Genomic DNA, 72,089 nt, shown 5'->3' with positions numbered 1-72,089 from the left:
GATGATTCGGAAGAAGAACAAAAAAAGGTTGAACAGGCAGATCTCATATCTTTTACTGCTTTACTGGAAAGTAAGAAAAATTTTCAGATCAATCCTGTAACGCCCCGATTTTATCTTAATTGACTTTATTTGAGATAATCGAAGATTCCAGAGTTCAAGAGCCGACTTGATTTTGATCAGGGTCTATTTTGAAAATTTTGAAAATTTCAGGGACTAAAATGCAATTTTGGACTTTAATAGATATTTATACTTGGGATTGACTTCTTTTCTTCATTTCCTTTCCCTCCAAGCTGTCTCCCTCCATTAGAGCCAACTCCAAGCTTTCTCAAGCTTCCAGATTTCAACCCGAGCTCGATCCGTCTGATGGAATTTAATTCTGAAGGCATTTCTTGATTAGCGATCACGGCTGCGAGAGCTTCGTTCTATCGTAAGTTTTTCTACGATCAGATGCATTCTATTTTTCGGATGTTGTTAAAATCGATTGGGTTTCGAATATGTTGTTCTTGGCAGAGTTCTGATCGTTTATTCTCTGTCGATTTTGAATTAGAACATCGTTCGGATTTGTTATGATTTTTGGAAGCCATTTTTGAAAATGAGGATTTTTAGATTTGATGGGTTTGAGCTTTTGTTGTTGTTTGGGCATTGTATTGAGTTGATATCGTTGTTATGATGCTGTCTGCGATTCCGGTTTAATTAGAATATAGCCGTTATGTCGTCGGTTTAAAATTGGGATTTTGAACCGTTTTGAGTCGATGATATTTGGCTATTGAGTTTGATCGTCATTGTTGATCTTCTCTTACCTCCATACAGATTCGTTCTAAGGCCGTTGAGTTGTGAGATTTCAGGAGTTGAATCGCTTTGAAGATTGTAGCCGGTATAGTATCGATTTCTTATATTCAATTGAGAAAGTTTGATGGAATCTTGATTTAGGAATCGTTGTTGTTTCCAGGTTTGGAGCATCGACGTTTGAGAAAAGGTATAAGATGACTTAGACTGGAATGGAACGTGTGACTCGAATTTGACTTGATTCGAGTGTTCCGAAGAATCACATACTTGCATTTTATTTGCTTTTACTCGAATTTAGTTGATTGAGTCATGTTTGCATTGCATTCATCTTGAGCTAAGAATCCTTGATTTCAGCGGGCAGGACGGCCCTTTTATGTTAGACGTTTTGGGGGCTATATTGTGAGTGGCCTGGGTGTAGCCGTTTCACCTAGTGCTAGCATACTCCTTATAGTCGCACCAAAGTCTAGAGGATGGAGATACGTAGCACCACCTCGATCGGAAGAGTCGGTGAGTTGTTTACGTGATCTCATCATCGGGATCCCAAAAGTAAAAGCAGCAATGTTGTGATTATCCGGACTTGATAATCCAAGAGTTTTAAAGACATGCATTTCATTTTGATTTGTCTTGAAATTGCATGGTTGATATTTGAATATCTGGAAGTTGATGTATTTCGATTTGAAAAGTTTATTTGATATTGCATGCTAGTCTCTTTTACTGGGAATATTATTCTCACCGGATTATCCGGTTGTTGTCTTTGTTTGTATGTGTACTTGGAAACAGGTGGGGCAGAAACGAGTCAGAGATCGCATGGATAGGTGGTCGAGTTGATAGAGTGAGGCCTTGTTGTTTTAGAAGTCGAACTTTGTATTCGAACTCCCTTGTATTCCATTTTGAGTCGTAGAATTTAGAATCGATGCTTGTTCTGCATTTTTATGTATTTGAATACCTCGTTGTTGGAAAAATATTAGTTGGATCATGTTAGAGTCCTTATGGGTATGTTATTACACTTTTGGAGTCATTTTTGGAGCAGAAACAGCAGGTCATGCGCGTCCGCACAGCCCGAAAGGCGCGCCCGCGCGTCCTGCACTCTCTTGGAGGCCCGGACAGGGCTTTAGGCGCGCCCGCGCGTCCTTCCCTGAAAAAAATATATATATAATCTACTCTTCGCGACGCGATTTTGCGTCGTCGAATGAAAGGTGTACGTCGCTAAATGTTTTATTGATTTATTTCTTGGACCTATTTATGATTATTGATAGGATTAATTCTTGATTAGATAATTAGAATCGAGGTCTCACAAATCCACTCAGTGTTGGCTCCAGTGTTGCAACACCTGGACGCAACACAGTTCAAAAATCTGTTTGTTTTGTTGCTTCTAACCTTGATAATTCCAGTAATCATGAAGAACAGGTAGCTGATCCTTATAATCTGGAAGGTATTCAAAAACTCTATGAAGAGTTGTACTGTGATTGGAACAAGAGGAATCAGTTGAACACAACCCTTACAAAATAGAATACTGAATTGAAAGCTGTTGTGGCTAGATTGGAAGTTCTCATGAGTAAGAAAGATCTGGAATTAGGGTTGCTGAATTCTAAACTTGAAAGAGCAAAAAAACACTTGATAAATTTAATTCCAGTTCAAGCAAACTTGATTCCATTTTGACTATGGGTAAGAATGATAAGTTTGGTCTTGGTTTTAAAGAAAGTGTTTTTGAAAATGGTGAATCTTCCAAAACACCAGTGTTTGTGAAGGAAAGTAATGATTCCTTGAACCATCCTTCAACTGCTTCAAAAGGTAAGAAACCCATTGTTGAAATGAATGTTTCTGTCCCTAAGCCAAAATAATGGAAGCGTTCTTTTGTATGTCACTATTGTCTCAAATCTGATCATATCAGGCCTTTTTGTCGAAAGCTGAAGAATGACTATGTGTTGTGGGAATCTAAGCAAGTGTTGCCCCTCGTGTTGCCCAACACCAAGAGCAACACTGACAGAAAAAGGCCCACTGTGAAGAAAGTTTAGATACAAAAGCCTGATGTTAGATGTTTTGTTATTTATACTTCCTTGAAAGCTAACTCTGCAGGTAATTGGTATTTTGATAGTGGAAGCTAACAGCACATGACAGTCTTGAAAGATCACCTCACAGACTACATTGAACAAAATGGTGGCAGAGTGACCTATGGAGGTGGTGCAAAAGGAAGAATTGTTGGCAAAGGAACACTCAATGTGGAAAGGTTTCCAAAGCTTCATAACGTCTTACACATTGAAGGACTTTGTAACACCCGGTATTTTAAATACGTAAATCCGCATGCATAATTAGGATATTTAATTATTTAAATTTTAGATTTATGGGTTAAATAATTATGTGAATTATTTGTACATGATTTAATTTATTTTTTAAGCATTTAACCCATAATTAGTGATTTTTATGATTTTTAGTATTTTAATTATTTTATCGCGTAGACGGGACCGTGGACGGACGAGATGACAACTTTCTAGCCAATTAATTTCATGAGCCTTTTTAGAGCCCTAAAATATTATTTTGAGTTTTATTATCTCAAAATTTTTAGTATTTAATTTTATATAATTTTAGGAGTCCATTTTTATTCAAAATAAGCCAAAATATTGACTTTTTAGTATTTTTAAAATTCCCTTAATTATGTATTTCGGGATTTGTAAATTTATTATCAGATTTTAATTGTTAGTTAGAGTTTTAAGTTATATATTTTGAATTTAAAAACCCTTATTTATATATTTTAATTATCCTAAAAACCTATCTTTATTAAAATAAAAACTCTAACCTAATCTACCCCAAACCCTTAACCGATTACCCTCTTAGCCGCCTCCCTCCCTTCTCCATCATCTTCTTCATCGAGCAGACCCCAAAGAAGTCACCATAGCCTCGGTTTTGAAGGTCCAAGTCGGTTGTCGTCGTCCTGTCGTACCGGAATCGTCCCACGCACGTTTTTTCTCTTCAATTTCGGTGAAAGGCATGTTTTTCTTCCAATATTTTTGTACCTATCAGATATTATATTGTGTGGATTGTGTATGCATCAAAACCTTCAATCTTTTTCAGAAAATGGTTCGAGTGTCGGATTTTTCCCAAGGTTACTTGTTTTTCATGATTCATGTTCAAGTCTTTAGGCCATGGGTGCGTTCTATCTACTGGCTAGGGTCCCTAGGGTGTCCTAGGTGTGACTGGACTCGAGTGGCTCGAATGGCTCGAGCCAAACGAGCCCAGGGAAGCCATTACTGCCACACGGCCGAGGGGGAGACACAGTCTAGGGTTTCGAGAAAGAGGGCCACGGCTCGGTGCGTGGGGCTGCATGGGGGCTGGGGCTGGGTCAGGTCAGGTCCGCCCAGACGTGGGCTACGTCTGGGCGGCGGCGCTCCGGCCAGGGGCGGCCGGAGCAGGCCGGCAGCAGCCATGGAGTGGCTGCTGCTCACGGCCGCAGCCGAGAAGAGGCAAGGGGGATCGGGTTAGGGTTTTAGGTGTGGTTCGGGTCGGGTCAGTAGGGTAGTGGGTCGGGTTAAGTGGGTTCGGGTCCGGATTTGGTGGGTCGGGCTCGAGTCTTTTTATTTTTAAAATATTTAATGAATTAATGGGTTTTGGGTCTATTAATTTGAAATAAAATTATTTGGACTCCCAAATAATTTTATTTGGGCTTTTAAAATTTTAATTAAGTTAGTCCATTAATTTTATGGGCTTTTGAGCCCATAAAAGTTAGTGGGCCAGTCTTTGGGCTTTTGGGCCCATTGGGCCAGTTTAAGTTGTTATTGGGCCTAGAATGCTTTAATGGGCTGTAATTATTTAATTGGGCTTAGAATAAATTTATTGGGCTTAAGTATGTTATTGGGCCAGTCTCAGTGTTAATGGGCCAGATTTAAGTAAATGGGCTTGAGTGTTAGGGCCAGTAGTCCAGGACCATCCATGAGAAAATTGCATGTGTCCTGATTATATATTTAATTATTTTTATGCATTGAAGTTATTTTAATATTTATATGTTAGTAAGAAATTTAAATTAAATATATATGAAGGACACACATTTTAATTAAGTACATGCATTCATGAAATAATTTTATGCATAATTAAATGTTTAAGGTTGAGCAATAATAAAATGTTTTATGTTGGAAGTTGAAGTAGTGTGACAATTTAAGGGGAATTCGTCCCCATATGTGAACTATTGAAGGGCAGTTTACTGCCAATTTAAGAGGTGATTCGTCACCGCCACGTACGTTGGTTTCCACGCTGATCAGTATTTAATGTATGATTTAAGGTTACACTACGGATACAACCATGCGATGTTAGAAAATAATTGCTCAACAATGTTTATGTATTATGTTATTTAAGTTAAGTTATGTTATGTTATGAAATTTTCAATCATGCTCATTCATGTATATGTATGTATTAGTATTTAATTGTTTTAAATTATTTTAAACCCTTGTTATGTTAGCATGTTGGGCCTCTAGGCTCACTACACTGGTATGGTGCAGGTGAGTACGTTGAGGATGAGGTTGTACCCACCGGAGGCGAGGATGTATGAGCGGGCATGCAGTGACCCCGTGACCGTGATAGATGTCTGAGTCACATGCATGTTTTTGATTATGTCAGCACGTTACACATTTTATATTATTTTTTTCAGTGGTTGTGAGTTTTGAATATTTTATTGAATATTGTCAGTGCATGCAAATTTTAATCATTTTATTTATGCAGTATTTTTAATTAGATGTTTGACTCAGATATTTATTTTATTTTAAAGAATGCATTTTTATTTAAGTATTTAATTGTTTATTCATTTATTTATTTTTAAATCTTTTTATTCTGTGCATATATGTATGGGCATATATGTACATATTTTATTTAGTAATTATAAAAAAAAAAATTCCGCATATTTATTTATTAATTATAGAGTTAGGGTCGTTTCAGACTTAATGCAAACTTAATTTCAATTAGTCAACTATGTGATGATGACTTGCATGTGAAGTTTGATAAGAATACTTGTGAAGTTTTTGATAATGCTAATCGTTGTGTTATCACAGGTACAAGATCAGTTGATAATTGCTACCAACTCGGTGAAGAATTGGCATGTAGACACTCAAAGGTTGATGAGTTTAGTCTATGGCACCAAAAGCTTGGACATGTGAATTTCAAGACCTTAAAGAATCTGAGTAAGTTTGAAACTGTCAGAGGTCTTCCAAATCTAAAGTCTGGTGTTCCATATGTTTGTGGTGCATGCCAAAAAGGTAAGCAAACCCGTGTTGTGCACCCCGTGTTACAACACTGTGGGACAACACGGTGTCTTGAACTTTTGCACATGGATTTGATGGGTCCCATGGAAGTCGAAAGCTATGGAGGTAAAAGGTATTCTTTGGTATGTGTTGATGATTTTTCTCGTTTTACATGGGTAAGGTTTCTTAGAGGCAATTCAGATACTTTTGATGTTTTTAAGAAGTTTTTTTACCAAGATTACTAACCTACATACTTGACTGTAGCAAGGATCAGAACTGATCATGGAAAGGAATTTGAGAACTCATCTTTTTCTTTTTTGTGTGATAAGAAGGGCATCTCACAGGAGTTCTCTGCCCCAAAAACTCCTCAACAGAATGGAATTTCCGAAAGGAAGAATAGGACTTTGCAGGAGATGGCTAGGGTGATGATGAGCTCAAAAAATATCTCCAAGAGATTTTGGGCAGAAGCATTAAACACAGCATGTCATATTTCCAATCGTGTGTATTTGAGAAGTGGTTCTTCGATGACTTCCTATGAAATCCTCATGGGAAAGAGACCAAATCTCACTTATTTTCATATCTTTGGCTGTGTTTGCTATGTTTTGAATGATAGAAATCACCTAGCAAAATTTGATTCCAAAAGTGATAAGTGTTTGTTCCTAGGTTATTCTACAAATAGTCGTGCATATAGGATATATAACCTTAGGACCAGAATAATTATGGAATCTATTAATGTTGTTTTTGATGATGGTGCAGATCTCAAAGGAAGGACTGCTGAAGATGATATTGAAGGCTTGCTGGAAATTTCTCCCGAAGAACACAGTGTTGTCCCAGATGTTACAACACCAAACACAACACTGGTTCCTCCAGAAACTGTCCATGAGGAAAATTCCCAAAATAATGAGGAAGCTGAGATGATTACTAAAAAGGACATACCAAGCAAGATACAGAAGAATCATCCATCATCACAGATTATTGGAGATGTTCATGGAACAAGGCAAACCCGAGCTAAGGACAAAGTTGACTACCGCAAGATGGTTGGGTTAGTATGCATGAGTTCTGTGTACTCACAGGTAATGCATTCCTGTTTTGTTTCTAATATTGAACCCAAGAATGTCAATGATGCTTTGAATGATGAATATTGGATAAATGTCATGCATGAAGAACTTGAGCAATTTGTCCGAAATGATGTCTGGTTTTTAGTTCCACCTCCTGATCATGGTAATGTCATTGGTACAAAATGGATTTTCGAAAATAAAACCGATGAATCAGGAAACATCATTAGGAACAAAGCAAGGTTGGTTGCTCAAGGGTATACTCAGGTTGAGGGGGTTGATTTTGATGAGACCTTCACACCTGTTGCCCGAATTGAGTCAGTCCGACTATTGCTAGCTATTGCATGTCATATGGGTATAAAACTTTACCAAATGGATGTGAAGAGTGTATTTTTGAATGGTATTTTAAATGAGAAAGTGCATGTAAAGCAACCCAAAGGCTTTGAGGATCCACACCACTTGGATCATGTTTACAAGTTGAAGAAGGCATTCTATGGCTTGAAGCAAGCTCCACGAGCATGGTATGGTAGGTTGACCGAGTATTTACTCGAAATTGGCTTCAAACGAGGTGAGGTTGACAAAACCCTTTTTATTCAAAAGGCCAAAGGTGAAATCCTTATTTGTCAAGTTTATGTGGATGACATTATCTTTGGTGCTTCTTCTCAAAAGCATGTTGATAGTTTTGTTGAATGCATGTCTTTTACATTTAAAATGAGCATGGTAGGAGAATTAAATTTTTTCCTTGGACTACAAGTTAAGCAATCAAATGATGGAATTTTTCTTTGTCAAAGTAAGTATGCATAGAATTTGGTGAAAAAGTTTTGCAAAGAGAATGTTAAGAACATGAAAACTCCTATGGGCTCGAGTGAAAAATTAAGAAAAGACAGTGTTGCGGCTGGTGTTGACAACACCATATATCGCAGCATGATAGGGAGTCTTGTATTTGACTGCTAGTCATCCTGATATCATGTTCAGTGTGTGTTTATGTGCTAGGTACCAATCTGATCCAAAGGTAACCCATTTAAAAGCTGTTATGAGAATTTTGAAATATGTTTCGGGTACATTGGATTTGGGATTGTGGTATACGAGGGAAACCAACACTAACCTTGTAGGTTTTAGTGATGCTGATTGGGCTGGTGATGTGAACGATAGAAAGAGCACTACGAGTGGGTGTTTTTACCTTGGAAATAATTTGGTTTTATGGTATAGTCGTAAGCAAAATTATGTGTCACTTTCGACCGCTGAATCTGAATATGTGGCAGCCGGAAGTTGTTGTTCACAACTTCTTTGGATGAACCAAATGATTGAAGATTATGGTTTTAAGAGTGAATCCCCCATTGTTTATTGTGATAATTCGAGTGCTATTGATATATCAAAGAATCCAGTTCAACACTCACGCACAAAACACATTGACATTCGTCATCACTTTATTCAAGATTTGGTAGAAAAAGGTATGATTCGAATGGAGTTTGTTGAAACCAATAACCAATTGGCAGACATTTTTACTAAAGCATTAGATCGTGAGAGATTCTCAACTCTTCGGAGGTCTCTTAGCATGTGTGCATTATAATCCTTTGCGTGTGTTGTCTGCGGTGTTATAACACTACCGACAACACTGTTGTTTTTCTTGTCATGCATTTTTAGGATTTTAGGCATTCTGCACTCACTCTGTTATGTGTAGTGTTTAAATCTCTGTTTCATTGATTCAATCAATGCCAAGATTTTCTGCAAAATTTTTATTGAAACACAATGGCCCTTGCAAATCGAACTCTGACTAAACCACTAAGTAGTTGAGGGATGCACGTGTATTCCATGTTCTTGTCCCATGTGAACGGTGGTTTTGCAAATTCATTGTTCAGCTTTTTAATAAAGTTTGATGACCAATGCCATATGTACAAGCTTTATAAATATTCGAAAGAAAATGGAAAAAGCTACCTATTTGAGTCCAATGAAGACTGTTCTTTTAGTGTGCAGGCTACCACTTCTGAAATTGTTTCTAAATCAAGGGTAATCAAGTGTGTAAGTCTCAAATGCTTTTTGAAAAACTATGGTGTTGTTGATGATGTTGGCAACATGAGAGGCAACACTACACTTGTCAACATATCGTTTGCTTGTGATTGCATTTTTATTTTATGTTACACTCTGTTTAGGCATAAAATAGGTCATGCATATGCATTTTTGGTAATAGGGTTCTGTTTTTGGGTAAGGTTCTAAATAGACGAATTTTGATGATTTATCCTATTTACTAAAAATTGAATTTTTGTGATTGATTTTTGTTTCAGTGGAGTTATGCTGATGTGGAGTTAATTCTGGAAGATTTGGGCTAAAATACGTATCTTGAATTATTGCCTTATTTATGGGATTTTATCTCTTAAATCTCGGTTTTTAATATTTGGCCTTTGGGTAAAAGTTACCGTTGGTAACCTGGTGAGATAAGGAAATCAGAGTAATTATGGGTTTGTTAGGAGAATATTACCGTTTGTGATAAGGGTTCTATATATGAGTTTTCGTGATTATCGGGCATTATCATCTTCTCAAATTGCTTTATTCCCGATCGAGTCTTCTGCAAACCCTACATCCTTCTTTCTCTCAAATTTTTATTTGCCATGGAAAACTTTGATCCACAGGATATTAGAAGCGAGATGGGCCATAAAGAACCCAATGTTGTCGCCAGTGTTGCAACACCGGAGAACCCAACTTCCACCCCTTCTCTGCCGATCGTTCCAGTACCCATGGAACCCGTTCCTCTCACTGTTCTCATGCTTGGAGAACCAGGGAACGCGATTGATTTGGAGAATCCTCCTGATTTCTCCGTCTTGAATAGGGTTGATCCTCCTCCATCGATGGCTCGCCGATCGAAGAGGCAAGCTGGGTATAACCCCGATTTCACCCAATCTAAAAGGTTTTACAAGGGTCCTCGCATATCTATGGCTGAAGAAGATCGCAGCTCCGGCGATGATTCTGATGATGCAAACTACGAGTTTGTTGCTTGTACTAAACCCTCCGGTTCCACTGCTGCATCTGCCTCTGCTCCTATTGTTGAATCTGCGTCTGAGAGTGATGATTCAAGCACCTCTGGTGATGCTACGCCTAAGGATGCTCCTGAAAAAGATGTACCTCAGGAACCTGCTGGTTCCAATGAAGATGCCACCTTGGCACAAATTTTGGAAAGCCTTAAGCAAGGCAAGGATTCTTCTTCTGTTCCTCCCTCTGCTCATCTCTCCGATGATGAGCCTGATGCTGAGATGATGGAAGAGTTTGCTGCAAACAAAGCCCATCAAGCTAATGATCCTTCTTCATCTTCTTCTTCTGCCGACTCTGGTGCTGACTCTTCCGATAAGAGTGCTGATATTGGAGATGAAGAAGACTCTGAAGATATTTCCAGCATGGATGCTGATGAAGAGCCTTTAGAGACAGAGGATGTTTCTGCCACTGATGCCAGTGTTGCTGTTGGTGTCGTCAACACCACGGACAACACTGTTGATGAGGACTATGACATGGATGCTGCTCATTCCCTCATATTTTATTCTGGTGATGCTGCTGCTATTTGGCCTCTTTTCGCTCATAGAGGTCTACTGGATAAGAGGAACATAGATGTATGCTCCTATGATAGGTACAATCTTGTTGATTTTCTGAAGCTTAGCCAACTTTATTCTACTGTTGTTGTTGTGATACCCTACTGTAAGAGGGTAATTCCGAAATTCTATGCAAACCTGACCGCAAGCATTGAAGATCCAGAATCTGCAAAGTATGGTTTGGTTTATCTTCGGGGTCGGCTGTTTGAGTTTACTCCAGCCATTATCAACGCTCTATATTCAACCCCCGATGTTGATGAAGGACCCACCCCATCCAGATGTTAATGAAGTTATCTCTGTCCTCACTGGTGGGTTGGTCAAGAAATTCTCTGATCATTTTTCTGCAGCCAAGTTGACTTCATTTTATTCGGTCCTTCACAAGATTGTTGTGAGGAATTTGATGCCTTCCTCAAACTCTACAGTAATCACACGACCACAGGCGTTCATTCTGTATGCCATAGGGACTGGAAGTCCTTTCAATTTTGGAAAGATGGTATTCAAGACAGTGCTCCATTTTGCTAATGGAGGACTCAAGTCTACTAAGCTGCCTTTCCCATCTTTGATCTATGGCATTTTGGAATCTCAGGCTTTCATCCGCAATATTACAGAAGATCTCACTGATCAACCTGAGATTTTGAAGTTAGAAGCTGGACTTCTCAAGGGAAATCGAGTTCTGGATTTGCCCTGGACTGCTACTCCTACTCCTGCTGCTGATGTTACACCCGGTGTTTCCAACACGGGTGACAACACTGAAGAAACAGTGCCTACTCCTACTACCCTGGAATTCACCACTGCCACTATTCAGCTGCTGATGACTCGTGCTGAAGAGAAAGTTGCGCAAGCACAGGAAGATATTGCCTTCTACAACATGGTCTTGGCTGATTGTCGGAGATAACTTGGCATTTCTGGCCAAACAGGGGTAGATAATAGTGCACAAGCTGAAGCTGGTCCATCTGGGACTAAAGATGATGAGGATGAAGCTACTGATCAAGAGGGATCCGATAGTGATCAAATTTAGATTTTGCTTCTTCTCTCATCTTTGCTTATTTGTTTAAATTTTGATCTTAATATAACTATTTTCTTTTGCTCTAGTTACGTGCCTTAATTGCTCAGATATGTGTTAACTAGAGTAACATCTTCTACCCCACTTATGCTCTGATATATGAATTAAATAATTCCATGTGTTATTGTCTATGTTATCCACCGTGTTACGACACGGGGGACAACACTTCAGGGGGATACTTTAAAATTCAGGGGGAGAATATTTTTAAACTCAGGGGGAGTTTATGATTATCTCATACTTGTGCAATGTTTTGTCCAGAAAGCAAAAAGGGGGAGATTGAAAAGAATTTTATTCCTTGATATTTTCGGCCCTTAATTAATTGGATATTATAAAATTTTGCTTTCTAGACAAGATAAAATATTTGGTAAATATTCTGTGTCTATCTCGTATATGTTAAAGATATATTTTGCCAAATTTAAATATTGTCTTGGTAAGATGATTATTTGATATAATACAATTCGATATTATCAAGATTTGATTTGTAAGATTTGATAGAGTTTATTTCCTACTAAAAAATAGTTGCTTATTCTTGTAGGACTCTATCTAAGAAAATTTTCAAGATTTGAATGTTTATCTATAAAAGGGATTTCACGCACAAGATGAGAAGGGACTTTAGAAGATAATACACTGCGCATACTCTGAAGAATTCTGTTGAAGAATTTGAAGAACTCTGAAGCAAGGTTTGCAACCATCGTTGTTGCATGTCCCCGTGTTTCCGTTCGTGTTGAAGACATCAGAGACAACACTGTGGGAACTATGTTGTTGAAGATCTTTTTTTGTCTCTTCAATTTAGGCTACGGGAGTTGCATCCAATTTCTTTTATACTCTGTTGTATTTTAGGATGCAAGTTTTATTTCTCAACTTGTTGAGAAATTTAGGATTTAATGAATTTTCGTAAAATTACTAGGATTACTTTGTAAGATTAATCTTACGTTTACTAGTAATATTTAGCCCTAAGGCACCCGCACGAGTTTTATACTCGTGCAAAATTAATTACTTGTGTTTTATTTATGCTTTAAATTTTCACTGCACTGTGTTGTCTGTGGTGTTACAACACAAAGAACAACACTGCCTATTTTACATAACCAACCACGTACACCGTTTCTTTCAAAAACTATAATTTTTAACGATATAAAATAATTTACAATATCGCTATCCCGGTAAAGGAGATCTCCTGAGTCCTGATCCCCCCAAAATTGAAAATACCACTTCTACGAGTTGTTTGCACTCTTTTTGTTGTCTTTACTGTTTGATGAATTATACAGCTATTTGTTCTCCATCAGGTTTTTTTTTTTTTTTTTTATCTCCAACCATCACCCTCCTCATGTTCTATTCTATACACTAGTCGTCGTGACACACGCAATGCGTATGTAAAACATGAAAATGACAAAAATTAAATATTTAAAGATATTTATATCTTTAATTCTGAAATAATACAAAACAGAAATAAAAATAAATTCATAAAAATATATTGTAAATAGTGGATAAGAAATTCGGAGGATGGAGGTTGTTAGAAGGAGTGAGAAGTGAGAAGAAAGTTGAGAGAGAGAGAGTGATGAGGGGTATAAAAAGAATAAATAGGTGAAAATTCACCATGACACCATAATCAGTTGATATAAGGTGCTTAGACTTAATAATATCGACACCGTTTGGTTTGAGTGATATGATAAATAATTCATAGATAAGTAATATAATGTAAATTAAAAATAAATAAGAAAAAATAGTTAATACATTATTTGATTTGATGGATATATAATAATTTATTTGATTTAATTGATGTAAAATTATTAATTAATAAATAGATAAATAATATGACGAAAATAAGACGAAATTAATTGGGATAAGTTATACATAGATTAATAATATATCAAACCAAACAATGCCTATACATTTTTCTCTCTGGTTTTAATGATAAGACATTATCGATCATGTAAAAAAATATTTTGATCGCTACACAATATCGTTTCATTATATTTTTCATGAATAATTATATTTTTTGTTTTGTAATTTGTATTTTAAAAAAAAAAAATGAGTCATGTTATTGGTGAATTTTTATTTTTTGTCCAGTAACTTGCACATTTTTTCGTTCTTGGTCATGTTGATGATGAATTTCCATTTTTTTCCTGTAACTTTCATGTTTAATTTTTTTTCACGGAAGTCCATCATATTTGCCTAAAATTACTTATGAGTTAGAGATGGATACTGAAATAGTTTTTGGAAGAAAACTTGCATATGTACAGTATTTTTTAAATATTATGTAGTCTTTCAAAAATAAATGTCGGTATTTGTTGTAGCCACGTAAACAATTTCCGATCGACATGCTAAAATTCGGGCAAGAAAGGAACAAAAATGAAATAAAATTACAATTTACATTACTAAAAATGCAAATTAACATGACCAAAATTGGAAAGAAAAAAATTAGCAATTACATGATCAAAAATATAATTTTTCATATTCTTTCACCAACTTTAGAAATTAGAACATGCTAACTAATTATCGTGATTAGCACAAACAACACATGAACTTATGTGAGACGATTTCGCATGTCAATTTAATGTGATAAATATTTTATTTGGATCACTCATGAAAAATATATTACTTTTAATGAAAAATTATTTTTTTGGTCCTGTATATTTGTCACGTTACGATTTCGGTCATTTATATTTTCAAATTTCAGTTTTAGTCCGTTATCTTTGTTTTTTTTTTTTTTTTTACAATTTTAATCTTTTTTTTCGATGTGACACTGATGTGAAATTAATGCAGTGTTGACGTGAAACTGACGTGCATAATGAAAGATAATCATTTTCGAATAAAAATGACTGAAATTGCCAAAAATCAAAACATGACGGATTAAAACTGAAATATGAAAACATAAAGGATCGAGATCGCAAGTGACAAACATAAATGATCAAAATTATAGTTTTTTCAAATTTTAATTTCAAATATATTACTTTTATTATAAATATAAGAATGATTTCCTATTTCATGATGAAAAATATGTGAAATCGTCATAAACAAATGGTCCATATGACTAAGAGAATTGTAAAACGAAAAGAATGCATTGAACATTTTTCTTCAATCATCACTAGGGCTGGGTACGGTACGGTATACCGTATCATACCAAATTTTCGATATGTAGAATTTCTATACCGAATAACGTACCGGATATTAAAAAAAATTCGGTATACCGACAAATTTTGGTATATTCAGTAAATTTTTCGATACGATATAACGGTATTTTCGGCATTTTGGTATTTTTTCCCAGCCCTAATCATCACTTAAAATTATATATACATTTTTTTAAACAAAAAATACATTTAAATGAGATTTGATTGATTAGATATTCATTGGACTTGATATTTAAAAAGCGGTATGGGACCCAGAAAACCACCGAATGGTTAAAGCGGTATGGGACCAAGACCGTCGGAGGTGGTTTCGTACTTCACTTTGGTAGAAAAAGTTGCAAATAGTGGGTGGTCCATTTTAATACCCTCTATTTTCGGTCCCTTGTTATTATTTTTTTAAAAAAAGAAAAAATCGAATTTCAACTCTTCCAGTTTTCGAGGTTGATATGTTAATATTGATGATGAAAATAATATTTTTATTAAAAATTAATATTATTTTATGAATTGAGTCAAGTTGGAGAACAGTTTTACAAAATTAATTCGTGCGACTGCATAATGAAAGTTTTTATGCTCTAATTTTTAGAATTGATGAGATGCTATATGTCGAATAGTACTTCTTCAATCATGCATCCAAAGATCCATATATCAATATATAAAGAATATTAGTGTTGATAGTGCAAATGTAGCAAAACATAGACTATTATATCGACCTTTTAGAGCATATATTTTGCGTAGTAATTTAAACTTGACATTTTTTAGATATTTTTTTTTATAATTAACGGGTATAGACACATATATCGTGTGCATATTATACAATATATGACTATTATACACGATGATATGTGTGGTGTATAAAATATGATAGGTGAGTATTATGCATCGCATGTATATTTAATATACATTTTGAATATTACTTGACTTGTAAAACTTTGCAAAATTCTATTTGAATACTCAAGGCCGATTTTAATAATTTTTGAGCTTAAATTTAACTTTAAAGAGACCATTAAATCATAATGTGTGTTTTTATTATTTTAGATTGATAACAATTTTTTCGATTTAAACAATGCGCAATAGTCAAAATATTTCTATTTTCATTGAGTAATAAGATCAAACATGTACAAAATTATCAATATAAAACAACTCGTCTGACAGTTTAGAGCTAACAATATTAATCAAATTGTTCGATAATTTTTTTTCTCAATTAATAAAATAACCAATTCATGCAATATTTTCTTACGACATGATTTATTGAAGAAATGTTTTGACGAACTTTAAATTTGAGAAACTTTGTTACAAGATTTTATAAGCAATGTGAGCATTTGAGACATATTCATTTATTTTTTTCAAGTAATATTTTACTACATCAATTACCGAGTTTGTTTCTCTTGGTAATAAGAACTTCAAAAATGCCAACAACGAAAATAAATCGTTCTCATTAACATCAGAACAACCCTATGAGTCAGAAAATATGGTTTTATATTGGTCCAATTACACTACTATATAATAAATTTAGGCAATAAAAAAGGTTTTTTTTTGTTTATATTAGGCACATGAAAAATAATTTATATTGAAAAAAAATTATCAAGAAACCTAGGAATAATACATAAATAAATTTATCAATAGGCCCAGAAGTAATAAAAAGAGTTTATACTAGACAGTATGCAAAAGAAAAATAATTTCATGTGATATGAATGAAAAAAGTCTTAGAATAATAAATTTATATTGAAACAATTTACACTTTTATATAATAATATTTTTTTTTTCAAAATCATGGGATCCAATAATATTAATTTCGTACCATTTAAAAACTTTTTTGGTCTGTAATTGATAACATCATTCTAATATTACATTTATACCCTCAAAAATGTCTTTGTTTTTTCATTGTTGTTGGATAAAAAAAACAAAAACGATTCAATATTAGTAAATCATCCCACTATCTTCATCACTCATTATCTTCTCCCACTATCTTTATCAACCACGTTCATCGTTTCATCTAAAAAATATATTTTTCTTTTTAAATCAAATATTTAAAATAAAATAATATATATATAGATGTGTAAATACATAAAATTTATATATTATATCACACGCAGAGCGTGTGCTTAGATGCTAATATCTATAAATAAATTATTAACAATAATGTTTTTATAACCGAATCGATTAACCTTTTAAAAATTGTTCCATCGAACCATCCAACCAGAACACTATTATATTATTATATAGAATGATAATATAATATATATACTAAATAACTTAATTTAAATTTTAATTATTTTGACTGTGTATATGAATAATATAAAGTGTATATTTATCAAAATTTAAAATCTAAAATATCAAATATATTATATATATTTAAAAAATCAAAATAAACTCAAATATTATTAAAATATTATTTTCAACAAAGTTCAAACTCCAAGGCCGATTGGGCCGGTTTTTAAATTCAAGGGCGGTCGGACCGATTCTTGATCGGATTGACAGATAAAATGGTTTATTATAAACTTGGTTCAGACCGTATCTATCAGGCAATCACAAATTTCCTGATCGAACTGGTTGAAACGAAGGAAAATGGAGAAAATAACATGAACAAAATTAAATAATAAAATATCTCTTAAACCAGTCAATCCGATCTCATTTTAAAAACACCGATAAAAGTATACATGTTCAAATTGAACCGGCCCAACAAACAACTGTAATTTAAAATACTAAATTTGTATTAAGTTTTATATTTCGAATAAATGGGTTCAACTATCCGGATTTTTTTTTCTTCGTATAATATAATATGGGTATATAATATATTACATTTTAAATTTAAATCAATTTATAATTTTGGCTGCTTCCTCACGAGATTTACATTACTACCTCACAATGTTCCAGTTCAGATTCCTCTTCTTAGTTTGGTTCGGTCTGCAACGACAATATCAATAACAACCGAGGATCCAAAATACACCAAACGTAGATGTGAGGTTTGAAGAAATAAAATTAATATTTTGTTAAAGTATAAAATATATTTAGTTTTATTAAAATTTTGCTTATTTTATGTCACACAATAAATCAAAAATATCTAATTACCATAAATTTAATATCAAATGATTTTTTTTCAAATTCTAAAGAATATAAAAATGCTAATAATTGTTAGTTTCATAAAAACTTACAAAAAAAAGGTTAAAATAAAATAAAATAACATCCCAAATTAATTAGCGGTATATTAAGAAATAATAAAAGAAATATGGTTAAATATAGATATATTACTATATATTTACGACAAACCAAAAAACAAATTATAAGTTATATAATGGAGACAAATGAGTATTATATATATATATATATATTTGTCTCAATTATTTAGATTTTTTTATTGCCTATTTGCCTCAAATATATAGTTCAATTTCTATATTTGCTCGCATTTTTCTTGTTTTTCCTTATATATTGTTTTTTTAAGCTTCCTAATATATAGTGATAAAATCTTGAAAGCGTGAAACCATTTTTTGAATGATTTAAATAAGAGTAAATAAAAAATATGTTTATAAACTTTACTTTTATGATAATTTTCTTAATTTGTATGAAAATTAAACAAATAAGCTAATTTTTAAGATGGAAGAAGTATATTTATATAGATTCTCTGCTGCATTGAGTATTCTTTCACCTGATGTAACATCTACCTTTCATAGGATATGAAACCCACAGATTGGTATGGATGTCCAACGAAGGACCAAGATCCATCGGGTGTTCTTCACCCGGTTACGCATAAAACCGTATATATGCATACTCTATAGCTTATATTTATACCAACAAAATGTAGTCATGCTGTAATTTTTGGTTTCCTAAAATAAAGTCCTTATCTTATCAAAATAAACATGATTTTGCTATGTTATGTTTAGTGACAAATCTCTTTTCACCCCATCTATGATTTATCATTTCAATTTCAAATCTTTTCTTTATAGTTTCAACTAGAAAATTTCATAAACTTTAATTTTGAAAAATATTTTTTTTAATAAACCTCACACACCAATTTGCCACAACTCATTAATAATTATAAAATTTGTTTGTTGTATAAGGTAGATTTTTATTTTATTTGTTTCGGAGATTTGTATGCGTGACAAACGTAACGTGTCGCACAAGAAGTTAACATAGTGATTTGGTCCCACTTTTATGACGGACTCCAAACAACAATTCAAATCCAATTAAATTTAAAGCTCCGCACCCGAATACCGAGGCGTCCGTGATATCACCCCGGGCCCACCCCTATTCTGACGTCACATCATTTCCCCTCACTATAAATTCGATACCCTTCCCCTTCTCTCTCCCCCACTTCAACGTTCATTTTCTCTCTCTAAGCATCACAGCACATGGAAGATTTAACGGTCAAGAAGCGGCCGCGGGACGAGTCGGAGGAGGACTCGGTGGAGGCGGAGATCGACTCGCCGGAGGTGAAGAGGCTGCGGGAGAATCTCCTGGAGGATGACGAGGCGGAGTGTTGCGCCGAGGTGGAAGATCTGGACTCGTACATGAGGAGCTTCGAGGAGGAGATCAGGAGTTCCCCGGCGGCGGTTGATGTGGTTTCTGATTCAGGCCAAAAACAGCCGGTGTTGGGTTACTTACTGGAGGCGTCTGACGACGAGCTCGGGCTGCCGCCGACGACTTCGTCGTCGCCGGATCGGGCTGCTGAGCTGGTACGTGCTGATTCCGAGTCGTCGGAGCTCGGCGGTGAGGTTTGGGGGTTCGACGGAGAGTTTCCAGGGTACGACCATTTAATGTTCGGAAATGGTGAGGCCGAGAACGGCGGTGACGAGTTTGAGGTGTTGGATGGGTTGTTCGAGTTTTCGGATCTCGGGTCGGGTGATTTCGCATGGAGATCCGAGACGCTGCCGGCCCAATAGGCTTCTCCTTTTTTTTTTTTTGGTTAGGGCAAAGTATCTTGTTAATACGACGAAAAAAGGACTTGTTTATTAATTTTATTAAGTTATAGTGCGAAGAAATGTATTTTCATATAAAAAATATTAAGACTGACGCTAGAAATTTAATTGCAGCTATTTATTATTTATTAATGAAACGAATCTGTCCAATATTACATCGAGTGATGATAAAATTTGTATAATAAATATTATCAAAAAAATTCAATTCAAAAATTTAATTTATCAAAATCTCAATATACATTAAATACAAAATTTTATCATGAAATAATAAAAATTCATTATATTATTATAATAAATATTATTATACGTTATATTTGTTGTAACTTTAGAATTTTTTTAATATTTTTTATTATATTTTGCACATGAATGAGCCCTAACAATAGAAATTCGGTGCACACGTACTAAATGCTTTCGTGCATGAGAAGAGTCGATTGGTGCTTTACTATGACAATATTGCATCAAAGAACGGATTGAGTAGATCCTATCCGAAGGGTTGTGCCCTGTGGATAACGTGGTGGCTCACATGGGATCTATTAATTTTGATCAATCAAGGAGTTACACATCACTCGCAGGGTAGTGTTCTGCGGGCGGCATGTACTAAACCCAACGAACGTGTGGTATGTTTTGCACATATTTTTTAATTTACATATAAAAAAAGTAATGTAATGGTTATAAAAAGTTGGAATTCGCTTCATTGTTCTGTTAATTTAAAAACACAAAAAAAACAAAATAGATAAACATAAAATATCTGTGTCATAGAAATATAAATGTCAAAAGGTTGGTATTCTTTTTCATTTCTGTTCTGTATATTTTTTTAATGCAGTATAATATATTGTATGGATATTTTTCGTAACAAGGGTCTTATATTTTTCTCTTCTTGTACGAACTCGGTTATTACTTCGCAAAACAATACATAATAAATAAAAAAGGAAAAGAATGGAAGCTGATTCAGAAGTTTGAGAGGTAATTGGATTAGATCCGTCTGTTGGGTCTAATTCTGTTAGGTTTAATCTTTTTGAGACCCATGAGGCGGGCTGAAATGGGCCAGCTTGTTTTTTCTGAAGACGGGCTGAAATGGGCCAGTTTGTTTGGACTGTGTATTAGGATGGTTGGGTTGGTCTGTCAGTTTTTTTTTTTTTTAAAGTAAGTTTCTGACAGAGGTGGTCGAGTCAGTCAGTTTTATATATATAAAAAATATTAATTTTCTTAAAGTTTTATTGAATCAAGTAACTTTTCTGTATTTTGGAAATTTAAAATTAGTATTGTGATGTTTTTTAATGTCTTATATTTTCATTTTAAGAACATATTTAATTTTTTATTTATGTCTTCTTGCTTCAAAAATAAATTTTATGGTGGTTCGAGGAATTAATTGCAGGTATGCTAAGAAAGTTGGTAGTAGTTTTGACCCAGAAGCATTTAATAATTTGGTCAGTAAACTTAAAGAAACCAGTATAAATTGAAAAACCTATGTAAGGATTATTCTAGAAAAAAACTATTTAAGGATTATTCTAGAAAAATAAAAGTTGATTTCAGATGGAAAATGGAAGACTAAACGTGGAAAGTGGAAAATAATCGTCCCGTGTTGAAAATGTGTTGGAATAAACTATAAGAATAAAAGAAAGATAGATGGAAACTATTTCAAAAAAAAAAAAAAAAAAAAAAAGTAAAGATAGAAACAAGGTTTCTTCAATTATCAGCAACTCCCCGCTTGGTTCAATGAATATGATAATGTATGGATAAAGTACATTGTGATTATTGAAGAAATTGGATAGGATTAAAATAAATAATGATATGTTTGATTTGAATGATTAATATCGGGATTGAGTTAATTATAAATTAAAAAATTACTTTTTTACCCTTTTCATTATAAATTTAAAATTTAAATATTATATTAATTATTAAATGTTAATTAATTTTAAATTCAAACCAAAAAATAATAATTAAAAATATTAATCAAAAAGTAGAAAATAATAAATTTAATAATAATATAAATATAAATTTATTTTGATAACTAAAATATTAATAAATACTTTTTATTAATTTAAATATTAAATAAAAGTTAGTAACAATTACCATATTACTGTTAAATAAATAATATATTAATAATGAATAATAATTAAAATATGGTGAATAATAGTTAAATTGATTATTAAATTAGTTGTATTATAAATCATATTTATTTATTATTATATAAATTATTACATTTCACAATTTTCAAAATAAAAATAACTAAAATATTAATTAAAATATATGAAATCATTAAATTTAATAATAATAATAATATAAATGTGAATTTATTTGAAAATAGTAATAATAATCTGAATAATAATTTAAACGTTAAATAAAGGTTGATAACAATATTAATATTACTGTTAAATAAATAGTATATTAATAATTATTAAAATATGATGAATAGTAAATAAAGTGTTATAAGATTATTTATATTATAAATTATATTTAAATATTATTAAATTAATATTATATTAATTATTAAAATGTCACTAATTTTAATTTCCAAAACATAAAAAATAATTAAACATGTTTATTAAAATAAAAAATAATTAAATTTATTAATAATAATTTGAATATTCATTTTAATGTTAAGTAAAAATTAATAACAATTGTAATATTACAGTTAAAATTAGTTATAAATAAGTTATATTTAAATCATATTAAATTTATTTAATTTATAATAAGAATTTGAATATTAATTTTAATGTTAAATAAAATTTAATAGCAATTATAATATTATTGTTAAAATTAGTTATATTATAAATTATATTTTATTATATTTCTTGAATTTATACTCAATTAAATTGTGGGTATTATAGGAAAAAAAAATTATCAAGCTTAATACCTCCTTATTGTAAGGAGGTATTGTTTATCCCTCACAAAAATGATAATAATATCTATAGTGCGGGCCGGATGCGGGCTGGGCGGGCCTCTCACTTTCTCTATCATTTTTAGATTTTAATTTTTAGCTGAATCTTTTTTTTGGTTTAATGCTTATAGTTTTTGGCTGACCTTTTCGCACATCATTTCAAATTTCTAGTTTTTCAACACCATTCCTTTTAATTTGATGGTAAATACATATTGCATATTCATTTCAATTTATGGAGAAGTAGTCATGGTTGAATTTTCAGTCCAATTATTATCATTTTCTACGAAAAAAAATTAGTTTTCGACATTTAACCGAAGAGAAGATAACAAATGATTGAATTATGATTCATTTTATTTATTTTTTTATTTTTATATTGACTCACTTTTATTTGATTTAGAAGTTTTCTGCATTTTACTCAAATATTGTGTTTGTACAAATCATTTTCGTGGGTTGCCAACAAGATGTGAATAAAATGTAGAAAATCTAACTTCAACTCGGGCTACCGTGAGCTATGTTTGACTGTCAATCTTAATCTTTCCAGTTTATCGTCGAAAATAAAAAAATATATAATTCATGAAAATAATTAAATGCTGGAATGAAAGATTCAACAAATGACAAAATGGTTGATCAAAGTTAGAAAATAAAATACACTACAAAATATCATTTTTTTTAAAAAATAAAAAATAGTTGAGCAGAGTTATAAAATAAAATACCCCTCCAATCGCTAACGCTCATTATCACATGGGGTGGCTCGGATCCCCCTACCGTGTGATCCTCCAGGATACTCCATAGACAGTGTCGTACCTATTTTTAGTATAATTTTTACTATTTTTAAACAGTAATATAATTTTTAGGGCATGAGTCGAACTTAACAATAATTTTTTCAACTTTTTAAAAATTATTAAAAAGAATTTTTGAAAATTAAATATGTAAAATACTATAGTCTTTTTCATATAATATTCAAAAAATTTATAATGCCATTAAGTAATAAAACTAAAATGTAATAAATAATCATTTAAATAATACTTTACTATTTTATCAGCAAAAAAATGAATTATTTGATAATATACGAAACTCAAGAAAATTAATGCATTAGTTGAAGATATTTCTTATACTGTATCAAATCATGCTAGCGAATAAAAAAATATCACATACATTCCTAAAAAAATCAAAAAAATTAGAGAAAAAAATAAAAATAACGTGTAAGTCGATGAAATTCGAGAATCAATAATGAAAGAGAGTGGTGTAAGTTTTGAAACCCAAGAGTTGCTCTGCATTAATTATCATGCGATGTGATAAGAATTTCAGATTTGGGGAGAAAGATGACCGATGAAAGACAAATAAATATGATGTAATACCTTTTTTTTTTTTTTTTTTTGGAAAAATCACGATATTTTAAAAAAATTTATTGCACACATACACTAATAATAGTTCATGTATTTTTTTTGTGCCCTCTCTTGGATCTGAGTCTGAGGCGGTGAACTCACTCGACTCATGCAAGGTTCGGGCCTGTCCACAGAACACATTTCTCTCTTTATTATATATATATTTTTAAAAAAATTGGCCTTCTTTTATTTTCTATTTTTTTTCTCTAAAAGTATTGTCCTTTTTTAATTTTGTCAACTTTTTCTTGTATAATTTTTTCTTATTATAACGAATGCTTCTATAATATCTTTTACTATCTTATTAAGTTTAAGCAATCTATACAAACTGTTTATGATGTCATTGTGAATTTTCACCTATTTAATTCTTTTATACCTCTACATACAAGATCTTTCTCCAAACTTTCTCTCCACTACTTATGCCCTCCAACAGACTCCATTTCTCTCCAAAATTTCTTATTAAGTTAAGCATCTTATTGTGTCCACGTGATTTTTTTTACACTATATTTTTCTAATTTTTATTTTTGTTTTGTGTAGTTATAAGTTTCAACCTCAATATACATTTATTTTTAAAGTAGCAATATATCTCTTATTCACTTAATTATATTTTATCACACACATACATAATTATAGAGATAGATACTTTTAAATGTCTAATTTTTGTCCTTTTCATGTTTTACACACGCGCGTGTGCCACGATATCTAGTATCTTTTCTATTTTATTAAAGTTGAGGGGTTATTATGTTGGTATGACCAACCCCTTTACTTTTACCATTTGATGATCATGTAATAACAAAAATGCCACTTTCGTTTTTTTTTAATTTTTTGCGGATATCCATTTACAAAATTTCTATTTTTTCTTTCACTATTTTTTTTTATTTTCAATTAAAACAATTTACAAAATTTCCATTTTTTCTTTAATATTTTTTTAAAATTTTTAATTAAAACATTAGAACATATAAGACACGCAACGCGTACGTTTATGTGCTAGTAATAATAATACACCAGCATCATAGATTAACTACCTTAGTGACGAATAAAAATACAATTTCATAAATAAATGTATTATTTACTACCTTTTTCAATAAATATTATTTAATACTTATAACCAATTTTTCTTAAATAAAATACTAATTTATTTTGGATTTAACATAAGTTATTTATGCATGTGTATTTCGCATGCGTGTAAACAAAAACACTTTAAAAACTAGGTAACAATCCGAAATGATAAATATGAGAATAATCCAAAGTCATAAAATTCAAAGTAGATATATATCAAATTAAATACAAAAATAAATAATTTATATATTTTGAGCATTAATTTCAACTGACATCATTATACATTAAAAAAGAAAGACTATTAAACAAAAATATGTATCATATACATCTCCACTGAAATTCGACTTCAAGAGAACACCAAAGAAGATTATATAAGTGGTGCCTACATTAAATATTAATTCAATTTATAACAAAACTTTTCACTTAATATGGATGACCTTTTTTTTTTTGTTTTAAATTTTTTACACATCAATGTTTTTCTATAAATATCATTAAAAGATATACAACAAAATAAAAAATTAACAGCCAAATAATTATAAGAAAAATGAACATGTAAAAAATGAAAAAAAATCTAACTTTATATATTCGAGCCTTCCCCTCCTCTATCTTAATTTTTTTTAATAAAAAATTGAATTGAAGGAAAAAAGAAGAAGTAAAAAACGAGCTAGTTGACTCCAAATTACTAATATTTAGGCCTAACAATGTTATTAATATTTCTTGTGTATATGGTTTTACATCAAAATATAGTTATGACGTTGAGATCTTATATGATTGAGATTGATTTGACGTTAATTATTTGTTATGTGTAACATTTTTAATATTTTTGTATGAAAGCTCAAGTATTATTGTTTTTTCATATGCTTTATTGATTTTTTTTTTTTTTTCAAAAAAATTGTTGTAAGTTAACCCGTTTAATCCACAATGTGATAGGTTGAGATTTTTTTCAATCGTCGGATTGATGGGTCAGCCCGGACTCATTTGGTGGCGGGACTGGCAGATCGTCCGGTTTTGACAACTCTACACGGGAATCTATATTTTTGATACTCAGGCAGGGGCGGACCCAGAAAATTTGGTTAGAGGAGGGCACAATTATGGACGGAGCTATGTGTTCCGCCCCAGTAACCTAATTTTTTTTTTTTTTATACATTAAATTTAGTCAACTTTGTCAATATCTCCGTGAACAATTTTAAAAATAAAAAAATAAAAGCTCAACACATAAAAAAATAGAGAGCTTAAAAATTTTTAGTTTCGATATAGATAAAAATCTGATTACGTTAATGCATGCAATTCATAAAACAATCATGAATTTGCATTTTATATAAACTAAAAGGCGATCAAAAAAGTCAAAACATTATCATCAATTCATAATAATTCATTATACAATTATTTGATGAGTAATTAAACATATTTTTTTAATATATAATACATCAATTTTATTTAAAATCAACATGTACCATATTTTATTTTATTAAAAAATTAATATAAGTATATACTAATAATTTTTTAAAAAATTTGAGGGGGGCGGTGTTGGGGGACGTCATGCCCCCGTGGACCCTACTTGGGTCCGCCCGACTCAGGGTGTTGATATTGCAATATTTAGTTGTGGATTTTATTTAGAGAAGAGAACAGTTACTTAGGCCATCTCCAACCCATATCCTCAATATTTCATCCTTTATCCTTTAAATAGAGATTCGTAATCTCTATTTTCAAAAAATTTCTCCAACCCATATTCTCTAAATATTACCAAATACTCCATTTTTTATTTTATTTTTTTAAAACATATATATTTATATAATAAAAAAATTACATAATATGTTTTTCAACTATATTAATTGGATATGGTTAAAATTAAAATCGTGTAATATATTAATAATTATGAAAATGATGAATTTATTTTTTAGTCCCTATTTTAAATTATTTTTAGTTTTTATATTAAATATTACTTGTAAATTGGTCTAAATATTACCAAATACTCCATTTAATGTTATTTAAAAATAATAAAATTACAATTAATTTATTGAAAAATTATTAAAAAAACAAATAAAATTTAATTAAACTAAAAAAATTAAACACTGAAATTAATTTTAAAAATAAAATGGGAGAACACTCAAAATAATAAAAATTAGACCAATTTACCAAGTAATATTTAATATAAAAACTGAAAATAATTTAAAATAGGGACTAAAAAATAAATTCATCATTTTCAAGGTCTAAAAAATAATTTTGGAGGATGACATTTTCGTAAATATGCCATCCTCCAAATCCATCCTCTATTTGAACAGTGATCCTCCAAATATGGAGGATCACTGTAGCATCCTCCAAAATGAAGGATGCAAATAGAGGATGGTTGGAGATGCTCTTAATCGGGTATGCCTTAAACTCATATAAATTTGTGAAATTAGAGACACTTTGAAGTTTAGAGGTTTAAAATTTGCAATCTACTAAAATCAGTTTTCGAATTTTAGTTCCTCCTTTGAGAACTTGTGGCCAAGACGATGAGTCATTTTATTATTTTATGGATGTTAGAAGTGAACAATTTAGATTCAAATTTTTGAATTTGGGAGTCGTGTATTTGCATTTGATCAACCATTAATTTAGTGAGCAGTTTAACACATGGATTTAGAAAGAATTTGGTACTTAGGTGGATTTCGACATTTTGGTGCAGATTCCTCACCTGCACCAGTTGGTTTGGTTTGCAATTTGAAATTTTAAGTGGTTGAGGGTGATAAATCGATACAACATGTTATTCTTAATTTATAACTAGCGAACGAGCACATGTAACATATGAACAAACTTGTTGCATGTACGATGCGCATAACATGATGTACAAATATTTACAAATTTGTTTGTATAGTTCTACCGATTAGTCACTTGCATCAATAAAATTGAACTATAGATATGATCCAATTCCCTTGTCCGAATTTTTTTGCAACAAATAGTATTCCCAATTGAAAAGCAATAATCCTTTCATTGAATCGCAAGTTACAATTGAATTATATCACCAACACTATCAACTTTCATCGACTATCCCACGAATTCAAAACTTCGACTATTCTGAATTTATATCTTCGAAACCAATAGCATTCAAAGTCGCAAACATATTTTAGCCGCTACCATCTATGTTTTATATCATTGCACATCTGCGAGAGAGAGGTGATTACAGAAATTTCAACAAATTCATATGTTATGAGTTGCGGCTGAAGAATCAGCTATAAGGGAGTTGATTGTGATTAGCAATATACTCAATGTTTGGCTCCATCCTCCAAGCCTTTTCATCCAACATAAACCTGATTCAGATTCAAAATTAAAGTCACAAATATACATCTTTCCTTGATCAGACACCAAACCAATACCTAAAACTCTAAGTAACGATGTTGTTTAATGCATTTTCTCTGCCCACAATACACACACGTAGAACGAAATATATATAATGATGTAACATAGAACATTGAATATATGTTAATTACCGCACACTTTCCATATGCTGCATGATATATTATCATTCAAATGATTTATAAAACTCCTGATTTCAATCTGCTGCTTGATATCATAATCCTCCCATAACCCAATCAATTACATGATGCATTACAAAAGCAGATACAAATAACTATCACATCAACTGAAACACATCTGCATATGTACTTCAACTTGGACTAAATTTTGCTAAATTAACACCACCCAAGATTAGAACATTGCTAAAGAAGAAGCAGAAACAAATACAAGTAACAAATCCACAATTTACTGAGTCAAATCACCAAACTCCCAATACCACATAGGACAATAAAATGAAGAAAAAAGCTCATGAATGAAAAAATTTCAAAGTTCAAAATCGACATACATTCCAGCAAAAAAGCAGAAATTTTGAACAGATTTGTTATATTACATTTCCAATCACAAAGCATTTTTGTAACAGTATTATGTGAATGCATCCTCTTTGTCACATGTTCAGGTCCTAAAAATTTAGAATTCATAGAGGAAGATTATAAAAAATAGAGAAATGTTACCTATGAAGTCAATATAATTTTTTTTTCTTTATTTTTATTTTTTGAAAATTCTAAGTTGATGTAATTTAAGAAAGAGTCCAATGTAACAATCACTCTACCGCTCGACTACTAAACTGTCTTGTATTTGTTTGCTCATTTCATCAAGCAATTTTAGAGCATTTTTTGAGTTACGACAAAATGTAAAGTTGGATTACTAAAACACAAAATATGCAATAATTATCAATATATATCTCAGAGAAAAAGCAAAACGAATAATTACTAATTTATACATAGAGAGAACTACAGATAAGAGATTAAACCTCGGTTTCTGTTGCGCGCTGAGTTGAGGGCCCCTATAGGTATGGAGGATTGAAGGCTAAGTCGTGTTCCTTCCAAGTTCTTCCAAACTATGGTGGTTTTTTTTGAAGTTCTACCATGTATGCGCTGATTTAGTCCCGCCTCGTGCTATACAAATGGAATGAAGCAGTGTCTAGCAATGTAAATTAATTTAGAAATGTTAATATGGTGTCGTTGAGAATAGATTGAGTAGAATAGAGGGCTGATGTGAATTGAAACTTGTTCTTCATAAATGATGGTTTAGATTTGGATACGAAATGGGTCAAAGATACACTGGAATCATATCCATTGGGTTAATGAATCATTCTTTTATTTTCAATATTGGGTTGTATCGAGGTGCTGCTATATTGTTATTCTTCATGGTTTCTGATTTTTTAACAAATGTTACTGAATGAAGCGTTGATGTATAGAAACCAAATTTATGGTGAGATAATGTTTTTTAATGCTAAAAATCAGATAGCAGCCGGAATTATATAGGGGCAACATCTATGTTAGTTTAATTTAAATTATTCAGGTATGCTCATTACCTACACAAGTACAGTAAATTACTTCCATGTAAGTATTGACGAAAGAATGCATGATCACCGAATACTTGAGAATACTTGTAGTAGACAATTGAAGATAGATGACAAGAATACATGATTGTCTAACTGCCAAGAATGAATGATTTGTCTATCTGGCAAGAGCCAGAGAGTGGTATATCTGGCAAGAGCCAGTGGCTTGTTATTAGACAGTTGATGGTTTGTTATTAGCAAGTTGATGATGTATCTGGCTTGATGTGATATTGCTGCCACGTGGTTTCTTTTGGGTTAGCTCACCCTTTTATGGGATTGTTTTTCAAGTGATAGGTTCGTAACCGGAGCAGGGATCAGAGTTAAGGTGAGGTGACTGACAAAGGGTAGAGCCTTTTCATACCAATATGTCTAGTTCCCTTATGATGACAGTAGTTTTCTTGGATGAAATGATACGATGATTGGTGTATGAGATGAGATGATAGTTTTCAAGGTAAACTACATCATAACCCTTGTAAAAATTAAAAAATCTGAGAACATCTAGAATTCGTTTCTTATTAACAGTAAATTATCAAGTAAAAAATAACTCACCTCAAAACCAGAGCACCAGTGGCCAGATGCTTCTTCAAACGTGTTCAAAAATTTTGATCCTCCCGTTTCCATCTAGTTTTACTTGGCGGTTCAAAACTATGCCACGAGATTTCCATGGAAAATAAATAATGCAAAAGAAGAATACAGATCAAAGAAGAAACCACATGTTCACCAATAATCACCACAAGAGCATTGGTTGTCCTTGAACCGATGAAATCTATTGTTGTCTCTCACAATAATTTCTCGGCGAACAATCCCGGAGATGAACTTTATTGCACTATGGCAGTCCACACAAACTCTAAGATTTTTATTGATCCTTATAGGGACTCCTGTAGGGAGTGAGATAAGGCCAAATGCAAGGGCAATCTTCTCACTATGATACCAAACTTCTGATTCTTTTTCCTCATCCTCTACATCATAGAGAGCCAAATTGATGGCAGGAATATATCCAGCAGCCTTCATCTCCTTCTTTAATTTAGCTAGCATCACTTGAATCTCAGAGTTTCTGATATGTGATGTATCTTTTGCCTGAAAAACATGGACAGTATTCTTGACGGATAACCAACTGCATCCTGCCCCTTTCTTGATCCCCACATCCTTCATCTCCTCTCTTACAAGGTTGGCCTCATCCCACTGTCCCGCAGCAGCAAACATATTTGAAAAGATAACATGATTCCCAGAATCATGTGGATCGAGCTCAAACACATTGTCAGCGGCAATCTTCCCTAGTTCCTGATTCCCGTGCAATTTACAAGCTCCTAATAATGCCCCCCATACTGAAACAGTAGGCCTAACAGGCATTTTCCGTATAATTTGATAAGCACGTTCCACTTGCCCAGCTCTCCCTAGCATGTCCACGACACATGCATAGTGCTCTGCCCCTGGAGCAATCCCATATTTCACAGTCATTGAGTCAAATATCTCCATCCCCACCTTTACCATACCACCTCTACTGCAGGCAGTTAATACGCTGACAAAAGTTACGAAATTGGGAACCAACTTTTCCATATCGCTATAATTTGTCATCTCCATGAACAATTCAAGTGCCATGTCAGCATGTCCTTGATGAGCATATCCACCAATCAATGCATTCCAACAAATCAAATTTCTCCTGGGCATTTCATAAAATGCTGTCTCACAATCCTCAATACTCCCACACTTTCCATACATGTCAACAAGTGCACTCCCAACAAAAATATTTCCCTCTATACAGGCCTTCACCGTCAAACAATGAACCACTCTACCAGCTTCAAGAGCAGCTAGACCAGCACACGCACTGAGCACACTCGAAAGCATAAAGTCGGTTGGCTCAACCCCAGCTCTACGTGCTTTCAAAAACATCACACATGCCTTCTCTCCCAGATCATTTTGTTCATAAGCTGCCACCATCGAACACCATGAAACACAATTAAACACATGCATGTTCTCGAAAACTTTCTCAGAAAAGTTAATCATATGACACTTGCCATAAAAATCAATCAATCCATTTGAAACTGAAACATCAGTCGCATTCCCTCCTTTAATCAAGCAGCCATGCAACAACTGACCTAACTTTAGGAACACGCCATCAGAGCACGCATTTAAGAATGCACAAAATGTAATAGCATTGGGAGTTTCCCCATCTCGTAACAGCTGAACAAACTTGAAAATAGCCTCGGAAGGTCTCCCATTAAGGACCGAATTCGAAATGCAGGCATTCCATGTAGCAATGTTCTTTTCTGGAATTTCATCAAATAATATTTCCGCGTCACTCAAAAAACCTGTCTTGGAATACATATCAAACGCGCTACACGCAACAAAAACATCCTTAATGAAGCCGAGTCTAACCGCAAGTGAGTGAAATTGTTGGCCCAGAGTAGGCACCTGGAGCGAGCTGGAGGCTTTGAATAAACAAGGGAAAGTGAAATCATTCGGATGGATAAACTCGCGCCGCATGGAAGAGAACTGAGAAAGGGCAGCAACAAAGTGACCGTTTTGCACATAGCCCGAGATAAGGGCCGTCCATGTGACAACTGAACGCAATTTCACTGGGGTAAGAAATAGGAGTACTCTGGCCGAATTGGGTCGGTCAAGCTTCGAATACATGTTGATGAGATGGTTGGAAAGCACGGCATCAAGCATTAGGCCCAGAGCTTTCACAATCTTGGCATGAGCTGCCCGGCCGAGAAGGGAGGACTGAGTTTGAACGGCGGACTCCACGAGAAATCCCAGAGTTTTCGCAGTGATGAATGCATTTCTTTGTGACATTTTATCAAATACTTACCAGGCAATGCCACGAACCAATGACCTCTCCACGACTCCAAATTTTATACTCCATGCCCAGCGGGAAAGTTAGCTTCATAACCTCCTGCATAAAAGTTTTACAAACATTACCTGACTTTTTAAGAAGTCTAGCGGACACGCACATATGCTATGCGTGCGAAACATATCTAATATAAACGCTATGTATCTGGACTGTAAAGTTTGTAATACCCCTATTAAGGTAAATAATTAGATAATATATATCTATATATATTAATAAAAAATTGAATATATAAATATATTATAATATATATTTATCTAAAATAATATAATAATCTCTATGCATTATATATATATTAGGTTTTTTGACGGTATAGTTCAACCTACCTTATAAATATTACTCCTATGATAGATCTAGTGTCTTTGATTTGTCACGTCAATAATATATCATTAATTACGCCTATGTGTAAAGATACGAACCATTAGATGCATTATTTGTATATTACACTTAGTATAGGATCTCATTAATCGTTTCTTGACCTCCACTCCACCTTCCATTTTGGTCGACCCATGTTTGATATGTGTTCTTGTGATATAGGGCATGATGCTTTGAATTCTTCTTTAAATAGGGCAATCCTCAAATGTAATTATCACTTTTAATGCAATCCTCAAATGTTTTTACTTCGGCACCGGTCCAATTCTGCCTCCAAAAAATGACCAAAGACTTCGGTAATTTAAGGTATAAAACTTCGGCGATTCAGCGAATTAAAAAAGTACCCTATTACTTCACGTGACACTACTTCGGTAATTAAGTTCCTACGACTTCGGTTATTAACCGAAGTCTTATGCGATTTTTCTACTAGTGTCTTTTTTTTTTTTTTTTTGAAGTCGAGTGTTCTTCTTCATGGTGAGAAATAGGGGAGAAAAATGGTATATTTAGTCAAAAAAATAGATATATATATATATATATTAAACTTAGTCCAAAAAATTTTAAAAATTTAGCACAAACTTCCTTTTCAACCCAGAAAGCTGGAGATCAGTATAATAGAGTCAACAAATATTATAAATTTTGCACTTAAACTTTGTAATGATTTGAGTTATGTATTGGTGTATCGATTAAAAATACTATAAAGTTTGTGTGTTTGTGTTTGGATCCTTTTTATATGCTATTAAGCGGTTAGATGATGATATTTTATTATAATTCTCAGGCCGAATGCCAAAAGGGGCTGTACAAAAAAATAATATTTCTTACCTTAGTAACTTACTGTAGTTTAGTGTGGAAATCCAAATATTAAGCAAATCCTCAAAATAGATTCTTCCTAGGTTTTTCCAAAAATCCATACCAAGAAAAAAACAAAAAACAAAAAAGATACTTAGATCCCGATTTAAAGAAGATCAAGGAGAATAAAGAACGTCAAGATTCTAATTTCAATACCAATTCACAAGATATGCTACTATATCGTAACCGAATCTATGTACCTTGCTCAATGAAGAAGGAAATTCTGAAAAAAGCTCATAGATCTCGATTCTCTAATCATCCCGACAGGGTCAAAATATACGAGGACTTAAAGCAGTACTTCTGGTGGAGAGGCAGATGTTGCGAATTTCCTAAGTCAATGTCTTACGTGTCAAGTAGTAAAAGTAGAGCATCAAATACCATCAGGAATTTTGCAACCACTTTTTATCCCTGAGTGGAAATGGGACTCGAGGTCTAACCTTTATTAGTTACCACATTCCATAACAACAATCCTTGTATGAATTATGTCCCTATTTGAAGTATCGCAGGTAGTAATAGATCATTTGAATTAAAAATGTATGCAGAAGCAATTTATAATAAAATTACAAAATGGTTCTTTGATACAATAAGACTTTTCTTATCATGTAATAGTACATAAAATATTAGAAATGACATTACTTTATTTTTTACTAGATAGACGGACTCTGAAGAACATAACAAAGACTACATAAACACAAATCTAGAACTTATTTGTGGCAAAAGATGGATCATTCAATGCCATTTTCTTCCTTTTCCATTTCTGGGAATCCTGGCTTTGGAAATTACAATAGATGGAAAATATGAAGGTTAAGTCTTTAAGAATTCAATGAGAATAAATAATAATTAGTAGGATAAGATATTTCTTTGAAATAATAACAAATTTTAGGAGTAACAATAGCTCATGAAATTTGTAAGTGTGTAAGAATTCAATAGTGTAGTATTAACCATTTCGATGATGATGATGATGAGCCAAAGTGAACAAATATACAAGGACCGAAGCCACGTCATTCAGATGAACCATATACCAGGGTTTAACTCGTTGTTCATTGGACTCAATATTCAGACCAAAGTTCGTTGTCCAATGGACTCAATCTCTAGACCGAAGTCCATTTTCAGGGCTCTTTCTTGGTTACTAATTTTGATCATTCAATCATTTGATCTTTTAATCATTCAATCATGTGATCTTTTGATCATTTATTATTTCGTTCGATGAGGAACCAAGATATTATTTCATTCGGAGAAATACAATGATTATGAATTAGCAGAAAAGAATCAACAAAACATGATGAATAGTATTTGTGATGATATTTTATTATAATTCCCAGGCTGAATTCCAAAAGAGGATGTGCAAAAAAATAATATTTCTCACCTTAATAACTTACTGTAGTTGAGTGTGGAAATCCAAATATTAACAAACCCTATTAATCATGGTGATTATCATTAGTAAATGACTATCCTTAAGGTATACCAAAAATGTAATATTAACATATGGATTTAAAGAACTTTTAGAGCCCGTTTAGTTTCAGTAGTCAATTAAGAAAAAAAAAATTTGTTTTAAATGTTTTTATTAACTCAAATGTGTTTGGATAAATTTTAAGTGCTTTTAAAAGCACTTATTTAAACCAAAATAAGTGCTTTTTTAAAAGCTCATATTTATAGCTTTTCAAATGTTTTTTTAAAACTAAACTTTTAAAAAGTATTTTCAATATATTTATCCAAAACACAAAATTATTTCAGCTTTTATTTTAAAAAGTACTTTTAAAAGCAAACTTAAAAAAGCATTTACTTTCTAAAAAATCTACTGAAAGCAAGCAGGCCCTTGGTGTCTTAGAAACCTTAGGTATTTAAGTAATCCTTCAAAAAGATCAAGTTGTAATTTTATTATTAAAGTGATCCTTTAATTTATGATTTAATTTCTTGTACAAATTCATAATTTCATCTAACCACTTAATAGCATATAAAACGGATCCAAACACAAACACACAAACTTTCTAGTATTTTTAATCGATACATCAATATATAAGGGAGTGTTTGCAATCACTAAAAAAAGTGATTGTTAGATTTTGGCTTTAAAAAATCACTTTTGTGTGTTTTTTTATACCTAGATTATGTGTTAGCTTATGATTAATTTAATTGAAATCCAAAAGCTAGTCATATGATGGTTATGATTCTTCAAAAGTGATTCTAATAAAAATGTTAGTTATAAAATCACTATAATCACTTAATTACCAAACACTACCCAACTTTGATTTTTTGATTTTCACTTTTGTTTTCAAACACTACCAACTTTTGATTTCTCTTCACTTTTTTACAATCTATAAATTTAATCACTTTTACAAAAGCATAATCTATTGCTAACACTCCCTAACTCAAATCTTTAAAAAATTTAATTTGAAAATTTATAATAATCTATTGACTCTACTATACTGTATTTTTGTAACTAGAGAAGCTAGGTATATTTAACCAAAAACTCATGTGATCCCAATGTATATAAAAATTATATTCAAATCTAAAAAAAAACACATAAATTAAATTACTTAACCAAAATTTTCGAAACTTGGAAGTCATAATTTATGCCGAATATTCCACGACCACTGTCGACACGGCAAAATTGTCGGTGCGTGGCATGCGCCACCATAAAGACGCGTGAAGCTCCTACGGAAGCCACACACAACCGGGTAGATACGACCTCCGCTTCTCTCCGGCTGTAGCCTTGTTCCTCAAATACACTTCATGAGCTGACAACGACGCCGTTTTGCCCTTCATCCCCTTCGCCGAATTGTCGTTCAAGAACACAAAAGCATCCCTTCCATAGCTATTACTCCTGCCCAATAAATCTTTGAACCGCCATATTTTTGAAAACACGTAAAAATTTAATTCAGGCTATAAATTTGGAAACTGATCAAGTTTTTGTCCCCCCATCATATGATTGGGTGCCCCTTCTCGAATTAAAAAAAAACAAATATGTTATTCAATAAATAGCTTGTTGATGTAGCCCAAAATTGATATTATCCGATTGAGAAAATCTAGATAATCTGTAGAGATCTGGGTGGTTGGCCCGATTAGTATTCGAACAAGTCCAAAAAATGAACTTTGTGGGTTGTTACCTACATCACAAAGCAAAGTGAGTGACGTCAGGGGTTGCCCGACGAAGAAATTTCAACGATCAAATCAGTATTTGACTAATAAAATTTCTAGAGAACTAGAGCATGTAATTATTATTGGGATGTACTACGAATTCTGAACCAAATAGCAACAACAGCAACAACAATAACAAACAAGTCGAGGCGAGAGATTTTTTCTATCCGCAAGACGAAATTGCCCGTTAACAGTACTCAACGTTGACGGCAATCGTCTCTAAGATACAACGATTCATGATCGAGATATAGAAGCACAACAAATATCTCGAACTTCAACGAACGAAAATATGTATCAACTTTTCTTTTGTGATAAAGTGAGGAGAATTTGCAAAAATATGTTATCAGATTGTAACGTTCTATTTTATGCATATCTGATCAGTTATATATATATATATATATCATAATTTCTAAAGACACGTCTTATGGCCTAAGGATGCAACCCATGATAGAAAAAGCCCAAAAAAAACGCAACTTTTTGCAGTACAGACGGCGCGCTCGAGTGGCAAACACTCTGCCTGGACGATAATTCAATCTCGCTCGAGCGGTAATTTTATGCTCGAGTGGCCAACACTCTGTCCGACATTCTTCGGACGCTCGCTCAAGCGGTAAGTTTGTGCCGCTCGAGCGCAAACTTTCTATCCTGCTGGTAGATGGTTGCTCGCTCGAGCGATAATACTGTGTCGCTCGAGCGATAGGTTTTCTGCCCGTTCGGTGGTGGTGTGCAAAATAAAATAATAAAATATTATTTTAATTAAATTTTATCCAAAAAAATAATAGGATCATAAGACCCCAATCCACCTCACCTCACCGCGTCGAGCCGGCCGACCGCGCTCGCGCGTGTTAGCTGCATTAGCGTCTTGCCCCTTTAAAAAACATTTGTTGCCCTAAGGGCCTAATCCCATAATCCAAAATTGGATAATATAAGGAGAAAAATACATTGGAGTTGTTTCAATGTGGGACAAGTCTTTTTCCCTCCAATTCATTCACCAAATTTTCCAACAATCCCCCACATGAATGAATTTTACACACGTTAGCATCTCACTCGAAAGTTTTTATGAGTTATTGTTACATCAGGATTGGTAGTTTGTGGCTTTGAACCTACTTTAGTAATATACTATAGGATTTACTAGTTGCATAGTGACGCGATGTCTTGAACTAGTCAACCATTGATGTAAACCAAGTCAATAGTATTTACATAACAATACTCTAACATATTTTGTTCTCACGTTGTGTCCATTTCGCCCCAGGACCATATCTTAGATTTATAAGTGTTCCAATCAAAGCGGCCAATACTTTGCACTTATATAGATGATCTCCTATAAAGAGTATCATGCGTTACTCTACCTTATAAGTATAGAAATCATTAAAAGAAAACTTAACCTCACCACATGTTGCAGGTCATTTTTTACTTGGACGTTCTAGGAATGAGTGAGTAAAGATTCAAAGTACTCAAACTAATATTTATAACTTAGTTGTCCCATTGAACCAAGGTTTGGGATCTCCAATTATCAAGGTTGGGTTACCTCTATAAATATTTTATTTTGTGGATTTTAAATCCATTCCTCTTAGTAGTTTGTACATTTGATCTCTATTTATACTTTTTGTAAGCGGATCCGCAAGGTTTTCCTTTTACTTTACATAATCAACCGAAATAACCCCATTCGAGATCAATTGTCTTTGGTATTGTGTCTACGACGAATATGTAGAGTTTTTTAACCATTGTACATACTACTTTGTGCTCTTCCAATTTTTGACTGACTGTCACAATGAATTTTAATGGAAGACACCGGTTTATTCTAACAAGGAATATCTTTTAGAATGTTTCGAAGCCATTCGGCTTCTTCTCCAGCTTTATCTAAAGCAATAAAATCGGATTCCATAGTCGACCGAGCTATACATGTTTGTTTAGAGGATCTCCATGACACCGCTCCTCCACCAATTGTGAACACATATCCACTAGTATACTTGGGAGTCTTTCGTTTCAGAAATCCAATTTGCATCACAAAATCCTTCTAAGACCGCAGGATATTTTGTATACACTATTCCATAACTTGAAGTGTATTTCAAATTTCCAAGCACTCTCATTAGTGCTTTTCAATGATCCTCGCTTGGATTACTTGTGAATCGACTAAGCTTATTAACTGTATATGCAAGATCAGGACGGGTACGTTAGTTAAGTACATTAAAATTCCTATCACCCTTTCATATTCAACTTGTGAAACATGTTCTCCTCTATTTTTGGCTAAATGTATACCTAAATCCATAGGAGTTCTAGCCGGAGGACGATTTGTGACATTAAATAGTTCAAGAACCTTTTTTACATAATGAGTTTGGGATAAAATATTCCATCAAGATATTCTAGAGAGTTTAATCCCTAGAATAATATCACACAGTCCCAAATCCTTCATGTCAAAATGTTGTCTCAACATTTTCTTTGTTTTCATAATCAATTCATGGTTACTTTTCATAATTAACATGTCATCTACATAAAGGCAAACAATTACATATGCATTTGTAGTACCTTTAATGTAGACACATTTGTCACATTCATTGATTTTGAAACCATTTTACAACATTGCAGTATCAAACTTTTGATGTCACTACTTAGGTGCTTGTTTAAGTCCATACAATGACTTGACAAGTTTACACACCTTTTGTTCTTTTTCGGGTACAATAAACCCTTCTGGTTGTTTTATATATATTTCTTCTTCCAACTTTTCATTCAAAAATGCAGTTTTAACATCCATTTGGTGAATCTCAAGATCATGCAATGCAACAATAGCTATGAGCATACGAATGGATGTTATTCTAAAAAATGGAAATGAAGTGTCAAAAAAATCATATCCCTCTTTTTGTCTAAAACCTTGAACCACTAAGCGAGCTTTATATTTATCTATAGATCCATATTCTTTGTATTTTCTTTAAGGATTCACTTGGATTCCAAAGGTTTACATCCTGTAGGGAGATCAACCAACTCCCAAGTATTATTATGCATGATGAAATCTATTTTATTTTGTATGACTTCCTTTCAAAAAAGAGACTCGGGATTTAATAAAGCTCTTGAAGAGTTTTTATTTCATTATCTAACATGTATGTTAGAAAATCAGGACCAAAAGACTTTTCAACTCTTACATGCTTGCTTCGTCTTGGTTCTTCATTGGTTTGTGGAGTTTCAATTGTATTTTCATAAGTTCGCTTGTTCGAACTTATTTCTTTCCTTTCTTTACAAGGAAATATATCTTCAAAGAACACCACATTCCTTGATTCCATGATTGTGCATTCCTTTACATCAGGAATTGTTGACTTATGCACTAAGAATCGATATGCACTATTATTGTACGCATATCCAATAAATATGCATTCAACCGTTTTATGTCCTATTTTTATTTGTTTTGGCTTAGGTACTTCTATTTTAGCCAAACACCCCCACACTTTGAGGTATTGGTAAGAAGGTTTACGACCTTTCCACTGTTCATACGGTGTTTCATATTTCCCTTTGGCCGGTATCTTATTTAGAATATGAGTTGCTGAGAAAATCTCTTCACCTCACATATTTTGAGGTAAGCCAGAATTTATTAACAACGCGTTCAATATTTCCTTTAATGTTCTATTCTTGTGTTCTACAACGCCATTAGATTGAGGTGAATATGGGGTTTTTGTTTTATGAATGATGCCCGAAGTTAAGCAAAATTCTTCAAAAGGAGCAACATATCACTTCAAATCATTTTTATCTTTGAACTTCGTTGATTTTCAACCTCAGTCTTATATTTCTTGAAAGCTTCGATTGCTTCATCTTTGCTTTTCAACAAATACACATAACAATATCTGGTGCAGTCATCGATGAATGTTATAAAATACTTGTTGCCACCTCGAGTTTGTACCAATTTTAAATCACATACATCAGTGTGATTCAAGTGGCGTAGTACTTCTCGTGATAGTATGAAATGAGACTTTTGCCATTTTTGCTTCAACACAAATCTCACACTTATTTTGTGGATTTATTTTAAACATATGTATTACATTTAAATTTGCAAGTCTTTGCAATGTATTGAAGTTAACATGTCCTAATCGTTCATGCCATAAATCATAACTTTCAGTAATGTAAGCAGAACGAAAAATTTTATTCTTCGTCTCAGGGCGGATAACATTCATTACATTCAACTTAAAGAGACCACTATCTTTGTACTCTTTTTTAATGATCCGGGTGCGTCCCATCTCTCTCGGGGGCCCGCAACCATTTTTCTACTCATGGCCTTCTCTCCACCTGTCTAGGAGAGTTTTTGCCCTCCCCAGGAATCGAATCTTGTACCTCCAGGCTTAAGTACAAAGTTTTTGGATTCCTGATACCATTGAGCTAGACTAGCTCAATGGTAACAGGATTGATAAGAATTTGCACTTATGCCTGAGGTGCAAGTTCGAATCCCGGGGAGGGCAAAAACTCCCCTAGCCAGGTGGGGAGAAGGTCATGAGTAGCAAAAATGGTTGCGGGCCCCCGAGAGAGATGAGACGCACCCGGACCATTACACCTTTAACAACAAATACACTAGATTTAGTTAACATAAACTTATCAGATTCAAACACCAATCTAAACCCTGCCTTGCTCAAAAGAGAGACCGAAATTAAATTTATTCGAATGTCTGGCACATGTAGCACATTCTTGAGCTTCATCTCCTTGCCCGACGTCATTTTCAGCACTACATTCCCAACTCCAACAACATCCGAAGTTGCAGAGTTTCCCATGAACAACTTTCTATCTCCAACGGTGACGTAGGTGGGATACATATCTTTTTCTGTACAAATGTGGCTCGTAGAGCCAGTATCAATCCACCATCCGCTTGGATCATCCACCATGTTGGTCTCTAAAATAACATCACTTAAATCAATATCAAAAATTTTCAAAGACACATACCTTTCTTCAACGATGTTTGCTTGCTTTAGTTTTTGACTTTTGATGTTTTTCTTCAGAAGTCGGCAGTCCCTTGCCATGTGATTCGATTTGCCACAGTTGTAGAAACTTCCTTGGAATTTCTTCGCTTTTCCCTTTTTCTTTCCATCATGGGGGTGCTTTCTCTTATGACTCATACTTGACTCCGTCAGATTTGCTTTGGCCTCGGTTTCCATTATCTTTTTATGTGACTTGGCATTGGTGTTTCTTTTGTCCTCCTCGATGCATAGCCTCACAATAAGGTCTTCAAGTTTTAACTACTTACGTTTGTGCTTAAGGTAGTTTTTGAAATCCTTCCACTGCAGTGGCAACTTCTCGATGATAGAAGCGACTTGGAACGGTTCGTTGATCTCCATCCCTTCGGCCAACAAGTCATGCAAGATAATTTGTATCTCTTGTACTTGAGTATCACAGTTTTTGAGTCGATCATCTTGAAGTCTAGAAACTTGCCAAACACAAACTTCTTTATGCCAGTATCTTCAGTTTTGTATTTTTTTTCCAAGGAATCCTAGAGTTCCTTGGCAGTCTTGACAGAGGAGTAAACACTGTATAGAGTGTCATCAAGGCTATTCAAAATATAGTTTCTGCACAGGAAATCGCCGTGGTTCCATGCATCAACAGCGGTCCTTCTTTGGGTGTCAGAATCGCCTTCAACAACTACAGGAGGGGTCCTCCTTGAGAAATTTGGACAGATTGAGTGTGGTCAGATAGAACAACATCTTCTGCTGCTAACATTTGAAGTCGGCACCAGAAAATTTTGGCGGGTTTTCTCCATGTGCGGGGCAGAAGCGAGCGGTGTGAAAGAGATAGTAGACATCTTCAGAATTCGAAAAATTCAAAAGATTCGTCTTGCAATTGTTATTGGGACGTACTTCGAATTCTGAACCAAACAGCAACAACATCAACAAACAAGTCGAGACGAGATATTCTCTCTATCCGCGAGACGAAATTTCCCGTTAACAGTGCTCAACGTTGGCGGCAATCGTCTCTAAGATACAATGACTCACGATCGAGATATAGCAGCACAACAAATATCTCGAACTTCAACGAACGAAAATATGTATCAACTTTTCTTTTGTGATAAAGTGGGGAGAATTTGCATAAATATGTTATCAGATTGTAACGTTCTAGTTTCTAAATATATATATATATATATATATATATATATATATATATATGTATATATATATATATATCATGATGTCTAAAGACAAGTCTTATGGCCTAAGGATGCAACCCATGACAAAAAAAGCCCAAAAAGAAACGCAACTTTTTGGAGTACAGACGGCGTGCTCGAGAGGAAATTTTATGCTGCTCGAGCGGCAAACACTCTGCCTGGACAATAATTCAGGCTCGCTCGAGCGGTAATTTTATGCCGCTTGAGCGGCCAACACTCTGTCCGTCATTCTTCGGACGCTCGCTCGAGCGGTAAGTTTGTGCCGCTCGAGCGGCAAACTTTATGTCCCGCTGGTAGATGGTTGCTCACTCGAGCGGTAAGATTGTGCCTCTCGAGCGGCAAGTTTTTTGCCCGTTCGATGGTGGTGGTGTTGGTTTATTTTTATGTAAAATAACGAGCCATCGGTATACTAAAATATTTTCAATTATATATTTTGTTACAGTTGTAATTATTTTTTGGACAATGTGTGATTTATTAAGAAAAATAATGGTGGAAAATGTGTGATTTATTAAGAAAATAAAGTTCCATCTATATAAAACATATTTATATTTGTAAAAGTAACAAGAGTACTTTTTTATTTTGAAAAGTAGATGAGAATTTTTTTTTTTATAAAAAAAGTGATGAGAATTGAGATATATGAATATATGATAGATACCTGTAAATTACAAATTTACTATCGTAAAAAAAATTACAAATTTACTCAAATAAGTTTACTATGGTATTATTAAACAAGAAATATTACTTTTCTAAGTTCGTTGTGATATGTTTGTTGTGAACTTATGATACCTTTTTTTTATATTAGAAAAATAAAAAAATTTAAAATAAGTTTATATAATAGACAACAATAAATTTTATAATTTGGGATAAATATTTTCGTACAGTAATGACATATACGAAGTAATCCCTACAAAGACCCATGTGAAATCGCACGAGCTTGGTCCCAAGATGTGACATTTGTAAAATTTAGTATGTATCATAAAGTTGATTAAATGAGAATCATAATATTTAATTCAGGGGTGGCCCTAAGGTAGGGTAGGTCGAGCGACCGCCCAGGGTCCCATCTTGAGATGGACCCCCGATTATTTTAAAAAACTAGTATTTAAATTAATATTTAAATAAATTTAATTTATAAATAGTGATATAACAAAATAAAAAATTCGTGAATAAGTTTTTATGACAAAAATCTTGCTTCAAATGAGTTAAATCTCCACAAACTGTCATGGTTTACTAACTCTGTTCAACTTCTATCTCTATTTCTCATGCGGCCCTCCAACCAATTTAATCCATGAACGAAAATTTCTCGCAGACCTCCGTTGCATCATAGGTAAATATACCGCCAAGTTTTTCTTACTTATTATTCAATTAAATCATGTTGATTACTCAGATTGCAGGTTATGAAATTGAGTAATTTTACAAAATTAAAGGAATAAATTTTCTTTTCATTTTCTTTTTCATTTAATAATGGATTGTTGCATCACTACAATTTTACTAATTTTATATTACACTAGTTTATTATCTCTCTCTTATATGTGTAAATTTTTTGTTCGTATTTGACTTCATTATTTAGTACTATTTTATATTGTTTATGAATTTATTTAAATAGTTTCATTCTTGCACAAATATTCATCATAAAATTTCAAAAAATGATGACTTTGTATTAAAAATGCAATAAGATTGAATTTTAAATAATTGGTTACATTATTAATGAAATGAATCTTATTGTTAACTTCGCTTGAGCCACATTTTTCTCAAAACCACCACTAGTATTTATTTATATGCAACTAATATCCAATGTATATGTGTTGTGTAGCATATATTTATACAAATATATATTATTATAATTTTTAAGTCATATATAATTAATTTAAATAAATATAATATTTTTTTGAGTACAAGTATAATCGGATATCAGATTAAATATAATATTTAAATATTTATAATCTTAAGTATTAAATAATTTTTGTTATTTAGTTGGTCTATTGAAAAAATTAGAAAAAAAAGGTTGAAAGGAGAACAATAAGGAGAATAATTAATGGTAGGCTTCACCAACACACCATCAAAGAGAAATATTTCTAAAATATCTCTCAAACACTATTTAAGAGGCTTAAATTTAAGGATATAGATCCTCTGCTGTGCTCCATCCCACAGCACCCACTAGTGCTGTGGGAGTTATTTATGGATTTTTTTTTAATTTTAGTCATTAGAAAATTAATTATGATAACTTAAGCAATTTTAAATTCTTGTTAAATTCAAATTTTAAATAATATTTATATATATTCTTCTTCGAAACTTATGTTAACTAATGCGTAAAATTTTTAAATAATTATATATATATATATATATATATCAAATTCTTTTTAATTTTTTTTAATATGAAAAATAATATATAAGAAATTATATTAACTTAAATTAATGATTTTAAAATTAATATGATTATATTAAATTTTTACTTGTTAAAAAATTACTTTGTATCATTTTTTTTTCGAATTTGATGAGTATTGTTATTTTTTTCACCAATGATCAATAAATTTTTTAACAATAAATATTATTAATATGTTAACACTTACATTTAAATTTAGTACATTTCCATCATGCAATATCATTAATTAAATTCAGTATCATATTTCCATCAAGAATAAATAATTCATGTGTTTTGAGATTTTATTTCAATTAACACTGTTAATCTGTTATTCTTTCAAAAAAAAAAAAGACAATTACTCAAGAATATGTACAGTGCTGGACCTAGGGGGACGCCACCTAGGCTGCTGCCTATGGCCTCCCTTAGGGTGAGGCCTCAAATTAAAAAAAAATATATACATGTTTAATTTATTTTTTTTATTTAAAATTTTTTATAGGTCATATATCTTTAAATATTTTGTAAAAATATGAAAAGTTGCTAATTTTTGTGATTTTTGTAATTAATTTGCTAACAAAAAAAACCTCTATTTTTAGGATAAAAAGCTATTTTTTTTCGTTAAATTTCTTCTTTCAAGTGAGTAAGATTACTCAAAGTGAGTCAATTATCGTGTCGTTTTATTGAATTTGATTTTTTCTTGTATGTTTGTATGTCGCTGTTGGTGTTTTTATTTGATTTTTAATCATTTGATTTTTGGACTTTGGTCTTCGGATTTTAATTTATTGCGCATATTTTAGTATTTAAATTATAATTTGTATTTGTTTCGTTAGATTTTTTTGTAATAAAAATCAATTATTTATGTTTACTTAGTTTGATGATTCTTACTATGTTTGTATTATACATATTTTTTAGTTTTAGTTTTTTTTATCTTTCAATATAATTATTTATGTAATTATTTTTAGCAGAAAGAATTTGAAATTTTTATTATTATATGAATTATTGTATTGATTATTTTTTGAGAAATTTTACAGTAAATGAAATCAATATTTAATATTTTATTATGATCTAAAATATCTTTTATATTGTGTTTATATTAAATCTCATATCAACAATTAATATTGTTATTATTTAAATTATTTTTTGTATTTGTTATGTTAGATTTTTATTGTGAAGCATGATGAAAAAAGAAAATTTGAAGCTAGAAGCTAAGTTCAAAGAGAAAGAGAAAGAATTGCAATATCTAAATTTATTAAATTATAAATTGGTGATCATTATGTTTATTTTATTATCAATTCGTATGAAATATTTTTATATTTAATAAAAAAAATTATATAAAACTTAAATTAGCCTAGGGCCTCCAATTTTCTGGAGACGACCATGAATATATATTGGATAAATCTTAATTAAAATTCACGACTTCAATAGAATATTTGATGATGATCAATTATATTGTGTTTACATTAAATAAGAATAAATATTATAAAAGCATTTTCACCACAATATATTTTTTGGCTTAAAGTTTTACACACCAAAACTTTTGTAGATATCATTTAAAGTTTATACCATCAATAATTCGGTGAATATGAATTGCCTTCTGGTTTTTTGAAGACATTCATGAGGTATCGGAAGTTCTGAACAAGATACAAATAGTTCATAGTGTGTTTCAATGTTTTATGATAATTTAAAAAATTAATATAATAATATTAATTTTAAAATAATTAATTTAACTTAATAGATTTAAATTGTATATATTATTTCATAAAAAATAAATTAAAAAATAATTTGATATATATAACTATTTAAAAAATTTACCCATTAATTAACACAAATTCGAATAATATTACTGATTATATAAAATTATTATTTACATTTGAATTTAACAAAAAATTAAAATTACTTAAGTTAACATGATTAATTTCTTAAATACCTAAAATCAAGAAATATTCATAAATAAGTTCCATATCACCAAATGCTGTGGAAGAATCACAGATTCACAGTAGAGGATCTCTTCTATAGCGGCGATATTGATATCTTAAAAGTATTTTTAATCTATTTTTTCCCAGAGTGCAAAAAAAATAAATAAATATATATATATATAGTGCAAGGATTTTAACTATTCTTATGTTAATATCTCGTTATTAAGTACTAACTAAAACAATGGTTAATGAGATGCTACTCTTAGAATACTATCGTATTGATCGATGCATTCAAGTGAACAATTACCAATTCATGTGAAGTCTATTAATTTTGGCAAAAACTCATCTGAGACGATCTCATGAGTTAATTTTGTGAGATAGATATCTCATTTAGGTTTGCCATGAAAATTTTTTAGTTTTAATGCCAAAAGTGTTACTTTCTATTGTTAATTTGGGTAGAGTTGTTCCGTCTCAAGATTGATACCATCTCGCAAAAAACTTACTCATTAAATTTTTAATGGACATTATTTGGTAAACGTTAATCCTTAATTAGATCTGTTCTTTGAATCCAACTTTAACAGTATGTTTAGATGTTTAAAAAATAGAATTTAAAATTAGATTTAGATTTGAAATTGGAATTGAAATTGAATTTTAAATACATGGTATTGGAATTCCATTTTGGTGTTTGGCAGAAAGTTAAATGAAATATCATCAAATACTAATCCCGTTTTGAAATCCCGTTTTTCCAAATACTAAAACTGTATTTTCAATTCCAAATCCCATGTAAATTTGTGATTTCAAACACAGTGTAAAGATAATATGAAATTTTCCCAAAACAAGATCTCAACTGTTGTACTGCAAACCAGAACTCGTCCTTATTTATTATGGCTTAAGATTAGATTGCAAGACTAGAGAAATGGATAAAGCCTATGTGCTTATTATGGCCTGTGGGATTATTTTAAGCAATAAAAATCACATCATTTTGTACCTTTATTTTCAACTTCAACATTAATGCCATTGAATATAAGATTTAACTATAAAATTTACCTTATTTAATCCAAAATTAAAAGATGGCATTGTAACTGATCCACAGTCAACAACGTCCAAAAACATGGCATGATCTTTTATGGACCAATATCTTCTTGAAGTTGAAAGTGACAAAACATACCTTAAAAACAGTCACGAATTCATTCGATAAGGTAAATTCTTTGTTACATCGAACTTCTTCCAATATGTAGTCAATCATTGAATTGTGATGAGTCCCACCTGTTTGGATACAATGATTATCTTGCCAAGAGTATTTTTTTTCCGATATCGAGTAAAAGAAAACAGTGAATAAAATATAAAAAAAATTCAGTTGGTTAATACCAGTAAATAAAAAAAAAGACTTGTTGTCTATAAATACTAATCTTTAAGATACCATTTGGTGTTAGAACTCGACAAGAATCAACACATTTAGGATGGGAATCATGAAGCAGCTATGCCGAAGCGTGAAGAACAAACAAGGTGGCATAATCACCATGCCATTCATCTTTGGTAAGCTTATTCATCCGAAATTCGAGCAATTCTCGATGATTTTGATTTTCTATTTAGTTCAAAAATACGAAATCCTAGATCCGTCCTTGATCGTTTACCACTTAATAATTCGTTTCGTGGGTATGTTTTTGTGTATGTGAGCAGCAAATGAAATAGGCGAGAAATTGGCAGTGGTTGGCTTTACTACAAACATGATCAGCTACTTGACAAGCCAATTACATCTCCCGATCACAAAGGCTGCAAATACCGTCACTAACTTCGGCGGAACCGCCGCCATGACGCCGCTGCTCGGGGCGTTCATCGCCGACTCATTCGCCGGAAGGTTTTGGACCATCACATTTGCTTCAATTATATACCAAATAGTTAAGTATCGTTCATTTCTTTAAATACAGATGATCTACCAAATCTCTTTCCTAAGTCTATTTTTAGGTAAATAATAATAATACATGTTTGCTTTTATTGCTTTTCTTATGAGGTGGATAATATGTATTTTAATGAAATATTTGGCATTCTTGTTAGTGAATCTTGATAATTTTAGGCATCATCGTCAAGAATAGATTGGACTTTGTTCAATGTTGGACCAAGAAATCTTATCCAAGACCAGTGATTTCCTATATTTTTTTTTTTTATATAAAAATTAGATAGTAGTGTTAAAATATGGATCTCTAAAAAAATTCAATGTCGTCAATTTTCTTTGAAACAGGGGATGACCCTTTTGACAATAACCACAATTGTACCGAATTTAAGGCCTCCACCGTGCAAAAACGGGGAATCTTGCAAGGTGGCCGATTCCGGCCAGCTTGGCATCCTATACATCTCGTTATTGCTAACCGCGATAGGCTCCGGCGGGATCCGACCGTGCGTGATCTCGTTCGGGGCAGACCAATTCGACGAGAACGACCCGAACCAAAAGAAGTTGACATGGAAGTTCTTCAATTGGTACTATTTTTTCATGGGGACATCAATCTTGGCGTCAAACACAGTGATAGTTTATGTTCAAGATAACGTCGGATGGGATTGGGGACTCGGAATTCCAAGCATCGCTATGGCGTTTTCGATCATAACGTTCGTGATCGGGTACCCTTTGTATCGGAACTTGAATCCGGCCGGCAGCCCGTTCACGAGGCTCGTGCAGGTGATGGTCGCCGCGTACCGGAAGAGGAAGCTGGCCAGGGTCTCCGATGATAGCTTGCTCTATGTAAATGAGGAGATTGATGCCGGGATTTCTCTTGGTGGGAGACTTGTTCATACTCGAAGCATGAAGTAAGTGCCTTTCTTTAATATTATTACATTGCATTATATTGTGGCATTTAAAGTTTTCTATACCATAGTTATTATATGTTGTTTATACTTATATCCAAGTAGTTCTATTTAATTGGTAATAGGAATTGGTGTAATAATAAGTGGAATCACATAAGTTGGATCTCTAATAAGCTTACATTATACACAAAAGCAATAAAGTTATTAATATTGAACAAATGATAAAAGTTGAACATACACATTAAACTTAACTATATAACACCTCAATTTTACTTCCTAGTATGCATAAAGTGTAAGAAAAGTGAATGCTGAGGGCCTTATAGACTTTATAGTATACTTCTGATTCTATATATTTGTTTCTTTGTTATTTTGATTTTTTATATTGTCAAGCTACAATCTTATTTTGTTATATGTTTTTGCAATTTTAATAGTTTTTTTTTTCTAAATTGTGTTGACATGATATCGATGTGACTTTTACGTGTAAAGTGCTACATTAATATTTCAACAAGAAATACTAAAATAGTTAAAAATTTAAATATAAGACTAATATCAAGTTACGATAATATAGAGAACCAAAATTATAATTATAATTACTAAAAAAAGATCATATAAAGATTGAAAAATACAAATTTTCCTCTATTTAATTTGGGGAGAACAATAATGGGTTTGTATATATTTAATTCAATCCAATAATGGCAAGGATTTGTCAATTTCTCTAGGGTGACAAAACATGTCTAGCAAGTCTTATTTCAGATCGGAATGCGGACAAAATATATCTGAACCTCGTGAAGATTGACTAGAACAACTCAATAATAGAGTACTCCTAAATTATGGCTCGCATCCGGCCAGCAATCTAGTTCCTGTGCATAAATTAGCTGTCAAATTATAATTATTTATTTGGGGGGTAAAATACATAGAAATGACTAAAAATTGTACTAAAAAAATATTTTCAAAATTTGAGGGCTAGGATGTTTGGATTGAGAAATATTTTGTTAAGTTAAAATTAAATTTGATGTTTATGTGCTCCTTATCTGTATGAATTAGTTATCTAGTTTGTTTTACATGGGTATGGCTAGTGGCTAGTGTGTTGGGAGAGTCTATGCAAATAAAAATAGCCGTTGAATACAGCACATGTGCAGTACTCATGTGCTAGCATAGACTCTTACACACAAACTTTAAGGAAAATTGACAATCATTTGACCAAATTGTGATATTGGTCAAATTTCAATCATAGTTTGATAGGATAATTTTTCTAAGTATTTTCATATCATAACTTAATTGGGGTATTTTTCCTCGGATGCCACTAAAATCCATCAAATATTAATCATTTGATATTGATGTTATCTTACTGTCCTACATGGCTCATGTGGTGATGAGAATAAATTTATATTAGTTACACATATTAAAATTCATTTAAGAAAAAATAGAATAGAAAAATAAAGCAAAATGATGCCCAAATATTTTCAAATTTGTAAGGAAAAAAATAATTGTTTCCCTTTATTTTTTTGAAGGAATACCTTGATTTTAATGTGTACTATATGCCTTATTATCCCCACACGAGCCCACGTATGAGAGTATTAGTACCAAATAAATAATATTTGGTGGATATAATGGCTTCAGACAAAAAAAAAAAAAAAACAAATTACGATATGAAAATCAAACTCTGACAAATTAAATAACTTAAATCCAAAATAGCTCAGCTTATAGGATATGAAACGAGTCAATCAATTTTATGGATATAGATTCTCTTCTAAAAATTGGTCTTATATATAAGATGGCCTTTATCACTTTATCGTCAATCGTCATCCATGTGGCCGAAGTTTGGGTTTTGATGCATTAAATCGTTTTTCATATAATTTTTAGTTCAATACTGTACGATAAATGCTAGCAATTTTAAATAGTGTAGTCGTATTAGTAATATCTCGTGCCATATCAGTATTTCAACGAAAATCAAAATCAAAGTTCAAAAATAAAATCAAATTTCAAAAATAATAATAATAATTTTCCCTCATTTTGAAGCTGTATTTTCAAGAGCTACTCATAATCCATGCAGATTCTTGGACAAGGGCAGCGTCGTAACACAAGAAGATGACCCCAAAGCCCCCAACCCCTGGAAACTCACCACAGTCCATCGAGTCGAAGAGCTCAAAACCCTCATCCGAATGACGCCCATTTGGGCCGCCGGAATCCTCGTCATCACCGGCGCCGCCCAGCAGAACACCTTCGCCCTCCAACAGGCCAAGTCCATGAACCGCCACCTCACCAAAAACTTCCAAATCCCCGCCGCCTCCATGTCCGTCTTCACTCAGCTATCCATGCTCCTAACCATAGTGTTCTACGACCGAATCTTCGTCCCCGTCGCCCGCCGCTTCACCGGCCTGGACCGCGGCATCTCTTACCTAACCCGCATGGGAATAGGCTTCGCCGCATCCCTGCTCGCCTCGTTCGCGGCCGGTTTCATCGAAATCCGCCGCAAAAACGCGGCCTCGGCCAACGGGTTGATCGACAAGCCGCACGACATGATCCCGATATCGGTTTTCTGGCTGATGCCGCAGTACTGCCTGCATGGAGTAGCGGAGGCTTTCAGTTCCATCGGGCACCTGGAGTTCTTCTACGACCAGGCGCCGGAGAGCATGCGGAGCACTTCCATGGCTCTGTTCTGGCTTTCGATATCGGCGGGGAGTTATACGAGCACCCTTTTGGTTACTCTTGTGCATAAGTACAGTGCGGGGGAGAATGGATCGAATTGGTTGCCGGATGACAATTTGAATCGAGGGAAACTGGAGTATTTCTACTGGTTGGTGGCGTCTCTGCAGTTCTTGAACTTGATTTATTACGTTTTTTGCACTAAAATTTATACATACAAGCCGATTCGGGCTCGTGTGGTAGAAGACATTAGGCTGAAAGAAGATGTGATAGAGCTAACAAACTATGTTTAAGGCAAAGGGGGAATGAGCTTTTCTGGAATATGTTTGTATCGATAATTCACATAAATACATGGAAAGGGTTTTTGTACAAGAAAATCAGCGTTTGGATCAATGAATTTCAAATATATGGATTTTAAATGTAATTTTGTTGTCCACGGAAGCAAAACAAAAAACTTCAAATTGTCCTCTTATATGTTTATATAATATTTTGTTTAGGATGTATTTCTAATCAACCCAACCCATGATGTTATTTGAAATGCATTATACTTTGTATTACTAATTTATAAATAGATGTAAGGTATGAATTTAAGATTTAATATATTGTTTTATTGTAACAATAAAATTATAATTAAAATTCATAGATTTGAAATCCATTAATCAAAACACAACCTCGAAGTATTTGTATAGGAAAAATGATTTTTTTGAACATTAAATTTTCCAAATTAATATGGTTTTGGTCCATTAATTAAGTTTTCAAAGTTTGTTTATTGTATATTAACTTTTAGTTCTCGGCTTTTTGATGCAAATTTTTTTACATGACATCTAACAAGTCATACATTTTTTATGTCACGTCAACATTTTTTCGATATATATATATATATATATATATATATATATATATATATATATCATGTCAGTATTTTTCAATATCACATCAATATTTTTGAGTATCACATTAACAATTAGATCAAAATAGTCGAGAGTTAAATATTAACATATCAAAATTAACCAAAATTTTAAAACTTAATATGTCAAAATCTAAAATTGAACAAGTTAAATGGACCATTGAAAAAGTGCGCATAAGTTGTATAGACTGTATATTTTGGTTGGCAAATATTAGTTTTTTCATTTTTTTTAAACAGTGTCATTGGAATATGAGAAGATGAGACCGAATTAGAATCCAACATGCACCATAAGGTTAAAAACAATATTCGAAGATTTTTTTTATTTTTGAAAAAAATATCAAAATATTTTGATATGTGACATAATATAAAACTATTTATAACTATAAATTTGGGACTCATGTGTTTTTAAGAATTTAAAGTTTTATACATTTAATATTTAATTTATTATGTGTATAAAACAACGGTAAATTGGAAAAAAATACCTCTGTCAAGTTAAAGATTAGAAATCAGTCCCTACATAAAAAAAAAATTTATCTGATACCTGACCCAAACTAAAACTTATTTTAAACTCCCTATACAAACTTATTTCTTATTTTATTTTTTATTATTAATAAAAGTAATATTTTTATTCTAAATCTCATTCCAATTCCCCATTCTCAAATCCCTCGTTCTCATCTTCTCCAATCCTACATCTTCATCAACTTCTTGTCTCTCCGATCTTCTATCAATGGCTCGCCTCATCCCCCATCTCTGTAGTTTGAAATTTGAAAATCGTTCTCTTTTGAAGCTGGGGTAATGTGAAGGGGTTTACGATAAGAATTTTGCAAGGAAGCAACGTCGACTCCTTAATCGCCAAACAAACGACTTCGATCCCTCACGGCCACTCTCTCACCAACAAAAGGACTTCGATTTAAAGTTTGTCCATTCTATTTTTTGTGTTATTGGAACGATGAAATTTGATTGTGTAATTTTCGTATAATGCATTCATCTTTTTATGAATTTGGACACATTTTCCATTTTTTGGGAGTTTCGTTGGTTTAATAATTGTTTTAATAATTGTATGGTGATTTTTTTGCCCTGATTCTGCTACACTTTTCTATGTGACAAAAAATAGGCCTCGCATGATATATTTCATTCTTTAATTGGGATTTTGCATTGCCGTGTGGCAAAATAGAGAAAATGTGGTGTTTGCCTTGAAGAAATGCAATCATTAAAGTGAATTTGTGGGTCTTCATTTAGAAAGTGAAAACATTATAGAATTATGATGTTGCTGCCAATTGGATGCAGATTCTGGTTTTATACATCTATTTACATTCCTGATTCCAGTAATTACATGTCTTGTTTTTGTTTGAGTTCGTCCACAAGCGATAGTTGCTTTCATCAGTCTTCTGAAGTTTTTGAACCACTGTATTTGTGTTGAAATATTTGTACATGTTATTACTAATTATTATTTTTTGAATTAGAAATGACAAAGACTAAAAAAAATATGGATGCTAGTGATGGAGACATTAGAGAGAGCGGAAAAGAAGGTTATTCAAGGTGTTCTCCAACCAAATTTTTAAATGTTATGGAGCAGTTGGTTCCCAAAATGGGTGAATTGCAGTTGAAGAGGATAGAGGCTTCACCTCTTGCCCCTTGGTTGAAGATCAAAAGGCTTTCTATAAGCACATCAAGAGTCAATGCTATGCTTAAACGCTTTGAAGTGGAGACATGTAGTTTTTGTTTTGGAAAAAATACTATGGTGCCATTCACTTCTCGGGATTTCTCGATCGTTATAGGCTTATCTAGCATTGGTCAACCGGTTAACATCGATTTAAAATTGGGTTCTAAATTCCTTCAACGTTGTTTCAAGGGAATGAAATTTGTTCATAGAAATCTAATCTCTAAGAAGTTATTAGAGTTGGGAGATAATGAGCAGGAAATTGATGACTTTTTCAGAACTTTTATTTTGCTACTTTTTAATTGTGTAATTTTTCCTATTAGTAATTTTGGCACGCCAAAATTTATTTTCCCATACTTGGACAACTTGGAAACATTTTTTGAGTATGCTTGGGGAGATGCAGCTTTTAGGTTTTTGCGTGATGAAATTGAAGATCATCTTGGATTCTCTAAACTGAAAAAGAAGGATAAAAAGTATATGGGAGGCTGCATAGTTGGATTAATGGTATTTTATTCATTTTTTCAGCTTATACATCTTATATTTTGAGTTAGTAAATGTTAATTATTTTGTTTTTATAGGCTTGGGTATATGAAAGAGTTCCTATGCTCGGTGAACCTCGTGTTTTACGTTGTTTCCCTCGTTTATTCAAGTGGAGCGAGAGTAAGATTCCCGTTAATCCTAAGGGTGCAGAAGATGTATTAATGGCTGTGAAATCAAATAAGGTTTGTGCAATTTAATCTATACCATTCTATACATTTTTTTCAATGTATTCTTAAAATAAAAAATTGTTATTTTCTGTTTTTAGATTGTGCCAATCAAGCCATTCGAAGAGGAAAAAGTACTTGTTGGTAGCATAGAGAGATTTAGTGAGGTAACCATTTGTAATTCATGATAGCAAATATATCGATAGAATATTGTTCAACCAATAGTGTAATTAACATTTCAATTTTCAGGTTCATCATCAATCCAATGAATCCGAATTATTGGATCACATAAAAAGACTTGAAAAGGAGATTAAAGTGTTGAAGGAAAAAAATTTAGTGGCTGAAGATGAAGCTAGCCGATCTGGATTTAAGGATACATCACATATATATGATGAATTTCATACCGAGCAAGATGTCGATCGAGAAGTTGATCCGGATGCTGAAAAATTAAATGAAGTGGTTGATAAAAAAATGGAAATGAACACAAATAATGGAGATAACAATCAATTAGGTATGAACATTGGAAAAGAGAAAGAGATGATTATTTATAATGAAAAATCATCTATTGTGAAGAACGTTCAAAAAAGAAGGAACCGGTTGAAAAAAAGAAAACATCCTGACTATATAACTCCACCCAGCACAACGCCAAAGCCGAAGAGAAAGAAACATTCAATCTAATTTTTTGATGTGGTAGTTTTAATATATATGCTTTACTATACATATTAATATTAATGATGTCTTATGAATTTTTTAGTGCTTAAGTTTTATTGATTTTTGTTTGTGCGTATTTTCTTATTGTTGTATAGGATGATATTGATGTTAAAGCTATTGCTGAAAGTGCCGTAGAAGAAGCTCTACAGGAGTTCCGAGGAAGACAAGACTACAATGGACATGATCAAATCTCAACAGAAGAAAGGATTATTATTGAAAAGTACATCTGCGGGGATACTTTGGGGTAGAAATATTTTAACTCTTTTATTTTTTTTTTCTGAAATTAAAATTTCTCCATTTTGTGTTTGTTTTTATTAAGTTTGTTATCTTTGCTTTGCAGTGGTGTAGTATGGCAAGATGATACCGTAATATTGTATGGGAACGAGTTATTGCTTTGTTTGTTTGGCAAGAAAATACGATCGGACCTTGTTCATGCCTATTTTAATATTTTGAGCAATAAAAAGCATAATTATGGGCATGACATATATTGCATGTCTCCCAATGTCCAGGTACACATTGTCGATGATAACAATTGAATACTTTTATCCCATAGATATTTAACGATTTATTTTAATTTATAGATCACTGTGATTGGGATGCTTGAAAAAATGAAGCAGAAGCAGGTCAAAGATAATGATTTTACAGAATTTACATCAAAGTTGGACAGGAGTACATTGAGCAAGCTGTCAGAGCTAAATAAAGATGTTTTGGAAATGTGTAAACACTTGATTTTTCCGATCAGTTACAAAGACCATTGGATCTTGCTCATATACACTCCAAGCGATAAGTGTTTTACACTAAAAAATTCTTTGAATGGTGCTATTTACACCGGCACGGCAAAGAAATTTGTAAGTTGAAATCGAAAGTAATATTTTTTTAAAGAAAATTCTACAACTATTTTATTATTTATTTGAAAAATTATTTTGATTGGATTTCTTTAGGCCAAATTTCTTGCTGGATATCTTTTAAAAGTGGAAAAATGTGATATTGGCAATGGTGAAGTGATTCCTATAAAGAGTTGGCAACAAGAAAATGATTTGAGTTGTGGTGTTTATGTTTGCCTATGGGGTGAATGTTATGCTAAGGATAACTTGGAGTTTTGCAATGAATGGGAGACATCAATTGAAGGATATAGAGCTTGGATGGCTTCAATGATTTTGTCGGATGAACAAGGCTTGTTCAAAGGCTGATCTCTCTGTAATTAGAGAGATAATTAGTTAGATCTCTCTGTAATTAGAGAGATAATTAGTTATTCCACGTTTGACGTTGTATTTTGTTACATTAACTGAAGATCCAATATTATGTTGCATATTCAAAGTATCTGAATTCATTTTTTTCGTCAAAATGGCAGTACTTCGAAAATTTATGGTGTTCACTCCAAAATCCAGTATTTTGTTACTCATTTTGAGTATTTAAATAATTAAAACATGATTTAAAAGCTGGCAATGGGTACTTTCTTAGTAAATATAAGTACGTCAAAAATATACTTCAAAATAAGTATTTTTTAATGTAAAAACAAAAAGTGAGATGAAGTGCACGCCTATCATTTAGAGTATTAGTATTGAGTACAATATCGTATTAATTACTACCATTTTACTTGAAAATGCCAAGATCCAGTATTTTGTTACTCATTCATAGTATTGTAATGGCCAAAATATGTATTTTAAAGCTCAAACTAAACATTTTCTTGGACAATATAAGTACGTAAAAAATATACTTCAAAATATGTATTTTTAAATTTAAAACAAAAAGTGAGATGAAGTTCAAGCCTATTATTCAGATTATTAGTATTGAATACAATATAGTATTAATTACTACCATTTTCCTTGAAATGCCAAGATCCAGTATTTTGTTACTCATTCATAGTATTGTAATGACCAAAATATGTATTTTAAAGCTCAAATTAAGCATTTTCTTGGACAATATAAGTACGTAAAAAATATACTTCTAAATATGTATTTTTTAATGTAAAAAAATTGAGATGAAGTGCATGCCTATCATTCAGAGTATTGGTATTGATTACAATATCATATTAATTAGTACCATTTTTCTTCAAAATGCCAAGATCCAGTATTTTGTTACTCATTTGGAGTATTTGAATGACCAAAATACGTATTTCAAAGCTCAAATTTAGCATTTTCTTGGACATTATAAGTACTTAAAAAATATACTTCTAAATATGTATTTTTTAATGTAAAAAACAAAAATTGAGATGAATTTCATGAATTTCATAAGTCATTTTGTGAATGGATACTTATCAACTTGAAAACTACTATCTACAATGGATGATCACGCATAAGTAATAGGAATGAAGACTGATAATTATAATATCATACTAAGGATCATCTTACACTTGTTTAGCAATACCAATAAAATGTTATTAATGAATATTATTAACCATAAGGATGGTTTTTTTGAATAAGTATTGGTATTGATTAAAATATCGTATTAATTAGTATCATTTTTCTTCAAAATGCCAAGATCCAGTATTTTGTTACTCATTCGGAGTATTTGATTGACCAAAATACGTATTTCAAAGCTCAAATTTAGCATTTTCTTGGACATTATAAGTACTTAATAAATATACTTTTAAATATGTATTTTTTAATGTAAAAAACAAAAAGTGAGATGAATTTCATGAATTTCACGAGTCATGTTGTGAATGGATACTTATCAACTTGAAAACTACTATCTACAATGGATGATCACACATAAGTAATAGAAATGAAGACTGATAATTATAATATCATACTAAGGATCATCTTACACTTGTTTAACAATACCAATAAAATGTTATTAATGAATATTATTAACCATAAGGATGGTTTTTTTGAATAAGTATTGGTATTGATTACAATATCGTATTAATTAGTACCATTTTTCTTCAAAATGCCAAGATCCAGTATTTTGTTACTCATTCGAAGTATTTGATTGACCAAAATACGTATTTCAAAGCTCAAATTTAGAATTTTCTTGGACATTATAAGTACTTAATAAATATACTTCTAAATATGTATTTTTTAATGTAAAAAACAAAAAGTGAGATGAATTTCATGAATTTCGAGTCATGTTGTGAATGGATACTTATCAACTTGAAAACTACTATCTACAATGGATGATCACGCATAAGTAATAGGAATGAAGACTGATAATTATAATATCATACTAAGGATCATCTTACACTTGTTTAGAAATACCAATAAAATGTTATTAATGAATATTATTAACCATAAGGATGGTTTTTTTTGAATAAGTATTGGTATTGATTACAATATCGTATTAATTAGTACCATTTTTCTTCAAAATGCCAAGATCCAGTATTTTGTTACTCATTCGGAGTATTTGATTGACCAAAATACGTATTTCAAAGCTCAAATTTAGCATTTTCTTGGACATTATAAGTACTTAAAAAATACACATCTAAATATGTATTTTTTAATGTAAAAAACAAAAATTGAGATGAATTTCATGAATTTCATGAGTCATGTTGTGAATGGATACTTATCAACTTGAAAACTACTATCTACAATGGATGATCACGCATAAGTAATAGGAATGAAGACTGATAATTATAATATCATACTAAGGATCATCTTACACTTGTTTAGAAATACCAATAAAATGTTATTAATGAATATTATTAACCATAAGGATGGTTTTTTTGAATAAGTATTGGTATTGATTACAATATCGTATTAATTAGTACCATTTTTCTTCAAAATGCCAAGATCCAGTATTTTGTTACTCATTCGGAGTATTTGATTGACCAAAATACGTATTTCAAAGCTCAAATTTAGCATTTTCTTGGACATTATAAGTACTTAAAAAATATACTTCTAAATATGTATTTTTTAATGTAAAAAACAAAAAGTGAGATGAATTTCATGAATGCGTACGGCTTTTTAAATATGTATTTTCTTGGACATTTTTGCTAGTGTTTATTCCTCATCAATGCGTACGGCTTTTTAATTCAGAAAGCTAGTACTATTTAAATGGTTTTGAGTACTTATACATCATATTTGAGAACTTAAGTTCATCAATTAAGTATTATACAAGCACACTAGGCCTAATCCCGATAGTAATTGATCAACAAAATTTTCACTAGTGTGTGGCAGTGAAAAATAAATTTATGATATCAGTTTTGTTTGCAATTATATGACTAAGGTGCATCACATAAAAATTTCATAATATATGCTAGTGATTAATAAATATCTCATAATATATCACATAACCAAACCATCGAAAATACAAAAGTTTAACCACAATATATATCAAACCAGTAGGACAAAACACATGACAAATTGTCTCGTATGACACACAATAACACAATAGAAAAAATGCATTAACTAAACCATCGAAACATCAATACGTAACACGACCAGATCTTGTACGTTTTCTGGCACACCCATGAACGGTTGTTTCTTTCTCTTGCTCCAACAAATTCTTATGGCTGCCAAAGAAATAAAATAAAATAATTAAGACATTGCTGGACACATATAAAAAAAGAACCAAAACAGTTGAATAAAAATGTGAAATAAATAAACAGTAAACGATTTTTTATGGGATGACAACCAATTAGTTGATGGCTTCTTTACAAGTTCTTCTGTTGTGCCCTGTCCTACCACACCTCTTACACTTTGTCACATGATGTTCAACTTGAGAAGGAATCCTCTGAGTCTTTCTACGCCCTGGTTGACTGCGCACTGTAGGAGCATAAATTATATCTCCTTCATCGATATATCCTTCGTACATGTCGAAGGTTGGAATTGGATTGATTACACCTTTGTATGATTGTCGATACCTTTTCATTTTGAAAAAATCATCACAAAATCGATACACCGACAAGGACTTGGATTCTATACAGGCACAAGCATGCTTACATGGAAGCCCATAAATTTGCCAAGCTCGACATGAACAACTCAACAAATTCAAATCAATGGCAAAAGTTTTATCCATATCCACCACCTCAAACCTTGATCCACTTGATCTATAAACCTTCAAGGTACGAGATTTACTACATGCGAGTGAAACATCCTTCTCTTTTCTAGGGCTTAATTCTTGGACCATCTTAAGTGATGATTCTCGTCTTTGGTGCATCATGGTCATAATTTAGATACGTATATGGTCTACCAAAGAAACAATAGGTAAATACCGAGCAACTTTTACCCAATTTTTCCAACTCTCAGCCATGTTATTGTTGATTATACCCCATCGCTTACCCAAAAACAAAGCATTTGCCCAATTTTCTGGTGAAGAATTCACAATAAATTCTATAGCAAGTGGCATGGACTCAGTTATCTGATTTATATGTTCATCAAATTCATGCCTAGATGGAGCATATGCTGCTTTCTTCAACACCGAAGACCAATGTCTTTTGTTACGGAATGGATACTTTCGCAACACCTACATTAATAAAATAAAATTGTAAAACACAATGAACACAAACCAATATTAACTGAAACATATATCATAAAATAAAATGCACTAAACACAACTAACCAGTTTGACAAAATTATCTACAATGTGTCTGAGGCAGTAAGCATGGTGACTACCAGGAAACATAGAGTGGATTGCCTTGATCAACCCCGAATGTCTGTCTGAGAAAAAAGTAAAACCGTGGAAGAAAATGATTCCTTGTGAGGCTAGGACTTCTTTTAATCGATAACAAAACCAATCCCAATTAGAATCATTTTCTGCATCCACAACTGCATACGCTAATGTGAAAAGATCATCATTAGCATCCTTGGCGACAGCGACTAGAAGACTTCCTTTGTACTTATTTTTAATATGACACCCATCCAAAAATAATAACGGTCGACATCCACTAGTGAAACCAACAAGAAAAGCATGAAAACAAATGAAAAGTCGTTGAAATTTTTTAAGGATCAATTTCACATCCAACAAAACTTCCAGGATTTGTTTCTTTAACAGCATGACAATACCATCGCAACTTATCATATGACCCATTCTCAGTCCCATGAATATCATGCATCGCTATTTCTTTGCCCATCCAAACTTTGTGATAGTCAAGTTCCACTCCATAGTCTCTTTGTATGTCTTTTACCATTGTACATGGACGATATGATGACTCCCCTCTCAACTTCGCTTTCACCAAATTAGCTACCCAAGGTGAATCAGCGTTCGGATGCCCTCTGGACTTCAAATTATCCTCACCACAACAATGGATCAGGTTGCATTTTCTAATTGCAAATGAATTATCAGATTTATGTTTAGAGGCATATATCCTCCAGTCACAATTTTTGCCCCTACAGACAATAATAATCTTCTCACTATCATTTTTCTGGAAAGAAATTGACCGTCTGGTTGCGATAGCATAATTTTTAATACAAATTCTGAATTCTGCTGCGTCTTTAAATGTTTGTCCTACGCCGCGTATGCATTGAATCCAAGAATCAATTGAGTTGCTTACATTTCCAATTTCGAGCGGGCTTTCACCGGTTGAATTTATATCATCTTTGATTTCAACCCTTTATCATTTTAATATATAATCAGTCTAACAAACATAGATATTCATTTAACCAAAATTCAAATAAATAACTAATAATCGATACTTAAGCATGATGCCCAATCAACAACGCAATGAATTATAAGCTTCTGCATGCACAACATATATATGTATGAAAATAGACTCATTCTCAATAAAAATGACAAATAAAAAAGAATCTTACCCAATGACATTTCTACTGCCCCGACTCTGGTCGATTTTTCTTGATGCCTTCAAATGAATTATGCTCAGTTTCAAACACATATGAAGATTTATCATGTTTCGAACATCATCGTCGTCATTCAGAGTGACAGAAATCTTTTCATGGGGAGCTATGAATTGCAATGTAGTTAATTGGGGATTAATGTCACTGCATTTTTGTCCTAAACTATGGAATACCTCCATTAACGTGACACCATTAGGAATTGAAATTAGATAAAGACCCTGGAGGTATCGACAACTACCAAGAAATGATAAATTCATGCTTCCAGATCCGGACTCCATAAATGATGTGACTCTGAAAAATTGAACAAATAATATAAGATTTCAAGCTACGTAGAATGGAACTTCAAAGTGTAAAATAAAAAGGACACTGGTTAGAGTAAAAAAAAAAAGAAAAAGAAAAATGTGAGATTTTTAAGCTATAAAGCACAGAGCATATACACTTCTTACAAAAAAAATAAGAAAGAAAGCATATACACAAGAGATGAGGCGATAATCCACAAAAATTAAACACAAACGGAAATTTTACTTTCGAAGAGGATTGTGTTTTTTTTTTTTTGGAAAACACAAGAAAAAATAAGCAGGAGAGAGCAATAAGCTAAATAATGAAGATTATATTGGATAAAAAATTACCTGTTAGCGAGCCAAGCGATTTTTGAAAAAGATCACAAAATGAGACGATTTTTTGCCCAAGGGATTTTCTTCCGGAACAGTGATGGCGAAGGAGAAGGATGAGGTTGTGGGATGAGATTGCATTAATTATTTGAAAACGTGTTTCCCACATATATCCAAAAAAAAGGGCGATTACGTAGCTTTATTAGGTCAGGGAGTTGAATCTAAGATTTCATATTTGTCAGATACTAAATCTTAAAAATATTTTTGTGGGGACTGATCAATAATGAAACATATGTCTGAGGGATTTTTAAATAATTGACCCATAAAACAATATATTAATCATGTTTGTATTTTTCGTAATTTTGGTATTTTATATTGTCAAAATTAAATTTTAGTCAAGTATGTTTTAGTTTTTAATTACTTTATTATTTTTTTTTCTAACTGGGAGTGTTATATACGGCACTACACTCTTGAATGTCACGTACTCACGTAGGCGTTTATGTCAATGTTATATCAAACTATGTTGGAAAAAAATGCCAATTTTATTTTATTTTTAAAAAATATATGAATAAGAGATTAAGTTGATAATATAAAAGATCAATGTGTAATTTAAAGAAACAAATATAAAAAGCCAAAATTGTAAATGTTCCTTAGAATTATATTCAACATTTGAAACATTTTTTATGCTGAATCTTCGATTAATCATTCTTAAGCTGTAACGCTTAAATATTAATCTTCTGCTATCCAAGTTTATTTTGCTTTCCATATATACGAAAGACCTATATTATGAGTAACTAATGAATGCAATGTGAATTCGACTAAATTATTCATGTGTAACTAATATGAATATGTCAACATGTCTACTCGATCTAGTGGGGTGAAAAAATTAGATGATTCTATATATTAAACTCTCGGGCTATTACCAACCGATGTGAAACACAATTAACACACACAACAATGAAACTACTCGAGCGTGGAGACATTAACAAGTGACTCAATTATGGGCAATCCACAACACATAATGGTGGAAACTGGTCTCTGATTTCATGTTAAAAATTGGATTTGAACCTATCTCAATCCCAAAAACTAGATCAAGAAAAAAGGTTTCTCCAAACCTATTTATTAAACTCCCAAGACTATTTACTCAATTAATGTGGGGACACAATTAACACATACCAACATGTAATTAGATGTCTATTGACTATTGGCTATTGAACAATACGCGGAGGGTCATTTTTAATTATTTGGTAGTGTCTGTGTATTATAGTATAAATCAACATAATTAAGAGAACATTAATTGTAATTCGGTCGTGTTTATATTTCACTTAGTAATTTTAACTAATTTATAGTAAAAAATTTCAAGTCTATTATCTTTTCAAAAAAATTCATATGAGATATTTTTCGAGTTAATTTGGTGAGACGGATCTTCTATTCGACTCAATCCATTAAACTTTTATGCCAAAATAATTTTTTTTTTCTTTGAAATATATATAAAGAGGTCAATCTAGATGTTTTACGAACATGATCGATGAGACCGTGTCTCAAAAAATCTATTATTTTTTTATTATTATTATGTTACAAGTTTAGTAGTATTTTGGCCAAGTACTAAACATGAGGTGATGCCAATGCCATGCAACTTCGACATTACGGTAACTCTCATTTAGAATTACTAAAATTTCTAAAACTAAAATAGATGAGTAAAATTGAAATTTTACAAAAAGAGGACCAATTATAAAACAAAACAAACATACGGTCATAATTTTCAACGAGATATTTTGGTCCCTTGACTATCAAAGAAGAAATACAAAATTTGTCAACTTGATCGATCATTTATGTGATGCCGTGTTTATTGGTTGGCTGCTACATATTGAGCAAAGAAATTCACAGTCATCGGCTTTCTCCGAATCTAAATTTTATTAATGTTTTTGCGATAAATTTATATATGTTGCATTGGAGATTTCAGACGTTTCAATGGATTTTCAGGAAAAAGTTAGAAAGGAAACGCGACTTGCTAAATTCCTTGAAATTCTTTTTCCTATTTTGTAAGATTTTATTAAAGAGTTTTGCTTTTTTAGAATATTAATTTCTTCGACTCTGGATATGATATATATAGTATATTTAAAAAGTTTGTTTCCTAATAAACTCTTTTTTCCTTAATCATCTCTAAGGGATAACGAGTCTCTATATATTGAAGATTAAAGAGTTGCACGCGAGACACAAAGCATGTAAGAGAGAGTGCCGCATATTGTGGGCCGTTCCCGTTGCCGCCGCTCCCCTGTACTGTACGTAATCTCTTTTATTTTTCTAGAAGAATCTCATAGATAAAAAAGAATTTATTGGTCTTGATAAAAAAAATAAAAAAATAAATAAAATGATCCCCAAATTTTTTTTAAAAAAAGTGGAATTATTTGCTTTTTTAGGGTGGGTCTTAGGTAATCTCATCGCTTCTTTATTATTCGGCTCTGCACTGCAAGTTAAAATGCTAATACAAGATATATCCACCATATATAATAGTTATTCTGTTGTGGTTTGAAGGTTTATTGGTTTTTCTTCCCAAGTTATTAGGTGTTTGAACTTTGAAGTGTCTAGCTTAGAATTTATGTGCTACTTTGTTCTTTTCTTAATTATATTTTTGCGGCCTCGATGTGATGAACAAATTTCAGAAGCTTTAATTTTTTGGTAGGAATCTATTCAAGAAATTTCTATAGGTCATATATAACATATCTTTCTATATATTGAAGATTAAGAGCTGAGTATTGGTTTTGTAAATTGATTGTTTAATTTTTCTCCGACTTATCGCACAAGTGCAGTTTTATTGTGCCTTATTTACGCAAATAATTTGTGTGTTATATTATTATTCTGCTACCAAGGGCGGAGGTAGGTGTGAAGCCTGGGTGGCCCAAATTTTTTTTAAAATTTTTATATTGACAAAAAAAATTTAAAAATGAATTTTAAGTGTTATTTTTGTGGCTAATGTTATATTAGCCCGGGTAATTCAATTAAAAAAATAAAATATCCCACATTTTAGTTCTCAAAACTAGTCCAAAAAAAAATTAATGAAACTAAAAATGGGTTGTTTTTTATGTCTATCATTGTCTTAGTGTCATATTTTTCACTATCTATCTTCTAAAGTTATCTGACATTGTAATGCTTACACTTTTATAAAGTATATATCGATCAAACAATTATGGAATTTGTATATTCGCTGAGAAATATTTAATATTTTTGTAATTAATTTTGAGGCAATTTTTTCTGATTTTTTTAATAAAAAAATATACTGTTTTTTTCTACAAAATAGGTGTTTTCAGCTTCTATGATATTTGGATTTCTCGCTAAAAAATTTTAGTCCGGACGAAGCTGAAATCCTGGCTCCGCCATTATCTGCTACATGTTGTAATGTGGTACAACACCGCACACAACACTTAAGATCTAATACACACTTTTTATTTTTATTTTTATGTTAAACAAATACTTTCAATTGGTATATATCAAGAGCCAACTCTTGATTTCACTAAGTGAGATTCTGATTACTTTCGTTTAACATATTTAATTCCAAAAGGATCAATAGACATGTCATATGACGACACCGCATTTCGAATGTCAATTTTGGATGGAACCAACTATGCTGTTTGGAAAGTCAAAATTATGTGGTACATCAAATCCATAGATGAAAGAGCATGGCAACAAATTCTATGTGGTTGGACTCCACCAAAAATAGTTGACGCAAATGGTGATAGCGTGATCAAACCTGAAAGCAAGTGAACGACTGATGAAGTCCAAACTTCGAACTACAATTTGAAAGCACTGGATGTTATTTTCACGTTTGTTGATACAAACATGTTTTGTATGATCTCCGGCTGTATTTGTTCTAAGCATGCATGGGAAATCCTTCAACACCCTGTGAATTATATTGAAGGATGGAGATATATATAAAACCAAATATTTCTGATTTTGGGCTGGTGAGAATCAGTTGTTCCCCAAACTTATATATTATTTATAAAATTTTAATTTTGTGAGATAAGGTAAATTATAGATCTAAATGAACTAAATTGATTGTAAAGAATGAAGGAAGAGTCCAGATTCAAATAAGAAAATCGAGACTTTAAACAGTACTATTGGATTTCACTACGGTGACACGTATGAAATCCAATTGATTATCTAGCTAGCTACTCTTATTTCGCTGTGAAATCTCCTATTTTATTTATTAATAAATTCAACGGTCCAATGATTTCTAATCGAAATGAATTAGATTATATATATATATATATATATATATATATATATATATATATAAAAGATAAATTAAATTTACTTGCATTCAGACAATGAAATTTTAATTTTCTCATCAAATTGCATATACAAAACCGAATTTTATTTTTAGCTGATTGTTTCTTCCTGGTTTGCCGAGAAAATATTATATAATTGGGGGAATCATATTTGATATTAATATAACCATTTGGAATATAAATACTTCCGCTTTAGGAGAATCACCATCATCTTTATCATGGTCGCAGGCATTAAAGTTTTAATTTATTCAAAGATGGTATAAAAGGACCCCATTAATTATCCTATATATCTAGAACTTAAATTATTCTTAAAAAACACATTAATTATTGTATAATAATGGGTTATAATTAATAATAGGTCTACAATAGTCAATTATTATTTCAAGTTTTTTGTGAATTATATATACAGGTCGATGCTCTAAGGTCAATAAACAAAAGATACACGCAATTCCGCTCCATTGACCTCGACTTGGTTCGATTTTATTACAGAGTCATTATCCTAAAAGCAAAATTCTAGATTCGGAGAATACGGATGAATGAGCAGTCGTTGTTCTTGTTTCTTTATTACCTTCACAGTGTGGTTTCCTTCATTTCGCTAAATTAAAAAATTGAAACGAAAATTCATACAATATTCTTTATAACCATCATTTTCAATTCAAGATTTTACCTCCAAACTTAATCAATAATGACTAGGAGTGGATGGAGAATGGGAGATTTTTAGAATTTCTTGAAGATATCCAAAAAAATAGGGGATGATCAATGACAAAAGGGTGACTCGATGCTAGCTAGACAGAGAAATAAAGGGCATTTCTTAGCGGTTGTACAGAAAAATCTTGGTGCAGCGTCCTATATAAAGAGCGGTCGAAATGGATTAAGTCGGTCTTGCCTGTTGAAGAATTTCAAAAATAGTATAAAGGATTTTGGATTGACTCAAAGCCACGTTTTAATTTCCTTGATAAGAAAATCTCTTTCAGGATATAATAGAGGACACGTTTGGTTATGAACAAAACAGAACCGAAAAAATCAAGACATCCTTTGAATCTAATTATGCAACATATATATAAAAATTAAGAGACGATTTCAATTAGTTGTAACTTTTCATCAAACAATACACATTTCTTGAATTGGCATGCATCCCTTCTGCGAACGGATACATAGTTTCTGAAGAGCTTTTGGGGGCGTTGCACCATCGATCCCTGTAATTTTCGCAGTGGTGATCATTATTCGTCATCCACAATTAAATTTCTAAAAATATTAAACGAATTCGGAAAAATATTCTAACATAGCTGACCCGCCCCACCATCTGAAACATGTGAGTTGGGTTGTCGATATCCGTCTCGCAGCCCATCCCGCCATATTCAACGAAAAACTTGGCTTGACACTCTAGGCTACATTAAGGTAGTGTTTGAGAAAACTTCTAGGAAGCATTTCTCAGCTTTTCCTTAACAAAATTTCACAAAATTTTAAAATTTTGTTAACAGAAAAGCTGAAAAGTGCTTTTAAGAAGCTCTCTCAAACACTATCTAAATAAGCTAGTAAATTGGCGATTTTGTAACTCGTCCTATCCTCCGTCTGTTTTGACAGTGTCATCAGTATGGTTATAAATTCCCAACAATGCACGTCGATGATTGTTAAAAATTTCGAACAATAGTTATTCTTTATATATATATATATGTGTGTGTGTGTGTATATATATGTGTATTGTCTGTGTCACGATCTGGTATTGTGTCTCTCTATATATAAAAAGTAGTCACACATCTTATATGTAATTTTAATTAAATCTCATAATTTTTATATAGGGAAAATTACATATATCACCCCTGTGAGATGCCGAGTTTGCGTATAACTCTCTATGAAATATTTTTGAGCTAATAACTCTCTATGATTTTACATTTATAGCACATACATACCATTCAAAATTTTAGTATAATAAAAAATCAAAATGACGAAATTGCCCCTATCTTATCTTCCCAAATGAAGTACAGATCGGAGAAATTGATGTGTGTGTTTTGTAAGTCTGGACAAGAGGGTCACAGATCGAGGTTTCTTTGGAAGATTAGTGATCGGAGTTGGTCGGAAATGAAGGAGAACCAGTCGGCTTCGTGGTGAGTATCTGCGTAAGATTAGAGCTGGAGTCCGACAGATTGAGGGAAGAAAATGAAGGGGAAAATGTCGAGGCTTGTAGGAGAGGTGAAGACTGAAGAGGAGTCTAAAGCGAGCAAGGCAACGTCGGAAATATGGCTGGCTGGAGTCGCGATCGGAGAAGATGAAGTGTTGGGATCGGTTCAGAGGGTAGAGGGGGGGTGAATACACTCTGAAACTTTTCTTCTTCTTCTTTAAAATGATCAAGTGAGGTTTAGTTCACTTAATCAGTTTTCTCAACTTCTAAAACGTTTTGAACAACTTAAATAGTGCGGAAATAGTTCAGAGGTTTTAGTGATGCAAAGTTTATAATGCAATGTATGAGCAGGATGTAAGATAAATGGCAGTAAATGCTAAAGCACGATTTTATGGAAGTTCGAAGGCTTAATCCTTCTACGTCTCCCCTTCTTCCACTTAGGAAGGAATTCACTAGAAGACTTTGGTTATTACAACGTCTTGTAATACACCCACTTCAGACTTAGGACTTATCCAATGCCTAATCCGAAACTCCTAGATTTACACAGATAAGATTCTCAGTTCTTATCAGACTGGTGGAAGCTTTCAGAGCAGCTTCAAGTCTCTTCAACACTGAGTATAGTTGAGTTGAGCTTCTCAGACTGCAGAGCGGTCGAGAGGCTTGAAAACCCTAGGATGATCCTTGACGATCAGATATGTGAACTGTAGGCGAGGGTTTATTTGAGCAGCAGATGAATGATCTTGTAAGTGTGCTCAAGTATATCAGATGAGGACTTTTGATATTAGTCAAGTGATTGAAATTTTTCTGAGTTGCTTGTCTCTCTTCGTTGTCTCGTATCACTTGTTGTTGTTCTTGTTGTTGTTCTCTTTTTGAGCAATCTTCCCTTTATATAGGTCAATCATCAACGTCTTTATTTTGAACGTTCTGATGCTGCATTGAATGCACATTTAATGCTCATAAATGCATTGATGATTCTGCATGAGGATCGTACACTGCAGACAACTTCCAGGGTCCAAAACTGGAATAAACGGTCGAATGCTTTATCTGCAGTCATTCTGTGTTTTTGCCATTTTGGTACAACCTGTTGTCTTGATTTGCAGGAGTCAACAAATCTTCTGAAACGCCGGTTCTGCTTTTAATAAAGGATCCTGCAAAGAACATCTTGTCACAGGTACTTGTCTCGAGATATCTAGATAGGCAGTTGGCATTCTACCGGTAGAGATATTTGTCCTCTGCTGATTTGAATAACCAGTCGATAAGCTTGTGACTTCAACCGGTCGAGAGATAAAGGCGGTTGACAAGCTTCCGGTAGATAGATTTATCCTCTGCTGGTTTTGATAGCCAGTCGATAGGCTTGTGACTT

At 32.3% G+C, this 72,089-nt stretch overlaps 5 protein-coding genes across 5 annotated transcripts; 2 read left to right on the top strand and 3 right to left on the bottom strand.

Annotated features, from left to right (window-relative positions):
• Positions 1-19,127: 19,127 nt before the first annotated feature.
• Positions 19,128-19,831, top strand: LOC140884584 (uncharacterized). Its single transcript, XM_073291375.1, has one exon. The coding sequence runs from the start codon at positions 19,173-19,175 to the stop codon at positions 19,701-19,703; it is 531 nt and encodes a 176-aa protein (XP_073147476.1). The 5' UTR covers positions 19,128-19,172; the 3' UTR covers positions 19,704-19,831.
• Positions 19,832-28,070: 8,239 nt separating this feature from the next.
• LOC140882413 (pentatricopeptide repeat-containing protein At4g14850) lies at positions 28,071-32,882 on the bottom strand. The gene is made up of 3 exons (XM_073288405.1): positions 30,505-32,882; positions 29,365-29,534; positions 28,071-28,348 (listed from the first exon to the last, which is right to left on the bottom strand). The coding sequence occupies exon 1, from the start codon at positions 32,749-32,751 to the stop codon at positions 30,673-30,675; it is 2,079 nt and encodes a 692-aa protein (XP_073144506.1). The 5' UTR covers positions 32,752-32,882; the 3' UTR covers positions 28,071-28,348; positions 29,365-29,534; positions 30,505-30,672.
• Positions 32,883-48,902: 16,020 nt separating this feature from the next.
• On the top strand, positions 48,903-53,393 carry LOC140881807 (protein NRT1/ PTR FAMILY 3.1-like). Its single transcript, XM_073287398.1, has 4 exons — positions 48,903-49,091; positions 49,236-49,453; positions 49,795-50,354; positions 52,405-53,393. Exons 1-4 carry the CDS (start codon positions 49,016-49,018, stop codon positions 53,288-53,290), a joined length of 1,740 nt encoding a protein of 579 aa, XP_073143499.1. The 5' UTR covers positions 48,903-49,015; the 3' UTR covers positions 53,291-53,393.
• An 8,161-nt stretch (positions 53,394-61,554) lies between these two features.
• Positions 61,555-62,046, bottom strand: LOC140879137 (uncharacterized). The gene has a single exon (XM_073282798.1). The coding sequence runs from the start codon at positions 62,044-62,046 to the stop codon at positions 61,555-61,557; it is 492 nt and encodes a 163-aa protein (XP_073138899.1).
• A 42-nt stretch (positions 62,047-62,088) lies between these two features.
• On the bottom strand, positions 62,089-63,889 carry LOC140879136 (uncharacterized). The gene is made up of 4 exons (XM_073282797.1): positions 63,669-63,889; positions 62,922-63,179; positions 62,479-62,803; positions 62,089-62,382 (listed from the first exon to the last, which is right to left on the bottom strand). Exons 1-4 carry the CDS (start codon positions 63,887-63,889, stop codon positions 62,089-62,091), a joined length of 1,098 nt encoding a protein of 365 aa, XP_073138898.1.
• Between the last annotated feature and the right edge of the window lie 8,200 nt (positions 63,890-72,089).

The sequence above is a fragment of the Henckelia pumila genome, chromosome 2 (assembly GCF_033568475.1).
Source record: "Henckelia pumila isolate YLH828 chromosome 2, ASM3356847v2, whole genome shotgun sequence".
NCBI classification, from domain to species: domain Eukaryota; kingdom Viridiplantae; phylum Streptophyta; class Magnoliopsida; order Lamiales; family Gesneriaceae; genus Henckelia; species Henckelia pumila.
Note: the sequence above shows the minus strand (reverse complement) of the source record. Positions and strands in the feature narration are given on the sequence as shown.

Bases quoted from the DNA above. Each gene is read 5' to 3' on its own strand.
- LOC140881807 (XM_073287398.1), top strand. From the start codon at position 49,016: ATGGGAATCATGAAGCAGCTATGCCGAAGCGTGAAGAACAAACAAGGT. The intron at 49,454-49,794 runs GTTAAGTATCGT...TCTTTGAAACAG, and splicing joins CTTCAATTATATACCAAATA to GGGATGACCCTTTTGACAAT. The intron at 50,355-52,404 runs GTAAGTGCCTTT...TAATCCATGCAG, and splicing joins GTTCATACTCGAAGCATGAA to ATTCTTGGACAAGGGCAGCG.
- LOC140884584 (XM_073291375.1), top strand. From the start codon at position 19,173: ATGGAAGATTTAACGGTCAAGAAGCGGCCGCGGGACGAGTCGGAGGAG.
- LOC140879137 (XM_073282798.1), bottom strand. From the start codon at position 62,046: ATGGTCCAAGAATTAAGCCCTAGAAAAGAGAAGGATGTTTCACTCGCA.
- LOC140882413 (XM_073288405.1), bottom strand. From the start codon at position 32,751: ATGTCACAAAGAAATGCATTCATCACTGCGAAAACTCTGGGATTTCTC.
- LOC140879136 (XM_073282797.1), bottom strand. From the start codon at position 63,889: ATGGAGGTATTCCATAGTTTAGGACAAAAATGCAGTGACATTAATCCC. The intron at 62,804-62,921 runs GTATTGTCATGC...TGGTTTCACTAG, and splicing joins TCATATGATAAGTTGCGATG to TGGATGTCGACCGTTATTAT. The intron at 62,383-62,478 runs GTTAGTTGTGTT...TTATTAATGTAG, and splicing joins TAGATAATTTTGTCAAACTG to GTGTTGCGAAAGTATCCATT.